Source organism: Manihot esculenta, chromosome 8 (assembly GCF_001659605.2).
Source record: "Manihot esculenta cultivar AM560-2 chromosome 8, M.esculenta_v8, whole genome shotgun sequence".
Classification (NCBI taxonomy): domain Eukaryota; kingdom Viridiplantae; phylum Streptophyta; class Magnoliopsida; order Malpighiales; family Euphorbiaceae; genus Manihot; species Manihot esculenta.
Genome location: NC_035168.2, coordinates 22642916 through 22715004, shown reverse-complemented (window position 1 = coordinate 22715004; position 72089 = coordinate 22642916). Strand labels below are relative to the sequence as shown.

The 72089-nt window shown below is 38.5% G+C and overlaps 4 protein-coding genes across 4 annotated transcripts; all 4 read right to left on the bottom strand.

Annotated features, from left to right (window-relative positions):
* Nucleotides 1-22822: 22822 nt before the first annotated feature.
* Nucleotides 22823-30229, bottom strand: LOC110621479 (BTB/POZ domain-containing protein At5g41330-like). Its single transcript, XM_021765761.1, has 2 exons — nt 29917-30229; nt 22823-23361 (listed from the first exon to the last, which is right to left on the bottom strand). Exons 1-2 carry the CDS (start codon nt 30227-30229, stop codon nt 22823-22825), a joined length of 852 nt encoding a protein of 283 aa, XP_021621453.1.
* An 11761-nt stretch (nt 30230-41990) lies between these two features.
* Nucleotides 41991-43167, bottom strand: LOC110620600 (metallothionein-like protein type 2). Its single transcript, XM_021764401.2, has 2 exons — nt 42608-43167; nt 41991-42522 (listed from the first exon to the last, which is right to left on the bottom strand). Exons 1-2 carry the CDS (start codon nt 42670-42672, stop codon nt 42339-42341), a joined length of 249 nt encoding a protein of 82 aa, XP_021620093.1. The 5' UTR covers nt 42673-43167; the 3' UTR covers nt 41991-42338.
* A 423-nt stretch (nt 43168-43590) lies between these two features.
* LOC110620601 (metallothionein-like protein type 2) lies at nt 43591-44521 on the bottom strand. The gene is made up of 2 exons (XM_021764402.2): nt 44156-44521; nt 43591-44066 (listed from the first exon to the last, which is right to left on the bottom strand). The coding sequence occupies exons 1-2, from the start codon at nt 44218-44220 to the stop codon at nt 43892-43894; spliced, it is 240 nt and encodes a 79-aa protein (XP_021620094.1). The 5' UTR covers nt 44221-44521; the 3' UTR covers nt 43591-43891.
* A 2110-nt stretch (nt 44522-46631) lies between these two features.
* Nucleotides 46632-47191, bottom strand: LOC110620236 (metallothionein-like protein type 2). Its single transcript, XM_021763882.2, has 2 exons — nt 47032-47191; nt 46632-46944 (listed from the first exon to the last, which is right to left on the bottom strand). The coding sequence occupies exons 1-2, from the start codon at nt 47094-47096 to the stop codon at nt 46770-46772; spliced, it is 240 nt and encodes a 79-aa protein (XP_021619574.1). The 5' UTR covers nt 47097-47191; the 3' UTR covers nt 46632-46769.
* Nucleotides 47192-72089: the final 24898 nt, after the last annotated feature.

Sequence of the window (72089 nt, the reverse complement as noted above, 5' to 3'; positions counted from 1 at the left end):
CACTGTTGGTATTCTAACATGTAGTTGAGGGCTACTGGTGACAAGTTCATCTTTGAGCTGATATGATTGTGATGTGATGCATTTCATGCGAACATGTAATGAATGAATTGTTTTATTGTTCCTCCTCACTGGGCTCTAGAGCTCATCCCACTCCCTTAACCCCAGTTTTGCAGGTCCTGAGATAGCTATGGGAAATCAAAGTCAGCAAGAGGACAGAGGAAAGTTGTGCTTGAATGTATGCTGTAATAGTGTAGTGGACATGATGTAATTAAAAGATTAACGGTCATGTAATGTATAGATTTGTACTGTCATATATGGATAGACTTGTGCTTTCCCTAGTGTTTTTGCTGTTGCGTGATGTATGCTTAATCCCCTGTACATGAATCCTGTTTTACGTTTCTTGATGAGAAATGTGTGAGTTAGGCTTAATGTATGGCTTCGATGAGATACCAGTGGAATGTGTTACAGATTAAAAGGGTTTCATTCCCATGACCACAGCAGATAGTAGTCCCTGGTATAGGCCCTGAGGGCCATTTCAGATTGACATATCTGAGTAGCAGCAATTAAGCCTACAGAGTTTTACAGGATTGTTGAGTCTATTTGTATCATGTCTGGGATTTATCAGGTACACAGAGAGTATAGTCGGCTTGCTACGGGTCCCGGCGGCCTTAAGCCGATCTGGATCCTAGTGCCAGTGATGGTTCGGACCGTTACTGAGGGGTACCGGTTTCCGGGTCGTTACAGATTGGTATCAGAGCATAGGGCCTCAAGAGTACGGTGTGTTGAGATATCCCACATCGGAAAGAGGTGGTGTTTTATATAGGAAGGAAAGCACAATAAGTGAAACTCATGTCCACTAGGATAGGATGTGGAGTCCTGTCTTGCATGCTGATGTGAAATGCCATGATGAGTTGCATGTTTCATGATATGTTCTTTATATGTGTTGTGGATTCATGTATTCTTACATGGATCATTTATTGATATCTTTGTGTGATGTTGTGCTTTTCAGAGGCAGGATGAGAGGAACTCCTCGATCTGTTAGATTGACAGGAGCTCCGCCGGAGGATGAGGACATGGATGCTCATCTCCCCGTTCTGCAAAGGGCAACATCAGATAGTGTAAGCAGAGAAGGTACATCAAGGGACCCTAGAAGGTCTGTTGATGAGAGTAGAAAGGGAGTTGTTCAGAGTAGTTTGTCAGGGTTTATGAGAGACATAGAGGAGGATGAGCAGAGTAGAGATGGTAGCTTTGGCAGGAGTAGGTTGGGAGGAGATATGGGTGAGTCCCAAGGAGGCACTCAGGCCTTGAGGTTTGTTCCACCTCAGTATCCACCCTACCAGTGGGGGGCAAAGTACTCGATGAGAGGTACATCAGAGTTTCCTAGGTATAACCCATATCCCACCTTTATGCCCTATCCTTCCTTTTACCCGTCATATCTACAGTATCCCATGTTTCCACCCGTCTTTGGTTACCCAGGGTCAGTAACCCCTAACCCGGGGCATGTTACACCTCCTCCACCACCAGTAGAACCAGTAGCCCCAAGTGTCCAAACACCCAAGCCGAGTTCACCTGGGGACAGTATGGTGCAGATGACAGCTTATTTGAGGTTGGATGTTCCCAAATTTGAGACTGGTGATGACCCTGTTGAGTATCTTAGACTGGTCAAGATGATAACTGATGAGTTGGGAGTCAGTGAGAGTAGAGCCATTCAGATGGCAGGTAGCACATTGAATTGTGTGCAGGCAAGGGAATGGTTCACCCAGTATGTGGACCCGAGGGTAGAAAGCTTATCCTGGGAGCAGTTTACTACAGAGTTTGCAGGATGGGCTTGTCCAGATAGCTTAAAGGAACATAAAGAGAGTGAATGTGAGCAGCCAGGGCAGACAGAAAACATGAGTGTAGAAAATGACCCAGAGAATAGTGACTGTTTCCCTTTGGGTGAGGCTGTTGCAAAGAATAAAAAGAAAGTGAGAGGCCTGAAAGGGTCAAAGAAAAGAGAGTTCTGGAATAGGGTAAAGTTTGGCATGGGTTTTCGCGAGGGTTCGAGTTCTGGTTGGGATAGTTCTAGATGTGCGACGTGTGGTAGGAGGCACAAAGGAGTCTGTCGGGCTGGGACAACAGCATGTTTCAAGTGCGGACAGGAGGGGCACATGGCACGAGAGTGTCCCACTATCATCGTGTCAGCACAAGTCCCACAGACATCCTCAGACCATATCATTCCACCAGAAGCTCCAACCAGAGATAGAGAAAGAGAGGTAGTCCCTTCTTCAGGAGGTTCCTTAAGTGGAAGTCCGTTAGTTCCGGCTCAGATTTTCACCCAGGTTCAGCCAGAGACAGACACACCGAACACAGTGGTGCCAGGTAAGCTCACTTTTGAGTGTTCTGCTGTGTGTATGGTTTTCTGGACACTAGTAGAAGATCAGTTGATGTGAAAATAGGAAAGTGTAATAGAGTTAGATGGTCAGAGATAAAGAGTTCAAGGTTAGTGAGCCAGGAAAGAGCTTGAGAGCTATAGCCGTGGATTTTCTCAATCCAGCTAGAGAGAGAGTGATCTCTCATCCCGGAATAGAGACCTCAAGTATACTTGACATAAGACAGAGAATAGCGTAAGACAATGAAGAGTAAACAAAAAAAAGTAAGTAAGAGAAAAGTAAGCAAAAAGAAGAGTAAATGAGGTAGAACCAAGCAGAGAAAGAACAGAGTAGAATAACGTAAAGTAAGAAAGGTCAGATAGAGATTTCAGTTAGTCTGGGTTTAGATGGCGATTGAGCTTTAGTTCAGATAGTTCTGGATACGTGAGGCGTGGAGTGTACACAAAAGGAGTCTGTTGATATGGGACTACGGCATGTATAGATGCGAGCAGGAAGGACTCATTTTCTGTGAGTATCCTACTGCGGCCCTGATTGGCACAGTCCCAGCAGATGACTGCTAGTAGTGTAACTCAGCCTGTAGCTCTAGCCATGTTTCAGGACAGCGGTTGAGACAGGAGGAGCGAGTTCTCTTAATTTGTGGTCGGTTCCCGAGGAAAGATTCGTTAGCTTTAGTTTGGATCTTCATCCTGACTCAGTAGGAGGCTAACACATCGAACACGGTGACGTCAGATACGTTCACTTGAGAGTGTTCAGATGTGTAGGTTATCATGGACCCTGATGTTTCTTTCCCTGTTTTGAGAGCTATAGATAGAGGGGGGGGTTGATAACTTCTGGGCTTAGAAAGTTTCTTTGGGTTGATAGTGTGATCCATCTGTGGCAGAGTCAGTCTGTCAATTCAGTTCAGAGTTTGTTGCGAGTAGTGGATGCAATCCAGCTGACCTTATGGTTCTAGAGTTGACTAGTGATGTCAATCTAGGGCGGATTGGCTAGCTACTCGAGGTACTACCGAAGTCTGCAACGACAAGGTAGGAGAGTTTAGGGGTCAGAGGCTCGGATGGATCCGAGTTAGTCCTTAGAGGGGACAGTATAGCATACCCAGAAGGTTGATATCAGCCCTACAGACTCGTGACTTCTTTAGGCAGGGTAATCAGGGGTTTTCTTGCTCTTGTTTGAGAGCAGAATAGTCAGGGCAGGGAACGAGCCTCAATACTCATAGACAGAAAAAGAGAAAGAGAGTGATATATTCCAGCCACGTTAGCAGGATTACCAATAGAGTCGGGAAGTCAAGTGAGGATGAAGCCTAGACTTATCTTCATCTCTTCCTGTGAAATGGTACCTGTAGCATGTAAGACGTGAAAAAGTTGTAAGAGGTAGAAAGAAACATAAGTGCAGGAGTGAGAGAGATAATAAAAGCAGTGTGTACTTGGTAGCAAAGGATTCTATCCGACTTAGTACCACACACCCTGGAATGGTCCAGTATCATTGTGAGAACCGAAGGATGAAACCTTGAGATTTTGTCACAGCTGTGAACAGGTGCACAAGGTCACTACCAAGGATAGGTGTTCCCACACAGATCGGTGGAGACCGCTAGTTGGAACTGATTAGCCTCCACGATAGATCTAAGAGGTGGGTGGGAACTAGATGTTGCGAATAAGAGAGAAAAGTCAGTATAATAGATGAATAAATCAGAGGTAAGGGGTAACACTGCTCAGCGATTTACTGGGAAAGGCAGATGAGATGTTCGCTGCCCTCAGTTAAAAGTCGCTTATCAGTTTATCTTAGAGAGACGAGCTAAAGAGCTAAAGAACTAGAGATAGTCCAGTGTAGTTCGAAGGATCAAAAGAGAAAAAGTCAGGATAGAAAAGAAGAAGAAAGGCGGGCAAGGATGAGCATGGCGCAGCAAAAGTGTAGACTAGAATAGAGAAGCATGCCCCTTATCTACTAAGTGGTGTAGATAAGAGAACACGGCATAGAGGCCAAGTTCTATAATCTGAGTTCGGTTTTGGGGCATGTCTGTGTGACTCGTGATGTGTCACCATAGAGAAAGCTATAATCATGTCATCTAGCCGTTCCTGAGAGCTGTTGCTCCTCTGATCGGGTGAGTACAGAGAAGCAAAGGTGAGTGTAACCAGAGTAGTGTGCATAAAACTGAGAAAAGGTAAAGAGAAAGGGAAGTCAGTAGGTAGCAAAGAGAGTCAAGTGGACTATGTACAGCCAGGAGTGATCAGTAATCCAGGTAGAGTGTGGACACAGATTAAGCAGTTAAGGGTCAGCAGAGTTAGAACGTATAGCCAACCCGGGAGTTTTACTCCAGGGGTATCTGTGTCTCTTCGTAAAAAAGGTGTTAGGCTTTTCGTACTTGCTTATTTGCATCTATGTGATTGGTATTGTAAACATTCGAGGACGAATGTTTTTAAAGGGGGGAAGAATGTAATACCCGGCTAATTCAGATATCGGAATTCCTACCGTCCGGTGGAATTCGGGGATGTCAGAGACTTCTAGTACGGTAGTAGAAAGAGTTGCTAAATGTTTTTAAGACTTTGTAAGGTTTAGCGTAGAAAACGAGTTGAGTTTCGTGGAGAATTGGCCAAAGGAGTTTTTGTCATGTTCGGCCCCCGAAGGTTAAGTTCGGCCGCCGAAAGTGCCCAATGTTCGGCCCCCGAAGGTTATGTTCGGCCCCCGAAAGTTGCATGGTTTTGCATGCAGTTTCGGCAGCCGAAGCTGAGGTGGTCGGTTAGTTGTGCACACTCCTCAGTCCGTGGTTTGGCCAGGTGTTCACCTCCAGATCATGACCAGAGGGTAGGCCACGTCTCCCTTGACTCATCTGCAAGCTTTTATCAGCTTATGCAGAGGGTTGGTTGTGTCTAAGTGGTTTGAAAGGTTTTGAGAGAAAAGAAGAGTGTTGGAGGTGTGGTGAAGGGGAAGTCGTGGTGGCCATAGTTCAGTGTGTAGGTTGTCCCAGCATCTGGTTTCAAGAGGTAAGGGAAGCTTTTAACTTGTTTTCATGGGTTATGAACAGCTTGTAAGGAGGTTAAGGGTAGAGTTGTTTATATAGGTGTTAGGTAGAGTTGTGATGTTTTAATGGTGTAAGCATGTTATGTGTATTGTTTTGTTGGTGTTTAAGTTGTTTGATGCTCCTTTATGCTTGTTAAAGTGTTTATGCATGTTTTAGAGGGGTTAACTGCATGTATTGAGGGCTGAGCAGGTGATGGAGGGACTGGCAGGCGTCCTTGTGCACGAAACTGAGTTCTGGATGAACTCAGGTTCGGCCGCCGAAAGTCCAAGTTAGGCCGCCGAACATGCCTGACTTTCGTCTCTGGAGGAGACATTCGGCCGCCGAAGGTGCCGCCGAAGGTGCCCTGTCCAGCCTTCCTTTGCTTGTTTTGCATGCATATTTTGAGGTAGTCTAGAGGGGTTTTGGGGAGTTGTTTCTCAGTTGTATAGAGTATGTTTGGTGCCTCATTTGCGTCCTCCATTGTAGGATTGGACCCGAGGAACCGAGGTGTTTAGCAGTCGTCGTAGCTGTTTCAGAGTTAGAGGTAGCCCAGAGTTAGCCAAGAGGTGAGTGGAACTAAACTGACTATTTATCTTAAGAAATGACATGATTCTAGCATGATCCATACATCATAAACTGCCATGTTATATATTAGGTTGTGTGCATTAGACTTCACGAATATGATGCATTGCATATGTTGTTGTTCCTGTGGATGAATGTTGGATGATCCTTAGCCCTTGACAGAGAGCAGATACAGAGTTATGGCATGAGATAGCCATACCAGGTCGCCCCTGGATAGTCCAGGTCGCTCCTGGTACTATGAGTGAGACAGCTGGGCTGTCAGATCAGAGTTAAGTGTAGACCAGGTGAGACCTCGTCTCCTTGGCACAGTTAGTCATGCTATGATATCAGAGAGATAAGTGGAAGACCAGGTGATGACATTGTCTCCTTGGCACTGTTGGTATTCTAACATGTAGTTGAGGGCTACTGGTGACAAGTTCATCTTTGAGCTGATATGATTGTGATGTGATGCATTTCATGCGAACATGTAATGAATGAATTGTTTTATTGTTCCTCCTCACTGGGATCTAGAGCTCATCCCACTCCCTTAACCCCAGTTTTGCAGGTCCTGAGATAGCTATGGGAAATCAAAGTCAGCAAGAGGACAGAGGAAAGTTGTGCTTGAATGTATGCTGTAATAGTGTAGTGGACATGATGTAATTAAAAGATTAACGGTCATGTAATGTATAGATTTGTACTGTCATATACGGATAGACTTGTGCTTTCCCTAGTGTTTTTGCTGTTGCGTGATGTATGCTTAATCCCCTGTACATGAATCCTGTTTTACGTTTCTTGATGAGAAATGTGTGAGTTAGGCTTAATGTATGGCTTCGATGAGATACCAGTGGAATGTGTTACAGATTAAAAGGGTTTCATTCCCATGACCACAGCAGATAGTAGTCCCTGGTATAGGCCCTGAGGGCCATTTCAGATTGACATATATGAGTAGCAGCAATTAAGCCTACAGAGTTTTACAGGATTGTTGAGTCTATTTGTATCATGTCTGGGATTTATCAGGTACACAGAGAGTATAGTCGGCTTGCTACGGGTCCCGGCGGCCTTAAGCCGATCTGGATCCTAGTGCCAGTGATGGTTCGGACCGTTACTGAGGGGTACCGGTTTCCGGGTCGTTACAGGCTTAACTGAAAGCACAGATGAAAGCAAGTAAAGCAAAAGTAAAGTGCAATAAAGTAAAAAAAAGGTGGGGGGTTTTGAGATTAATTTGACTAACAACTATTGGAAGTAATTAAAACAGCGAGTAATTAAAATAAAAGAGGAAATCAATATGAAAAAGGTCTAGTTGAAGATATGGATCCACTTTGGTTGTTTGAGTTGATCATTGAAACTTAGGTTTTCTTGATTCATTCAATAGATTAGTTATGGAGGTGGAAGACGCTTCTCACCACCATGTCCCTCCTTATGATTAAATCAATTAGGGAACGTCCTCTAATCAATTACTAATTAACAAATTGCCAAGGAACGTCCTTGGGCCATAGGCATCAAAACAATTGTCAATTGCATAAAGAATGAGAGAGATCCAATCCTAGCTATTCAAACGCATGAGATGTTGCTAGATCATGCAATTTCTTAGTTTTTACACCAAGCGTTCTTAGGTCAGAATATTTCCAGCAATTACGGACTAACAAATATCTCAACTAACAATCAATTAACTTTGCAATTAAGAGTCAAGTGGCCAATTTGATCAAAACAACAAAGCAATCTTAGAATTAAGCACACAATTGCATGAATATTGAACTAATCAAAAGCAAACACTTTATGTTCAGATCTCACAACCTTTTAAACAACGTTAGTTTCAACCAAACTTCAACTAGAATAAGGGTTTTAGCCACTCATGGCTGAACCAAAACAGAAAATAAAAGAAAAGAAAGCAAGAAGATGAAGAACTAAAGGGAAGAACCCTTGGAGAAGCCTTGGCCGGACCTTTGAAGGAGTTGTGTGGATGAAATCTGCCTCTTCATGTCTTCTTGAAGCCTTTAAATAGGTCTTGGGAGGCTGACTAGGGTTTCTTGGATGTCCATGCATCTTTTGGAGGCTGCCCAAAGTGCCTTTGTGTCTTCTATGTGCATATGTGGAGTTGCAAGCCCTTTTTGGTCTTTTAATTGTTGTCCAAGTGTGTCCAAAAAGCCTTCTTCACATTATTCATGCACTAAAGAGGAAGGTGGAGCCTTGATTTGAATTTTGTATGTGCATGGCATAAAGTGGGAAATATGTGATCTTCAAGATTTGGCTTATTGAACAAGGAGGAGGCTGTTCGGGGGCACTTTCGGCCGCCTAAGTTTAGTTTCGGAGGCTGGACTTTTGGCTCTGGAGCGAAGGTTCGGCGGCCGAAGGTGCCGCCGAAGGTGGTGGAGTTTCGGATCTGAAGGCCACTTTCGGCTTCCGAAGGTGCTTCCGAAAGTGGGTGACTTTCGGCTTTCGAAGGTGCTTCCGAAGGTGCTTCCGAAGGTGGTGGAATTTCGGCTTCTGAACTTCACTTTCGGCTTCCGAAAGTGGCTTTTCTGTTTTTGGCACTTTTTGGCATTTTTAAGAGCATTTTCTCCGGATTGTTTCTTTACACCTAATACCTGTAAAACATGATTAAAATCCCAAAATTAGGTAGAATAGGTGTAAATAAATATCAATAAGATCATGATAATATGGGCTAAAATATGCTCTATCAATCAGTCTACTTAGAGATCGAGAAATCATAAGTTTGAACATTATAAGTTTGACATTGACCATGACTTATGTTCAAACTAGATATCGTGTGACAAAGGGATTAATACATGTTCTATTTAATAGGCTTTATCGGACTATCGATCCTCATATTAATTGGGTAGTCATAATGTCTTGCTAGAGGCCACTTATGATTTATGGACCCTATGGAACTGGGCCTATTGCCAATTAATGTGAGCCTATTGGGTCACACACAAGAACGTTGTTGATGTGCTATATTAATGGGCTAAAAGCCCATTAGTATAATTAATAATAATAAAGTGTTATTATTATTAATATTAATTATTTATTATTATAAGATAATAATATTTAAAAGGATATGCAGTCTATCTGTAACTGTTATAGATAAAAGACTCTATCATATAAGATATTTGAGTATCTGTGAAATTGTGGTAGTTGGTTATGAACACAACTCTATTACATAAGATATTTGAGTATTTGCGAGATTGTGGTAGTTGGTTATGATACAACTCTATCACATAAGATATTTGAGTATCTGCGAGATTTTAATAGTGGGTTCTGAACACAAATCTTTTACGAAAAGAGTTGTGGAAAAATAAAAGACTGAAACATATAAATAAACTCCTTCTACGAATTGTGGGGTTAACAATTTTTAGAGAATTCAGTTTGACAGTTGCAGATTGTGGCGCACATAATTTATCCATCAGAGAGAGCTAGCACTCTAGAAGGTTAAGAGACGTTCATGTGGATACCAGAGCGGGTGTTCGTTGAAAAGCAACACCTTGAGTTCGAGATTGTATCTTCTCGTCGAGTCTAACAGGTTAGTAGCTTATCATTCCTTTCGAATTAAACGAAGCACACGAATCCCGAAAAGGAAATCAGAGATTTTAATTTTTTCCGCTACGTGTTTGGGTTGCAGTAAACCTCTGAATTTCCTAACAGTGGTATCAGAGCCAACCTGTTGTAATACCCGGCTAGACGCCGGCATCCGAATTCTTCCTTTCCGGCGGGATTTCCGTTGGAATATGGAATTCGAGGATGTCAGAGGCTCCTAGAAGGGTAAAAGAGAAAGGTTTTCTAAAAGGTTTTTAAGTGTTTTATGGTTTTGAATGCAAAGGATTTGAGTTTTGAAGAGAAAAGACCAAGGAGGCATTTGCCAGGTTCGGCCGCCGAAAGTGAAGTTTGGCTGCCGAACGTTGCATGGTTTTGTTGCCTCCGAAGCCCATGTTCGGCCGCCGAACGTGGTGGAGGTTTGCATGAAGGTTTGGCCGCCGAATATGGTTGACAAGCCACCTATAAAAGGCCCCTTGTCCGGAAAAAGTGGGAGTTTTCTCTCCATTCTTGGGCTAAGGTAAGTTCATGCTCTCCTTGGGTTGTTTTCATGGTTTTTCTTCAAATCCTTCAAGGTTTTCATGAGTTTTCTCCTTGTGTTGAAGAGTTGTGAGCTTAGAGTAAGGAGGTGGAGCTTGGAGACTTTTGGAGCTTGGATCTCCAGATCTTCAAGTTTGGGTCGCACCAACTCTTGATCTTCAAGAGGTAAGTGTAGATCTTTGGTTTTTATGGTGTTTTAAGTGAGTTGTATGAAGGGAAAAGGGTTAGGATTGCATGGTTTTGCATGGTTGTGCATGATCGGGTTTATGGACCCTTTATGCCTATGTGTAACATCCTCTGGGCCCACACCAGTGAATATTGTCCGCTTTGGGTCAAAGAGGTTAAAAGGGAGAGGGCCTTATAAGCCTATGCCCAAGAGACCCCAGTGGCCGCGTTTTGGGAAGATAGGGTAGTAAATCCCTTGACCCAGAAACAAACCTGTGAGGGAAGACAGGGTTTAAATCCCTTGACCCAAAGCGGACAATATTCACTGGTGTGGGCCTAGAGGATGTTACAATGGTATCAGAGCCTGGTTCTCATGAGTACGGTGTGCTGAGCGAGGACGCTCAGGCCTTATGGGGGGAAGGAACCCCATGTAGGTGGATTAAAAGTATCCCACATCGGAAAGAGGTTAAAAGGGAGAGGGCCTTATAAGCCTATGCCCAAGAGACCCTAGTGGACGCGTTTTGGGAAGACAGGGTAGTAAATCCCTTGACCCAGAAACAAACCCGTGAGGGAAGACAGGGTTTAAATCCCTTGACCCAAAGCGGACAATATTCACTGGTGTGGACCCAGAGGATGTTACAGTTTTATTATCATTATTATTTATTTGCATGTTATATAATAATGATTAACATCCCTGGTTACTTATTATTATGTTGATAATAATAAAATATAACTAGTATGATTATTGATTGATAATCATGAGATGATTATTTATATGTTGATATAATTCAATAATCATAGATACTTATTAGAGAACAAAGTATTGGATGGACCCGTATTGAGATCACTACATGGATTAGTGTCATAAGTGAATCTTAAAAGTAGTTATGTCTTAATCCTTTGACTTGAGATTGTCATAGTTTCCAACATAAGGACTGTTATGTTTTGACATAACCAAACATTGTCTTTAATCGGACAATCATAAAGGTTATGATTGAGCATAATAGCAATTATGTAGAGTATATTGAACAATCAAGATAGAATGTGTTCCTCTCTTTGAGAGAGATATCTTCTGGACCCCTCGATAAGTGAGACTGAGAAATGCATGGCCGTGCTCAAATAAATTGATAGTGTGATCAATATCATTTGAATTTATCAGTGACTCACGGTTGTCAAAGCCGGTAAAAAATAACCTCTACGGTTATCAACAATCTTACAACTGTAGATAGTGGTAAAAGATCGAATCCACAGAGAATTGAGTACCTGTCTATTTTTCCCAAACAAGATCAAGAGGCTTAACTGAAAGCACAGATGAAAGCAAGTAAAGCAAAAGTAAAGTGCAATAAAGTAAAAAAAAGGTGGGGGGTTTTGAGATTAATTTGACTAACAACTATTGGAAGTAATTAAAACAGCGAGTAATTAAAATAAAAGAGGAAATCAATATGAAAAAGGTCTAGTTGAAGATATGGATCCACTTTGGTTGTTTGAGTTGATCATTGAAACTTAGGTTTTCTTGATTCATTCAATAGATTAGTTATGGAGGTGGAAGACGCTTCTCACCACCATGTCCCTCCTTATGATTAAATCAATTAGGGAACGTCCTCTAATCAATTACTAATTAACAAATTGCCAAGGAACGTCATTGGGCCATAGGCATCAAAACAATTGTCAATTGCATAAAGAATGAGAGAGATCCAATCCTAGCTATTCAAACGCATGAGATGTTGCTAGATCATGCAATTTCTTAGTTTTTACACCAAGCGTTCTTAGGTCAGAATATTTCCAGCAATTACGGACTAACAAATATCTCAACTAACAATCAATTAACTTTGCAATTAAGAGTCAAGTGGCCAATTTGATCAAAACAACAAAGCAATCTTAGAATTAAGCACACAATTGCATGAATATTGAACTAATCAAAAGCAAACACTTTATGTTCAGATCTCACAACCTTTTAAACAACGTTAGTTTCAACCAAACTTCAACTAGAATAAGGGTTTTAGCCACTCATGGCTGAACCAAAACAGAAAATAAAAGAAAAGAAAGCAAGAAGATGAAGAACTAAAGGGAAGAACCCTTGGAGAAGCCTTGGCCGGACCTTTGAAGGAGTTGTGTGGATGAAATCTGCCTCTTCATGTCTTCTTGAAGCCTTTAAATAGGTCTTGGGAGGCTGACTAGGGTTTCTTGGATGTCCATGCATCTTTTGGAGGCTGCCCAAAGTGCCTTTGTGTCTTCTATGTGCATATGTGGAGTTGCAAGCCCTTTTTGGTCTTTTAATTGTTGTCCAAGTGTGTCCAAGAAGCCTTCTTCACATTATTCATGCACTAAAGAGGAAGGTGGAGCCTTGATTTGAATTTTGTATGTGCATGGCATAAAGTGGGAAATATGTGATCTTCAAGATTTGGCTTATTGAACAAGGAGGAGGCTGTTCGGGGGCACTTTCGGCCGCCTAAGTTTAGTTTCGGAGGCTGGACTTTTGGCTCTGGAGCGAAGGTTCGGCGGCCGAAGGTGCCGCCGAAGGTGGTGGAGTTTCGGATTTGGAGGCCACTTTCGGCTTCCGAAGGTGGTTCCGAAAATGGGTGACTTTCGGGTTTCGAAGGTGCTTCCGAAGGTGCTTCCGAAGGTGGTGGAGTTTCGGCTTCCGAACTTCACTTTCGGCTTCCGAAAGTGGCTTTTCTGTTTTTGGTACTTTTTGGCATTTTTAAGAGCATTTTCTCCGGATTGTTTCTTTACACCTAATACCTGTAAAACATGATTAAAATCCCAAAATTAGGTAGAATAGGTGTAAATAAATATCAATAAGATCATGATAATATGGGCTAAAATATGCTCTATCAATCAGTCTACTTAGAGATCGAGAAATCATAAGTTTGAACATTATAAGTTTGACATTGACCATGACTTATGTTCAAACTAGATATCGTGTGACAAAGGGATTAATACATGTTCTATTTAATAGGCTTTATCGGACTATCGATCCTCATATTAATTGGGTAGTCATAATGTCTTGCTAGAGGCCACTTATGATTTATGGACCCTATGGAACTGGGCCTATTGCCAATTAATGTGAGCCTATTGGGTCACACACAAGAACGTTGTTGATGTGCTATATTAATGGGCTAAAAGCCCATTAGTATAATTAATAATAATAAAGTGTTATTATTATTAATATTAATTATTTATTATTATAAGATAATAATATTTAAAAGGATATGCAGTCTATCTGTAACTGTTATAGATAAAAGACTCTATCACATAAGATATTTGAGTATCTGTGAAATTGTGGTAGTTGGTTATGAACACAACTCTATTACATAAGATATTTGAGTATTTGCGAGATTGTGGTAGTTGGTTATGATACAACTCTATCACATAAGATATTTGAGTATCTGCGAGATTTTGATAGTGGGTTCTGAACACAAATCTTTTACGAAAAGAGTTGTGGAAAAATAAAAGACTGAAACATATAAATAAACTCCTTCTACGAATTGTGGGGTTAACAATTTTTAGAGAATTCAGTTTGACAGTTGCAGATTGTGGAGCACATAATTTATCCATCAGAGAGAGCTAGCACTCTAGAAGGTTAAGAGACGTTCATGTGGATACCAGAGCGGGTGTTCGTTGAAAAGCAACACCTTGAGTTCGAGATTGTATCTTCTCGTCGAGTCTAACAGGTTAGTAGCTTATCATTCCTTTCGAATTAAACGAAGCACACGAATCCCGAAAAGGAAATCAGAGATTTTAATTTTTTCCGCTGCGTGTTTGGGTTGCAGTAAACCTCTGAATTTCCTAACAGTGGTATCAGAGCCAACCTGTTGTAATACCCGGCTAGACGCCGGCATCCGAATTCTTCCTTTCCGGCGGGATTTCCGTTGGAATATGGAATTCGAGGATGTCAGAGGCTCCTAGAAGGGTAAAAGAGAAAGGTTTTCTAAAAGGTTTTTAAGTGTTTTATGGTTTTGAATGCAAAGGATTTGAGTTTTGAAGAGAAAAGACCAAGGAGGCATTTGCCAGGTTCGGCCGCCGAAAGTGAAGTTTGGCTGCCGAACGTTGCATGGTTTTGCTGCCTCCGAAGCCCATGTTCGGCCGCCGAACGTGGTGGAGGTTTGCATGAAGGTTTGGCCGCCGGAAATGGTTGACCAAGCCACCTATAAAAGGCCCCTTGTCCGGAAAAAGGGGGAGTTTTCTCTCCATTCTTGGGCTAAGGTAAGTTCATGCTCTCCTTGGGTTGTTTTCATGGTTTTTCTTCAAATCCTTCAAGGTTTTCATGAGTTTTCTCCTTGTGTTGAAGAGTTGTGAGCTTAGAGCAAGGAGGTGGAGCTTGGAGACTTTTGGAGCTTGGATCTCCAGATCTTCAAGTTTGGGTCGCACCAACTCTTGATCTTCAAGAGGTAAGTGTAGATCTTTGGTTTTTATGGTGTTTTAAGTGAGTTGTATGAAGGGAAAAGGGTTAGGATTGCATGGTTTTGCATGGTTGTGCATGATCGGGTTTATGGACCCTTTATGCCTATGTGTAACATCCTCTGGGCCCACACCAGTGAATATTATCCGCTTTGGGTCAAAGAGGTTAAAAGGGAGAGGGCCTTATAAGCCTATGCCCAAGAGACCCCAGTGGCCGCGTTTTGGGAAGACAGGGTAGTAAATCCCTTGACCCAGAAACAAACCTGTGAGGGAAGACAGGGTTTAAATCCCTTGACCCAAAGCGGACAATATTTACTGGTGTGGGCCCAGAGGATGTTACAATGGTATCAGAGCCTAGTTCTCATGAGTACGGTGTGCTGAGCGAGGACGCTCAGGCCTTATGTGGGGAAGGAACCCCATGTAGGTGGATTAAAAGTATCCCACATCGGAAAGAGGTTAAAAGGGAGAGGGCCTTATAAGCCTATGCCCAAGAGACCCCAGTGGACGCATTTTGGGAAGACAGGGTAGTAAATCCCTTGACCCAGAAACAAACCCGTGAGGGAAGACAGGGTTTAAATCCCTTGACCCAAAGCGGACAATATTCACTGGTGTGGGCCCAGAGGATGTTACAATTGGTATCAGAGCTTGGGCCTCATGAGTGCGGTGTGCTGAGCGAGGACGCTCAGGCCTTACGGGGGGAAGGAACCCCATGTAGGTGGATTAAAAGTATCCCACATCGGAAAGAGGTTAAAAGGGAGAGGGCCTTATAAGCCTATGCCCAAGAGACCCTAGTGGATGCGTTTTGGGAAGACAAGGTAGTAAATCCCTTGACCCAGAAACAAACCCGTGAGGGAAGACAGGGTTTAAATCCCTTGACCCAAAGGGGACAATATTCATTGGTGTGGGCCCAGAGGATGTTACAAAAACCTCTTTTATTAATAACTAAAATGACATACAAAAAGGTCCAAGATAATGGCCTAGCGAAAATACACTAACATACAGTCGCTAGGTCCTCCTGCAATCACATATATAACTCTAATGGGTTCATTGTCAATGGAATTTTTTAGTATTCTTATCTCAAGCTCGAGCCTCCTGTCATCTCTATCTTTCCTAGTGAACTTTTGGAGTATGTCGTCCCTTTTCAGCCTTGCAATTTTGTCTTTTAACTATCGGTGTTACAATCCTGTGCCTGTGATGCTCATGGAAATGGCAGTATTTGGTCTTGTCCCTCCTGCTTGCTTTATCAGGGCTGAGGTTGGGAGGCCATCTAATCTTTTTGTCATTTTTTCTAATCCACATCAAAATATGAGTTATTTAATAGAGTATAATTATTATACTTACCTCCATCATCCCTCCCTCCTGACATGGGATAGTTCTTTCGATCTCCTTCATAGCCCCGCCTTTCGAGTTTTTGAGTTTTACTCTGACCTATCTTCTTATCCTCTCTTAGTGACTGGACTTCGTCATCCAGTCATATATATTTTTGAGCCTTATCCATCAGCTGCTGATAGGTGGCTAATGGGTTCTTAATCAATGAATCTATGAACTTTATGTTACGAGTTCCTTTCTTCAATATTTCATAGTCTATTTTGTGATTCAACTCTTTTATCTGTATCACTTCAGAGTTGAAATGTGAGATAAAAATCTTTAAAGACTCACCCTCACCTTGCCGAATTTTATGCAAGTCTGAGGAGAGCTTTTTAGGAGATATGCAGGTAATAAATTTGGATTTAAACAGCGTAGCAAGTTTAGCACAGCTATTAATAGAATCTGGACTCAGATATTGATACCATTTATGGGCCAAACCTGTAACAACCCGGTCCAATTGATCCAAATAACTTTTGGATCCATTTTACACTTAGCCCAAAATGGTTAACCCAAGTTATTTAGTAGTTTCGTGCTAGCTATTATATGCAATTCTATTTTTCCGTAATTTTTCAATGTGGGACATTTTATTCTCCCTTGCTAAATTTTGTAGAGTCCTCGTCGCAGTTGAATCGGATACAATTATTATGTTAAGACAGGACCGGACCCTCGAGTATTGTGGTTCGCTAGTGTCTCAAGTGGCTCCACCTCGTCTCGTACCGGTAGCCCTTTCCTCATAGGTCCACTAGTTTCGCATAATTTTTCTAACTTAGGGTGGCTCTAATACTAATTATAATAGTCTGATCCAAATTGATCCAAATAACTTTTTGACTTATTTTTCACTTGGCCCAAAATGGTTAACCCAAGTTATTTAGTAGTTTCGTGCTAGCTATTATATACAATTTTATTTTTTCGTAATTTCCTAATGTGGGACATTTCAAAACCTGTGAGGGTGGATAGAAAGACCCAGCATAGCACGAAGTTTTTAACATTCTAGAGTTATATTGTAGTCCTAAAGATAGCCAAATGGCTTTTGGAGTCTGTCGTATTGTCGTACTTATCCAAGCTGGAAAGCTTGAACTCTATGGAAAAGGTCTCCGCGAGGATTTCCTCTGATATGGGCGAGGTATCATCCAGAGCATAATCTTCTTCATGTTCCTTTTGGTACCTCTGTACAGTATATATCAATTTCCAATTAACATCTTTTGGAGCTTCATTCAATGATTCTTCATCCTCAACTTTGGCCTTTCCTTTTCTTTGTAGTCTCGAAGGAAGTTTCCTCCCTTATTCTAGAGGCCATGAATGAGGCTTTCTCTCAAACTTTATATTGCTCGAGAATTGCCTACAACTTCTTGATGTATTGCATCATCTGCTCATTATTCAAGTTATTGAGGTCGGACTCATTTATTATAGGAGGAGTATCATGTCCACTGCTAAGGATGAAGGAGACAATGGCTCCCCTATTGGCAACAGACTTAGCAACAACTCGTAAATTTTCAGCCATTTTAAGAGTAAAGCGTAAGAAATGAGGAGAATTTTAAGTGAAAAGGCAAATAAAATTGCTAAGCTAGATTTATCCAAATGAATAAGAGAATCAATAGGATCCTGACAATGGAATCAAATAATGTTGCCAAAAATGGGCTAAATACAACCTAGTAATCTGCAAAAAGTAGGAGTGAGGTGGTTGGCGCCTAGTAGCAACAGCTTCGACGCTCAAGTCAGTCAACTTTTTAAGAAGGGTGAGTGTAAATAAAGAACTTGAGCTTAGAGATATGTGTATTAAAATATGTACCTTAAACTCTGAATATATTTTATTTTTATACTGTAATAAAATAGAGTTAGTTGATGATTTTCCTAAAAATTTGATTAGTATCGACTAATGGATAAGAGATTCCATGATTGTATATGTAATAAAGATCTACTTTGTAACATCTTTTAACGGTAATAAGATATTACGAGAGGTTCGATTAACTCTATGTAGCAAGCCTTCTACTAAACTGAACATCAATCGTTCGATCTTCTACTAAACGTGGTCTAATCATATGTTAATAACACATGAGTCATTTTGAATAATCATTGAGTCATATCAATAAAAATATTATTTTAAAAATATTTTAAACTATTACTTTGTAAATATTATTTGTCAATGTGTTATTTTATCATACTATTTTATTTGTACAGGAATAAATTGTAATTTAATTTTAGGGATTTTATGGAGAATATAAAAAAAATATAATGTAATTTCATTAAAATTTTAGAGAGAATATAAAAAAAATAATGTAATTTCATTAAATTTTTATTTAAACATATATGATTCAATTTGCTTTAAAGTGATGTCTAGTACTATTGTACTTTTAACAAATAGAAATAATTACATATACGGTTAAATTAATATAAAAATTATATTAAAAAATATTATTTTAATACAAATTGCATAGAAATAATTACATATACGGTTAAATTAATATAAAAATTATATCAAAAAATATTATTTTAATATAAATTGAATCATATGTTTAAACGTAAAAATAATGATATTTTTTATTTTTTTTAAATTAAAAAAATTATTAATTAATAATTATATTTTATTTATATATCAATATTTTTTAAAGGCCGTTTAGAAACCGCCATTATTTATTAATCACATAATGTAACAGAACTATTTTTATACAAATGGAATTAGACTTTGAAATGAAATTAAGTAAAACAGTTTTTTTTTTTTTCTGCTTTTCCCTTAATTCTAACATAATTCAATTGAGGTGCACTTTACTGCATGATTCTGGGTCACATTTAAAAATAAAGAGTTAGATTGGAAATATATGAGGTGCAAATTCAGCATTAAGCTTTTCTTTCCCTTTTATATCTCTGTTCTCCTAGCGTCTCTCTTTCTTCGTGGCCAACTTTTAAAAAACAAATTTTTTTGTTTTTCTTTTAAATAGATATTATCGTTCCAAATATTTCTCACTTTTACATTTTTTTTAATAAAATACTGTTATCTTCCTTTTTTTCAGTTTTATTATATATATATGTGTGTATGTTTTACCATGCAAACATATTTCATTTCCAATCATAAAATCAAAATGAATCGTATATATTCCATAAGAGGTATGGAGATAGATCATCTTGCCATGCATAATGAAAAACTACATAAAATACACAACTGCATAGGGGTGTGCATCGGTCGATTCGGTTTGGTATCGAATCGAATCGGCCAAAACCGATTTAACCGAATTTTTTCAAATTGTAAACCGAACCGAACCAAATAAAATAAAAAACCAAATTGAACCGAACCGAATTGGTTTGGTTCGGTTCGAAATCGGTTTTTGATCTTTTTCTCTAATTTTATTGAATTATATTATAATTTGGGCAAGAATTGATTTGAATCTAATCCAATCAATTAATCACAAAATCCAATCAATTAATCACAAAATCCAATTAATTAATCACAAAATCCAAATTAATCAACATCTTCTAACCTAATATACTTAATCAAATATAATAGTTAAATTATAAAATAATTCATAACAGCATCAAAATATAACAGTAAGTAATTTACCACGATTGTGCAAGGGAGAGATGCGAGCGACGGCCATCAGGGAGAGATTCAAGCCGCGAGCGACAGCCGTGAGAGAGAGACGCAAGCCGCGAGCGATGGCCGCGACCACGATTGTGTAAGGGAGAGATGTGAGTGACGGCCATCAGGAAGAGATTCAAGCCGCGAGCGACAGCCGTGAGAGAGAGACGCAAGCCGCGAGCGATGGCCGCGAGAGAGAGACGCAAGCCGCGAGCGATGGCCGCGAGAGAGAGACGCGAAGGATGGAGAGAAGAGACTCTGGCTTTGGCGAGTGGGTGGGTGGGTGGCTGCGGGACTGGCGACTGGGTGGGTGGGTGGCTGTGGCTGTGGCTGCGGCACTGAAGACGCGAAGGATGGAGAGAAGAGACTCTGGCTGGCTTTGGCGAGTGGGTGGGTGGGTGGCTGCGGGACTGGCTACTGGGTGGGTGGATGGCCGTGGCTGCAGGACTGAACTGAAGGACGAGAACGGAGAAGGGACGAGAATGGTGAGGAGTCTCGCGGCCGTCTGAGACTGAGGTTTGAGAGAGAGGTTTGAGAGAGAGGGAGGTAGGTGGGACTTGGGAAGTGCGGATTGCAAAGTGAAAGTGATATAATAACCTATCATAAAACACAGCGTTTAAAGCTAATTCGGTCGGTTCGGTTCGACCGAATTATTTTGTCTCCAAAACCGAACCGAACCGATCAACCCGAAATTTTTAAAAATTAAAACCGAACCAAACCGATTTTATTTTAAAACCGAACCAAATTATTAAATTAAATCGGTTCGGTCGGTTATTTCGGTTCTAACCGAAAAATGCTCACCCCTACAACTGCATGCAAACTCCCAGCAAAAAGCAGCCGTAGCTTTTGCAAGTCCTAATACGAATCTGCACAAGCTTCAACCACGGCTATATTATTGAACCTTAAAGAATATAGGAAGCCAAACATACCCTTAGCTTGGCTACACAGATTCTATTATTCCTTATTTCCCCACTTTTCTTCCTAAAGACAATGTCGTATCCTCCCCCAATCTCATGTGCAATTGCATTGATCGCAGGTGCAGTTCTCACCGCATTTGCAATTGCAACCTCCGTTCTCAGATACGCTGCTCATCTCATCTCTCTCAAAGTGCGGCTTCACCGGTGCCACACCGAGAACTAGCGTCTCCGTATTGGTTTTCTCAGAGAAGCTTATGTCAGGATACATCTTGCAGCTTGAAAACATGAAATCAAAACCAAATTAATGCAAGATTAACCATTTTAACTGAATTAAATTGAAAACAAATTGCTAGATCTTACCCTCCGCAGCCGTTGCCGCATTTACAATCAGAGCCACAACCACAGTTTCCTCCACAGCAAGACATTTTCTGTTAGTAGAGATTGAGATCTTTCTTTTTTGCAAAAGGTTGAGATTTATCTTGTTATGATTTCTGAAACAATTATACAAGAGGAACGTGTAACGGTCGCTCTTTTTATAGGAGTTGAGCGGAGAGAACGGTGACACTCATCGTCCACGTGTCAGTATCCTTTCCACATATCCGTCCGTCTCCTCCCATCAATTTCTGCCTCGTTCTCTTAGACTTATTTTTCCTCCTCATTTCTCCCTCGCTTTGTTCTGGATGCTCTTTCTTCGTTCTCTTTTTTTTTTTTTTCTTATTATTGCATTAATTATAGGCAAAAGCTCATTTAAACTCTTAAATAAATACCAAAAGTATGCTTAAACTCTTAAACAAATTTTAGATCTGATGACCGCCGGATTTCCTTTGCCCTGAGCAAGACCAGGCCCAAGAGGAGAACAACAGCCCAAAACCCATCAAGCCCTCCTTAAGCAAGATCGATCCAGCCTCTCAAGCTCCAATCCGGAGACGCGGGGTAGACTGGGTCCGCTATGAGGCCGGGCCCACCATGAGCCCGGGTTCAATGAGAAGGGATGTCCGGCCCACATATCCAGCAGACTTGCTTACACGCGTACTGGGGGAAAGTAAATGGCCGTTACGCATGGAGTAGGTGCCTGACACATCCGTACGTACAGAGCTGGGTAACAGAGACAGCTAGCGCTGTGGCAGAGGGACAGGTATACATCACAGGTAGAGAGGAAGGGGCTTCCTCTCAGATTCACTTCTTCTTTCTCCTTCCTAGCCTCCATTTTTATTTCCTCTCTGCAACTCTTGCCTAAATGTACTATTCTTATTCATGAAACCTGACTTGAACGTCGGAGGGTCTCCGCCGGGGTATCCCCGGAGTACCCCTGACCGTTTTTCCTTATTTTGCAGGTCCTTTCATCAAATAGAACATAGAGAGACCCATTCAACAGACCCATCAGGGAGCCCAACAAGGATGGACCCAGAAGAAAGCCAGATCTATCATGGAGGAGGAGGAGAAAAAGATTTATCAAATGGCGCCGTCTGTGGGGAATGAAAGAGATTTTACTATCTCAAAAGTTTTCAGATCCACCCATTGAGATCCACATAAGGTACGAAAGTTTGAGCAGATAACCCAGCTGAAAAGAAAGGTTCATTGTGCTAAAGAATATTTTGATGGTCTTTCAGATAATTTATTTTAATATTTATTAGATTTTATTATGGCTGATTTTTTTCCTTGAAGTCTGGTGAATATTTTCTGTAAAAGAAAAAAAGGGTGAGGAATATATGTATTTGTTGAAATTCTGAGGTCTGCTGTATATATTAAAAAAAAAAAAAGAGAAAGAGAAGAAGAAGGCGAGAGAAAGAGAAGAGGAGTCCGTGAGAAAAAAGCAGGTCGGATGGGGGGAATAGCAAGAGTAGAAGGAGCTCGAGCTGCCAAAGACGCGCCGACCTGAGGAGGAAGTTGCTAGTCTGGTCGAGCTCCAAGAAGTGAGGTCGGCGCGACGCGAAAATGGGCCAATGGATAGACGTGATGGTGGCAAAGAGGCATCGATCTGATGAGAAAGTTGCCGGTCTGGTCGAGCTCCAAGAAGTGAGGTCGGCGTGACCAGGTAGCAATCCGACCTTGTAGGTCGGCGCGGAAATGAACGATGTCGGTACTGCCGATTTCGTCGCCATCGCTCTTGAGATGACCGGCGTCACCAGCGCTCCATGGCACGAGTCCTTCGAATTTGATATCCGAAGCACCACTCCCTCATCACCACCCATCTCTTCTCTGAGCAGCCCCCCAAGCAACACCCTCGTCTTGCCTGACATCACTGAGATCTCTCTCCTTCTGTCCTCCGCTGATAAGAACTCTCTTCCACCTCTCGACCCACCCTCGAGTCCTACGGCCGGGATTCTTAAGAGGGATTGGCTTCACAAGCACCGCACTGGGGTTACCGCTGTCGCCGCCGCTCTATTTATTTCCAACCATGTTTCTAAATTTGCATCCCTGAGAAATCGGTGACTCCCGCGGCTACAAGAGTTGGCGAAATCGCCAGGAGAGAATCGATCGCCGTGAACTGGGTAAGGATGGTCGACTTCCTTTGCAAAGCCCAATCGAAAGAAGTTATTTTGCTGCCATGAGCTATGTGCAGGGTCCCAAACGACGTCGTGGCCATGGAAGAAGGGAAGTCACGGCCGTTGAGGGGCAAAGTTAACGACCTCTCGAGGTTGAAAGCATCAAACGAAAAAGGATTGGATAGAGAGTTAACTAAAAGAGGCTCGACATTATAAAATTTGGACTCTACGATCAAATCTCCAAGATCAAAAGCTTTAGCCTTTGGAGGAAGATTCCTAGCTCTCAAGAGAGAGAGAAGGATAGAGAACAACTCCGGATCTCTGTCGATGAACAGAGGACCAAGACTCACGTGAGTTGACTGCGAAAATTTGGAGAAGAGCGATTTGGGTCCCGCAAGAGCTAAGGTTTGTTTTGTGGTCTGAAAGAGTTGACCACCAACATCAATGGTGATAATATCTGTCAAACAATCGTGGGACCACCCCAGCTAGGAAATCCCAACCGAGAACAATCCTCGACAGCCATGAACAATTCCGAAGAACGGATCAGACATCAATCACGCTCTAACCCCACGGTCATGGTTCCTCGAGAACTTCGATCATCCTGATGGCGAGGTGGATGACGGTGATGGGCTGTTACAGCTGTTGAGATCCCTTTTGCTTGAAAATGCACTCAAGAGAGTTCTGGAAGTTCGCAATTGCCAAGAAAAAGGAGCTTGATGTTTTGAGGAGCCAAATTCCGTTGGCTTTGGCGAAATGTGTGGGTCCTGCTAGATTCGCCCTGGAAGCGATCTCAGAGGTTTTTTCCCGTGGATAGGAGAGGAGCTCGGACTACAGCAGGTCGGCCAAATACCAAAATTATCAATTTTTTAAGATTGAGTATGATGGGATTGGAATAAAGTGACGCGTCAACACAACTCACGCAAAAGTGGTCGACGTGGCTCTTAATTACTGGGAGGTAAGTACCCAAATTCTTTACAGATATTACAATAATGCCATCATAAATGATTTATTAAAATCAGCTTATGCATGATCCACAACTACTGCAAGCAATTAATTATTAATCATCATCACCACCAGACAAACCTCCAAATCAAGAGTCTTTTACACAACTATACATTTATTGTTTTGCAGTTATTATTGATTACAGAATTATAAAGTGTAAATAATACTTACACTTTTCACAATATTTTACATGTTCAAGCATAATATTTTATAAATTGAAAACTGAAATGTAAAGTTAAAGTGACATGTGCGACATATTATTTATTGATGAATACTATTAAATTAACAACGAGCATCCTCGTTATATACGCCCTGTGCAAGCTCTTATTTTGCAGAAAGAATTCTGAACCTTGCACAAGACCTCAGTGAGGTAGGTGGCCGGGCTCCCAAAAGGCCCCCGGCACCACAAAACCAGCTGAGATGACAAAGCGACAGTAAGGCCAATGAGCCTGAATATTGTCCAAGACGTCAGTTAGGCACAAAACCAGCTGAGATGACGAAGCGACAGTAAGGCCAATGAGCCTGAATCTTGTCCAAGACCTCAGTTAGGCACAAAACCAGCTGAGATGACGAAGCGACAGTAAGGCCAATGAGCCTGAATCTTGTCCAAGACCTCAGTTAGGCACAAAACCAGCTGAGATGACGAAGCGACAGTAAGGCCAATGAGCCTGAATCTTGTCCAAGACCTCAGTTAGGCACAAAACCAGCTGAGATGATGAAGCGACAGTAAGGCCAATGAGCCTGAATCTTGCACAAGACCTCAAAAAGGAGCAAAAACGGCCGGCGGGATCAACAAGATCTTCCCGGAGCAAAAACGGCCAGGATCTCGTCAGATCTCCTGGAGCAAAAATGGCCGGCGAGGATCTCAAAAAGACCTCCCAGAGAAAAAACGGCCGGCGAGGATCTCAAAAAGACCTCCCGAAGCAAAAACGGCCAGGATCTTGTCAGATCTCCCGGAGCAAAAACGACCGGCGAGGATCTCAAAAAGACCTCCCGGAGCAAAAACGGCCAGGATCCTGTAAGATCTCCTGGAGCAAAAACGGCCGGCGAGGATCTCAAAAAGACCTCCCGGAGCAAAAACGGCCGGCGAGGATCTCAAAAGACCTCCTGGAGCAAATAACGGCCGGCAAAGATCTCAAAGATCTCCCGGAGCAACAAAGACCAGGATCCTCAGAGGTCTTCCAGTATCACATACTCACAGCAAACAGCGGTCTACAACGACCACACGCAAAAACGACTTATAAGAACATAGTTCCGACCTCACATAAAATATTGAGGCACGGGGCCATAAATGAAAAGCTAAACTCCGACCTCCTAAAGGAGCTCGAGTCACAAGGTAAAGAGACTTTGATCTCGCACAACAGCCAAAAGCGCCAAAGTGCATGCTGACCTCAAGAAGGTACTGAGGCATAAATAAGCTCGGTACTGGTAAACCCAATAGGCAGACCGAATTAAGGCAAGGCGAATCCTAAGCAAAATGCATACCAAAATACAGCACCAAACAAAGAATCAGGAGCAGCCATAAGAGGCACCGACCTCGAGAATTAACTGCTGACACTGCGCTCGAGGGTAGACAGTCCAGAAAGCACTCGGGGACAAAAAACCCAACTAACCGATACATACACGAGAACCAACTGCTCAGATAAAGAATCAAGGAGACCAGAGCAACGTAAAAAGCTAAATAAACCATTTTGAACGGCCGAATGGGGCAGTAGAAAGCCCTGACTCATTAGGATACAAAAAAATCGAACCGCAGTACGGTCAAGTCCAAAACAGATAGTCCGACCTCTTCAATTCACGAGCAGACCTCCCCAGAAGCTTGGAGGGGCCTCATATCCGGACCGGCAAGGCTATACGTCTATAAAAGAAAGGTTAAAGCCGAACAAACAAGCAGTCAGACTGAAACATAGCCCATATAAGGCTCGACAAGAAAACAAAATTAAGTCCGACTTCACAAAAAAGCTCGGGGCACCAAAGTAAAAAAAGCAAAATTCCGAACCCCCAAGCTCGCGATACAAGAAGCGTCACAGGCTATAGGCATAAAAGCCTAAGCAAAGGGCAAAGAACCGAGCTCCCAGCTCGGATAAACTCTCGACATGAAACACTCAGGTAGAATAAAGCTAAGTATGGAGGAAATAACAGAGAACCGAGCTCCCTCTATGAAAAGGCCCACAAATGCAGGAACACATAAAAGGATAAATGAAGGCAAAGGACCGTGCTCACAGCTCGGGTTAGTTTGCAATGAACAAACATTTAGCAAGAATAACCCAAGAAGAGAGAAACGACAAAAGAGCGAGCTCTCTATCCCAGTAGAGCACATAGCTCAAACCTCACTGACTGCCAGAAGGTTGCCTCAAAAGAGACAAGGCGTCTGAGCTCGTAACAAGAACAAGATTTAAAATCATCTAAAGTGGGGCACTCATACAAATAAGACATTTCTCTGGGTATTATGTACCCGAGCTTGCAACAATGACGAGATCGTAAGTCAAAAACAGAAACGCCTTCATGGGAATAAGAAAAACTCGCAAGTCAGAAGCTTAACCAGACTCCGAGCTCTTAATCCGGGTCAGTTCGACTAGCAAAGTCCCCGTAGAGCCGGCCTGGTCCATCAAGTAAGTAAAATTGACAAAGCTAGAAGAGAGTCTGAGTAGAAAATAATGATGAGGCACAGGCCAAGGTGAAATATCATTCATCATCAAAAATGCATCTCCAGATCGCCATGCATTCAAACATCAAAATAGAAAGACAAAGAAATAAAAAGGCAAGGAAAAAACGCTTTTGACAGGAGCTATTCTCGGGCCATGCGGTCATATATAGAATTCAAGGATTTACCCCCTCGCTACTCATGTAATAACTGCCGAGGAGGTAAAGGGGCAATTGATGACCGCCGGGTTTCTTTTGCCCTGAGCTAGGCCGGGCCCAAGAGGAGAACAACAGCCCAAAGCCCATCAAGCCCTCCTTAAGCAAGATCGATCCAGCCTCTCAAGCCCCGATCCGGAGACGCGGGGTAGACTGGGTCCGCTATGAGGTCGGGCCCACCATGAGCCCGGGTTCAATGAGAAGGGATGTCCGGCCCACATATCCAGCAGACTTGCTTACACGCGTATTGGGGGAAAGTAAATGGCCGTTACGCATGGAGTTGGTGCCTGACACATCCATACATACGGAGCTGGGTAACAGAGACAGCTAGCACTGTGGCAGAGGGACAGGTATACATCACAGGTAGAGAGGAAGGGGCTTCCTCTCAGATTCACTTCTTCTTTCTCCTTCCTAGCCTCCATTTTTATTTCCTCTCTGCAACTCTTGCCTAAATGTACTATTCTTATTCATGAAACCTGACTTGAACATCGGAGGGTCTCCGCCGGGGCATCCCCGGAGTACCCCTGACCGTTTTTCCTTATTTTGCAGGTCCTTTCATCAAATAGAACATGGAGAGACCCATTCAACAGACCCATCAGGGAGCCCAACAAGGATGGACCCAGAAGAAAGCCAAATCTATCATGGAGGAGGAGGAGAAAAAGATTTATCAAGATCTAATCAAATTTTCAAATTAATTAAATAAAACAATTTAGCACTAAAATAACAGAAATTTAAACAATTTAGCCAATAGTGTCATATGACTAACAACATAGTAAACGGTTATTATATTCTAACTATTTGCCTTATTGCCGTCTACTTTTTTTATATAAAATTAATTTGAAACAGAGCTCAAAGAACCTTAACAACTTCCTACAATGTTCTATTTTTTTAATCCAAAATAACTTTCCAAAATTAGGTTTGACAAGAAAATATTGCATAGAAACAAATTGGATCAGATCTGTGCGATACATTATTGGCTACCCAAGCAGTACACCTCCAAAATTTATGCTTCAATAGAAGTCTCTATTCAATAACCAATTCAAGGCCAAAATAAGACCTTGTAAAAGAACCCATTAGACTGGAGGGACCCTAGTTGTTAGAGGAAGAAAGTCCATTGATGATATGGAATCCTTATGGAAGAGTGATGAGAAAAATTTCAGAGTTACGAATCCCATTTTCTCATAGAAAGGGAAACTTGTTCAACGTTCAGAACATGTCAAACTGCCAAAATGGGAAGAAGAATATTGAGAAGCACATGGATTGGATTAGAAAGCTTTACAACTACATGACACCATGTGTTTCCATGTTTCTAGAATTAGGACCGTGCATCTGTCGGTCCGGTTCAATACCGAACTGAACTCCAAAATCGATTTAACTGAATATACTGAGAATGAAGACCGAATCGAATCGAACAAGTAAGGAAATCAAATCAAATCAAATCGAATTGATTTGATTCAATTCGATTCGAAATTGATTTTTTAACTTATTTTTATGAAAATATTTAATTAGACTTTGATTTCACCAATTTCATTGAATTCTACCGTAATTTGGGTCTAATAACATTTGATTTGAACCTAATATACTCAATTAATAAAAAAATCCAATAACTTTTAACCTATTCAGCATATAATCCACACCCCATATTACATACAGTTCATACTTCATATACTTTCGTACTCCAAACTCCATCAAAATATGATAATTCCTATGTAATCCTCAAATTAATAAAATACGAAATCAAAATATAATAACAGTCCTCAATTCAAATATGACAGTCCTTAGTTCTTACATAATTCAAAATATCGACAATATCTATATTTTCTCCATTTAATAAACATAAAACTCACAAAAAGGCAAAATAATTAAGTATGAAATTCTGAAATATCCATCAACAATAATTATGTCACCAATAATTAAGCATCCATTCTTCAAATACCAATTGATTGCTATATAAAAATATGAAAAAGAATAGAATAGTTAAATTAAATGAACAAAGTGATTAATTGATATATATATATATAAATAACTACCTCCAACTATCCAAATTTACAGTATTTTAATTTGTAATGCTTATCTTCACATTTGCTAATGCTGAAAAATTAAGAAAAAATAACAAATTATAATTATGAATAATACTTCCAAATAAAACATAAAAATACAAATTAAATAAGATTAATATATACACTCTTCAAGCCTTTTAAGTTTTGCAATTTGTTCTTCAATCGGTTTGCAATGATGGAATTTTCGCAACCAATCTTGTGTGCATATTAAGGCTTCCATTATTTTAGGAGTTAAAAAACTTTTGAAGCAACTGTGGATATGGGAACTGCTAATATATCTTTGACCATGTGTGATAAAATAAGAAACCTATTAGCATTTATTTTCCACCATTTTAATATGTCAAACTCTTCTTTCTTATCCAACACTAAAATATCATCATTCAGATAGGAATCTAAATCAGACTTGCTCTTTGTTTCACCAATCTCTACTTTATGTTTCAAAAATTGATGTCCCAATCTCATTTTTGGTTTCTTTTTTTATCCTTCCTCAATGCTCTTACTTATATTTTCAATGCTTTCATTCACATTTTCAGTTTGATACATTCTCTTGTAGTCATCAAACAATTCATATACAAATAATTTAACATTTTCTGCCAATTCTGAACCTTTTTCTTTTCTATACATAGTTGAAAGAGCAAAATGCATAAACTCTAATTTATATCGAGGGACAACTACTACTACAATGTAAATAAGTTTATTCATTTTATTAGGATTCCCCCAATATTTATCAAATTTAAGCTTTATTTTCTCACCCATTCATGATAAATCCAAGTCATTACTTTATTTTCATATTTGCAATAAACAATTAACAAAACTAATTTTATTAAAGAATATATTAGAAGTGACATATCTAGATCCAGAAATTCTTAAAGAAGCTCATAAAAATATCCCAAAAATTCAATAATTTTTTCAATATATTCTCATTCCAGACTATCTGGCAAACCATTACCTTCACATATCTGAAGATCAATTTTAAAGTATAGAGTTGCATATCTCTCAAATTAATTCATTTTAAAACTTCATTGCAGAACTTAACATCAGATAAGTAGAATTCCATCTAGTGCACAAATCTAAACATAAAGAACTCTTACTTTGAATCACTTCCATCTCACAATATGCCTTAAACTTTTGCAACCTTGCAGGAGATTGCCTAATATATCTAACTATATCTCTAACATTTTTAATTGGAGCAAGATTATCCTTCATTTTATCAACAACAACTAAATTAATTATGTGGGCAATGCATCTCATATGAAGATATTTACAATTTAAAATGCTAAACCCCCAACCATTGATTTTCTTTTTCAAATAGAAAATTGCAACATCATTTGAGCTAGCATTATCTACAGTTATTGTAAATACTCTCTTAATTCCCCAATTAAGTAAGCAACTTTCAATTGCCATGCCTATGTCATCATCTTTATGGCTTGTAATATGACAAAAATAAATAATTTTCTTCTATAGTGTCCAATTATCATCAATATAATATGCAGTTATACATATATAATTGATTCTTTACAATGAGGTCCATATATTTGTAGTAATACAAACCCTTTGACTAGTCTTCTGAAAAAGTTGTTTACTTTTCCCCTTTCCTCTAAATACAAGTCATAACAATCCCTTGATACTGTCAAACAGGATGGTATTCGAAATCTAGGTTGTGTATATTCAACTTATTCTCTAAATCCTTCCCCTTCTACAAATATAAATGGAAGCTCGTCAATAATAATCATCTTAGTTAGCTTCTGTCTCGAAACCATTTGATCAAAATGCCATGTACTTAATGAACCTAATTGGGGCCCCCCTCCCTCTTAGATACTATAAGTAGTTGTCTGTTGCAAAGACAATTGAGATTGTCTTGTAGTTATACTATAAGGATTTTTTATGCATGCAAACATATGATGTCTAAGTGAAATAGTGCCATTCTTTTTTGGATCAGAAAAAAAATTCTTTATCACAATAATTACACTTGCCTTTTTGTGCGCCAGTATTATCGACAAACTTGGTGAAGTGATGCCAAACAGTTGATCTTAGCTTCATGCTCTTCCTTTTTATTTTGGATTTAGTTTCTCCAGTTTCAATTTGACTTGAAGCAATTGGAGGTACATTTTTTGCTAGTCCTTGTTGTGCCTCTATCATCTTTAAATAAATATCATTCTATATAAATTAAATATATAAATAATTAATTAAATATAAATTAAAAAATTATAAATCATAAGTAAGAACATAAATATTATTCAGAGATCAAAAACTTCAAAATTGTTTGTTCAGTGAGCATAAAAGTGCAGACTTCAAGTGCATAACCTTGACGCTGCCTAACAACTTCTCTTGTAAAAAGAATAGGAAAAAAGAAATACAGGTAATTTTGCTGAATGATCAGTTTCCAGCATCACCCCTGCCCCCTTCTTAATTTCCACGCATAATGCAATCCTTTTAGACATCTCCTACACTTGCCCATGTATGCCTTACCCCTTCTTCTCTCAGCACTTAAACAGTGAATTAAATGCAAGAAACAACATAATTCTTATGCTACTGAACAGTCATAAAAAAAAAAAAGACGCTCCACATACTATAACAATGGAGCAGACCCCATCCCAATGACAATTTATTATTAAGCCAAATAAGAAACTGGGCTAAACCCACAACTCTAGGCATACAAGATTTTCATCCCATTTGGAAGGACAAATGGACCACAAAATTGCAGTCTGTTATTGGAGTTAAGGACAAGAACTCTGTTGGGTCAAAGAAGTTTAGCCTTTTAGGCCAGTGGTGTAATCGAGCCGAGCCGAGCCGAGCTTTGTAAAGCTCAAGCTCGTTTATTAAAAAAGTTTGGAAGCTCGAGCTCGAGCTCGAGCTCGACTCGAGCTCTAATATTTGATTCGAGCTCGGCTCGAGAATTAAATATTATAATCGAGCTCGATTCGAGCTCGACTCGTGAAAGGCTCGTTCGATTTAATAACGAGCCTAATTCGAGCTCGAGCTCGAAAAGCTCGATTAAGAAGCTCATTAATAAAACTCGAGCTCGAACTCGGAAAGCTCGATTAAGAAACTCGTTAAAAAAGCTCGAGACCGAGCTCAAAATTAAAAAGTTTGGTTTGAGCTCAAGTTCAGGCTCGAACTCGAATTAATAATTACATTTTAATCAGTTTTTAATCATCATTAATTTAAATAATATAAAAAAGAGAGTGTACATAAAAAAATTACGTATAAATTCAACAACATAATAAAATTAGATTACACACAAAATTTAATATCAAAAGAATAAAGTTGATTCCAACTTCCAACAGTTGAAACAAGCTAATATAATTTAATTATCTTCATAATCATCTTCATACTTGTTCAATTAGTTAACTTGAATTTCAACTTCAACATCCATATAACCTTAATTAATTATTATTAATATACTTTGATAATTATTTTCATCTTTTATATTGTATGCTTAATTATATACAAAATTTTTTTTATAATTATACTTTAATTTTAAAATGTATATAATTTTTACAACTCAATTTATCATGTAGTACTATAATTTTAAAAAATACTTATTATAATAATTAATATTAATTATTTGTGATTATACATTAATTTTATGAAATCTTATTATAATAATTATATACAAAAGATTTTTATAATTTAATTTTAAAGAATATTAATTATAATAATTAATCTTAATTATTTGTAATTTTCAATACTATAATTTTCAAGTATTTATAATAGTTTAAATTTTATAACTTTATAGTTATTTTTATTTTTTTAATAATATATGAACTTGTTCATAAATTTATTTAACGAATTGGTTCACCAATTTATTTAAACAATATTACTCACGAGCCTCCTGCTCGCGAGCCTTCTCAACGAGCCTGCTCGCGAGCCTTCTCAACGAGCTGCTCGCGAGCCTTCTCAACGAGCTGCTCGCGAGCCTTCTCAACGAGCTGCTCGCGAGCCTTCTCAACGAGCCTGCTCGCGAGCCTTCTCAACGAGCCTGCTCGCGAGCCTTCTCAACGAGCCTGCTCGCGAGCCTAAAAACGAGCCTGCTCGCGAGCCTAAAAACGAGCCAGCTCGCGAGCCTAAAAACGAGCCAGCTCGCGAGCCTTAACGAGCCGAATACTATGGAGCTCAAGCTCAGCTCGTTTAAGTGACGAGCCTCAAAATTGAGCTCGAGCTTGGCTCATTTAAAAAACGAGCCGAACTCGGTCGAGCTTTTATCGAGTCGAGTCTCGAGTAGCTCACGAATAACTTGGCTCATTTACAACCCTATAGGCCACAAATGAAAGGTTTATATCAATAGGTTTGACAAATAAGGGGATTATAATCATAAGGTTCATTGTATGAGTACTGCTTCTTGGAATGGTGCTCTTTGTTAGAGTGAAAGCTAATTAACAAATCCAGGAATTCAACCAGACATTAGGAGAGAGACATTAACAAACGGGGGCCACAAGCTAAGACAATTATGAAGTTCCTTCTTGCTTTTGCTCCATCTCAAATTTTAAATGTGCAAAGCAGTAATAGCAAAAGCTAGCAAACGACAGTTACACATCTATACTATTCCTATGCATAACCTAAAACATTTCATCGAAAACCCGGTGGGCAGTAACCTCACTTCGTACGAACAAATGAACGAGGATTTAAAAATGAAAAAACACTCCAAACAATAATTATTAATTTAATTAAAGCAAAAACACCATAATCAGCAATTATTTTAACAATAGAATCAATCTCATTCTCACCAGCAATTATTTCAATAATAGAATCAATCTCATCCTCACCAGAAAATGGAGAGGGATGTAAGACTGTGGAGACTGGAGAGGGACTGAAGGGACAATCGACTAAAGAGGGACTGGTCGTGGACTGAGGACTGAGGATTGAGGAGACCTAGAAGATTGAGAGACCGAGTAAAGCAGAGAGCTGGTAGGAAGTGCCAGAGTGACAGTGAGCAGTGACTGGCAAACTACGGTGACTGGCGAGACAAAAGTGACTATGGATGGAGGAAGGACTAAGAGCAAGTGAGGCTGAGCCGCTAAGGGACAAAGGCTCGACGGTCGCCGATGTGACTCATGAGAGAGAAATTTGGAACTGTGAATGAACGTGACCATGAGAGGACTGAGGATTGACTGAACTCTGAACTGTAAGTGAAGTCGTTAGTCGTTGCGTCGAGAGAAGAAAGAAGAGCAGAATAAATTTTTGGTGGTCGGCGTAGAAAGAATAAGTTTAACTTAAATAACTTTAACCTAATACTACAAAATCAAAATGCATCGTTTAAAGAGGAGTTTGGCCGGTTCGGTTCAATAGAAATATTTCACCTCTAAAATCAAATTCATCAAATTAAAATTTTTAAAATTAAAAATTGAATCGAATAGATTTTATTTTAAAATCAAATTATATTTTAAATTTAAATCAATTTAATTAATTTTTTTATTCAAATCAAATAGTGTACGCTCTTACTAAGAATGACACATGCAAATTACAGAGATTGTGATTTAGGGATGAACAAGTAGATAAACACTGACTTTTATGAAAGTCGTTGCATGAGAGAATAAGTACTTTAAAGACAACTTCAACGGATTGATAGGAGTGGAGAAAAGTGATCCAAATAACTTTTTCATGCATGAAAAGAGCATCCCACCTCTTTTAGTTTCTCCGAGAAGACGGGGAAGAGGAAGACGAGGAGGAATGAAGGATATGGGTCACTCTCTGTCATTTTATGTTAACAACGCTAAATTCTATTATTTTAGTATCAAATTATTTTATTTAATTAGTTTGAGGATCTTATTAGATTTAAAATTTATTTAAGGGTTTGATTCAAAAAAAAAAAATTTATTTAAGGGCTTAAACATACTTTTAGTATTTGTTTAAGGTTTAAATTGATCTTTTGCCTAGAATATAAATTTCTTTCTAAATAATTCTCTCTTTCTGATTTCCTTATTTTTATAACAAATATATTTCTTTTTAAATGTTCTCTTTCTTTCTTTTCTGCAAATATATATTTATTTCTCAAATTATTTTTTTAAGTTATCTCCTTTCTCTTATAATAACATGTATAGACCTTCTAAAAATAATTAAAGCTCAATAGAATTTTAATTTTATATTCTCTTTTCATTTATTAAAATATTTTCTATTATATTTTAAATTAAAAAAAATAATTATTTTTTTAAATTTACGATTGTTGCTTATTAAAGATAATGATTACTTTTATAATATTTTTAAAAATTATTAAATAAAAAAATTTTAAACTTTTACTCTAATTCAAATTTATATTAACACTTTAAATTTTGAATGATAAATCAAATATTTTCAATTTACTATAATTACAGCTACAAAAATTAAACTAAATTTAGAAAAGTTAATAGTAAATTATAATATAGTTCCTAAAATTTTATTTGACTAATAAAATAGCTCTTAAATACACATTTTATTATTACTCCATATTTTTACTTTTATAAAATATCATAGATTATTAATAAAAATTTAAAATATAAAAAAAATTTACGATTTAAAATATATAATATTTTTTTTATTTAGAATATTATTAATAGAAATTAAAATTTTTAAATATTAAAAATATACATATAATTTATAATATTGAGTATAAGTATTAATGAAATATTTTAATATATATTATTTATATGTGATATTTTATATAATATAGATTTATTTATAATAAATATTTATAATATATTTAATATTACATATAATAAATGTAAAATATATAAAATTTAAATTATAGAATTATATATTTTATTAACAATATAAAATTTTAAAGACTATATTATAATTTATTGTTAACTTATATAAATTCAATTTAATTTTATATTTTGACTATAATTATAACAAATTAAAAAGGTTTAATTTTATATTTCAAATCTTGCAGTAAAGGTTTGAATTTTTTTTATCTAATATTTTTTTAATCTATTTTACTGTTCTTCTAGAAGTAGTGCATCATTCATTAATTGAAAATCAATATATTTTTTCCAAATGCTTGATTCCAAATATGAAATTGAAATAAATTCTTTATCTCTAATTCAATTCATTTATTTATATTGGTATTAATAAGATGCTCTCGAGTACTATACGACATAAATCACCTAGTACTTTCAATCAATAAAATTAAAATTTTATTATTTTATTATTAAAATATATTAAATAAAAAATAACTATCAATTTCCTAAATTATTTTTAGAAAAAATTACTTCTTAGTCCCTGAGATTTAACGTAATTAACATTTTTATCCCTCTATTTTGGCGACCCAACACTTAAGTCCCTCACTTTCTCTTCCATCCAAATTCGTAGTCCTTCCGTCCATTTAAACCGTTTGGTCAAAGAGTCAAAAGTGAGAGGTGATAATTTTTTCCAGAAATACCCTTATCCTAATGTGAAATTTCTATTTTTTTTTTTATCTTTCATGTTTCCTTCGGTTGCAGAAGAAGAAGAAAAAGAAGAAGAAGAAGAAGAAGAAGAAAGGGTAGGAAGAAGAAAAAGAAAGAAGAAGAAGAAAAAGAAAAAGTTGCAAAAAGGATAGGAAGAAGAAGAAGAAGAAGAAGAAGTTGCAGAAAGGAGGGTAGGAAGAAGAAGAAGAAGAAGAAGAAGAAGAAGAAGAAGAAGAAGAAGAAGAAGAAGTTGCAGAAAAGGGTAAGAAGAAGAAGGAGAAGAAGAAGAATGAGAAGAAGAAGAAGAGGCATTTGGGTTTAGGTTTAGTGAGGGTTAATTTTGTCAATTCACGTGTCCTAAACGGCTATTTTGGACGGAAGGACCACGAATTTATTAGACAGAAAATAAAGTGAGGGATTTAAGTTTTGGGTCGCCAAAATAGAAGGACAGAAGTATTAATTACGTTAAATTTAAGAGATTAAAAAGTAATTTTTCCTTATTTTTATTTATGTGTTATAATATAATTAGTAGGAGTATCACTCAGTATACCACATAAAATTCCTGATATTGTATAATTTTATAGTAAAACGGCTAGTTTTCACATGCACGTAAATCCACCCATACTGTTCCTTTCATTTCATTCTCTCACCAACCATCAACCCAATTCTTTTTTTAAAAAAATAATCCAAGCAAATTGCATTTAATAAGGTTTAAATGGGCAGACATTACATCAGGAGAAAGAGAATTAAATCAGCAGAGTACAATGATCCAAAGCCTAACTCAGCCCATAAAAATCGAACTAGCAAACAGAGCAAACTAAATCCCTCCAACCAACCAAGAAATAATGACTCGCCCAGTAGTTCAGAGGTCACTGAATCATCGCACCACCAAGACAGAGCAAAACAGAAACTACAGTAACTACCGCATTGCTGGATTGAATTACGTTAGAGCCCAAAAAGGTCATCCAGGAAGCTACAAGAGCCAAAGATCAAAATCATCATGCCAAGCACCAAAAAAAGTACAAACCGACAGATGACAAAGGAAGAGCTCATGGCAACGCTGGCCACAGAGAATTAAGTCACCGGACGCAGCGACTCCCCGAGATTCCACCATCGACATGCAAATAACCCTCTTAGCAAACAGAATAAAATCTCAACTCTCCAACATACCCATCACCTAATCGCAACCAAACAGTCCATTCTATTCCGAATGTAGAACCAATGATCAGACAAAAGGACACAACTCAAAAAAAAACAAAAAAAAAAAAAAAAGGCTAGGTCAACGCTGATGAGGGACTCAGCACCGGAGCCATGGCCTCAAAACAGAACCCTTTTTCTGGCGAGGCAGAGAAAGGTTTCAAACACAAAACCAAAAGTCCAAGACCAACAAACAGAGCAAATCGATAACTGATTCACTCGCCGGACGATTGACCGCTTCGACCACTTCTTCTCGGCCTCTTCGCACTCCACCGCTTTTGCTTCTCTCTTCTCTCCATCAACCTAACTCTGCCCTTGTTCTTTAAAAATAAAATTCTAAAAAAATAACAAATAAATATTTTTTTAAAACAAATTAAATATGTACTTCAAAATTCTAAAAATGTGTTTAAATAAACCCTTTAAAGTTAAAAGGAAAATCAAATAGTTCTTATTTTCATATATATATTCTTTCTTATGGCATAATGAATAACAGCTCTTGACAATATGAGTTGACATTGCCACACACCTCTCCACATGATAATAAAAATCATAATGTTGCAACGACCCAATAATTTATCGATTTGCTTTAAGCTCCAGCAAACACCCAAAATCAAAATAGCTGACGTCCTTTTATCTATGAAAATAGCTGAAATCCTATTTTAAAATTTAAAACTCCCACAATACTATATTTAATCTATTTTAAAATATACAAAACTTATTTAACCTATTTAATAGTTGAATAAATTTTTGACAAATTTATTTAACCATGTCAAATGCATGTAAAGAAAATAAGAACCCTCCATAAGAAACACAACAAATTGCAAAGAGAAAAGAAAATATTTTATATTTCTAAAAATAGAATTTAAAATATGATGAACAAATTAGTTTCATATTAAAGAATAAATTTCTTCTAATTCTCTCCTTATTTTCCGTTCAAAGCAGAGAATATTGATTTAGAAAAAAAAAAAATATAGGTTTACTTTCTTACCGTTTTGCAATTTCCCCTTTCTCTAGATGAGGAAAATCCTTGAAATAGATTATTTGCTTAACTGAATATTTTATACGCGGTAACTTTTTAACTATAATAATAGAAATAGTCCAATTAACACACTATATTTTTATCTCAGATTTCATTTTTTTACTAATTAAACTTCTATATTTTTCTCAAAGGACTAAATAAATTATAATATAATATTATTTTTTAATAACAAAATATTTTAATATAATATTATTTATTTTTATAATTTTAAAAATTATTTACTATTTTATGTAATTTTTTTAATTTTTATTTTAACTAAAATACTAAATTTTTTAATATTTTAAATTATTAAAAAATATTATATTAAATAAAAAAAAAATTTTATTTATCGAAAAAGTGGAGGATTTCATTAATAGAACCGGGTATTATAAAGGCACAGAGCCCACATCTAGAAAACTATAGGCCTCTGGTCCCAAGAGTAAGAAAACAATAAAAGAGACCTAAAGCCATTTGACTAGAAAACCCAGATCCAGTGGAGGAAACGCTTGGTGCTTCATTTTCCCTTTTGGTTTTACTGACTGTCAGAAAAGTCTGGAAATATGGAGCTTAGAAGATCTCCTACTACTATAGCTGAAAAGCCTTAAAAATACCAATTTGAAGTCCAAGGAGATCAAATAGCAACTATTCAAACCAGAAATAATTGAAAATGAGAAAACCTAACTTGAAATCACAAATGAACTACCAAATATTGTCCAGAGAATGATAAAACCACACAGATCTTTACTATTCGGATCAACTACGGTTTCACAGATCAAGTGAAAGACTCTTCGATGGAGCCTTTTGAGCTCTGTTCCGTCAGTTATCATCAAATCTCCCTTCACCGGATAAGAAAATAGAATGTATAAATAGGATTTGTAAGTCTTCTACTGCATGTAAGGATATATTCATAACAACAACTACGAAAAAAATAAAAACAAAAGGCAAATCAAAGAAACATTCTTGATCAAATATCTATAGACACTGAAAACTGAAAAAGAAAATCTTTAAAAAGGTAAAAACAAAAAAAGAGCCATCCGAAAGTGGAGAGGGAGACTCTACTCTCTAGGAGGAAGAAAAGAGAGTATGAAGTAAGACTTCTGGAGAGAAATCTCTTCGAGAAAAATAGAGAGAGCTAACAGCAAATCCATTAGTAAATAAAAGAGTTTAATTAAAATTATTTCTAAATATGTGTACATGGCTTATAATTACATGTAATTTGATATTCTGTTTGTTATTATTATAAACCTCACAATTTAATACTCTTTTCATTTTCTAATTTTTATTCACTTTATTTTTTTTATACATATTAAAAATATATAATTTTTTTATTAATTTTTTAGTTATGTTCATTTTAAATATAATAAATTTTATTAAATATATTAAAAAATTTCTTAAAAATAAAATAAAATTAAATAACGTTATAATAGTCCTATTATAATTTTAAAAAAAAGTGAATAATAATTTTAAAATAATAAAAAAATAAAAAAGTGGATAATAATTTTAGACTAATAAAAAAATAAATATTATCTTCCTTAAATATTTTTTTTCTTTTAAATAGATATTATCTTCCTTAAATATTTCTTACTTCTTCATTTTTTTTAAATATATATATAGAATATACTATTAATTTAATGTGCAATTACTAGTAGTACAATAGAAAAGACTATCGAAAGTCTGTCAAGGTGGTTGAAGTCTTCAGTCTGATTTGATGTTCTACAACAACTTGTGCTTAGTTATTTCTCAATATGGAGGGATGTAATCAGTTGAAAACTAATTTTTATGCAGCGTAAAGAATTTAATTTTATTTTTTCAGTGAAAATTTTAATTTTATTTAATTTATAAAAAATATTTATTTATCTGTATAAAATTTTCAAAATGAAATTTAAATAAATTTATTTATTTATTAAATATTAAATATAAATTTTTAAAATTTTTTAACATGAATTTTTTTAAATTATTATCCGTTAAAAAATATTATTTAATTTTAATATTTTGATTTGTATTTAAAATTTTTAAAATTTTGAATATAACTATTGACTATTAAATTTATTTTTTATTTATTTTTTTTAAAATTAAATAGTCCATAAAACCTATTAAACAATCTAATTATTATTCTTAAAATTAATTTTTCTACATATTTAATTTTTTTTTAAAATTTAAATAGTCAAATATATAATTTTAATTATATAAATAAAAATAAATAAAAAGGCCGACAAAAATAAGTAATTTTTTGTTTCTCTGATTTTGATGTAACGATGGAGTTTTGAGATTGTAGGATTTTATTGTTTGTTTTCTATAAATTTTAGTATGAGTTTTTCAAATGAATTAGATATTTTATCAGAATTTAAGCTTGTAATTGAGTTTTGATCTTTTTTAAACTTTTTCTTATTAGTCCTTTGTAAATGGTTTAATCCGCTCTGCCTTGCTAAATGTATTCTGCTGTGCATTGAAAAAAACAGAGATATTTTATGCCTTAAAATGTGTTCTACTTTGCATTAAAAAAACAGTCATTTTATGCCTTCAAACATGTTAATTGGATAATAGTGTGGCACATCTTATAGTTAGAGCTGCCTCTACTATTTCAGACAGGATGGAGTGGCTGAACACTCCTCCACAATTGATTGTTCATGCTTTGATGTTGGACTTCCAAATTTAAATGCAATTACAGTTTTTAGTTCAAAAAAAAACAATGTTAATTGGACTGGCATTTGACTTTTTGGTCTTAACGATGTAATGTGACGTGCGTAGGTAGGGTTGGGCAATTTTAGTTCGCGGGTCATGCTTGTATTTATATAAATACGATATGAATTATATTAATATTATTTTATATATTTTAAAATAAAATTAATATTTTACATATTTTTAAAACAGTATATCATAAAAAATTTATATATTTATTTTAATATGCATAAATTTAATAATATAACTAAATACAAAATTTAATTATTTAATATTAAAAGGTAAGTGTTTAATGTTTAATAAATTAATATTTTAACAAAAAATTAATTTACATGACAATATAATTTTATATAAATATATATATTAAAAAATTATAAATAAAATAAAAATAATTTATAAAAAATTAATATTAAATATTAAATATATATTTTTTTAATAATATAATTATGAGTTAGTGTGTTAAAATAAATTGGAGATCATACATTAACACCTCATATTAATAATAAAGTGTTTTATAAATATATAAAATCACGATAGCAGTGACACAAACATAATTATTATTTTATTACAAACAAATTAATAAAATAAATAAACTCAATTCTAATCTTTAATTTTTCATGTCATTTTCATTTACTGGTCTGTGTCTAAAATTGCCATTTCTACATGTGTGCTCTAGACAATGCAATTCAACGGACAAATTTTTTTTTTTCCTTTCTCCATCAATCGTTAAATTTGAATTGGCATTTTCTCATTATTATTAATTTATTATGATAAACTCTTTCTTTCAAATAAATATTCTCCACTTTTTTTTTTTTTTTGTTTTCTGTATAACTAAATGCAAAGAGTATTATGAAAATTGATTGAAATTAAATTCAAATTTTTATCATTAATTTTAATTTATGAAATATTATCATCCCAAAAATTGTAAAATTCATTAGTTTTGACAATATTTCATTTGCAAACATAATATCAAAATGAATTATTTATTTTTTTAGTGATAGCCACATAGCTCATTTTGCCCTGCATAACGAAAAACCACGTAAAATACACAACTGCATGCAAACTCCAGCAAGAAACAGCCATGGCTTTTGCAAACTCCTAAGACAAATCTGCATAAGCTTCAACCACGGCTATTTTATTGAAGCTTAAAAAGACAGGAAGCCAAACGTACCCTTAGCTTAGCTGCATAGATTATATTATTTCTTTATGTCCGCTTTTCTTTTCAAAAATGATATCGTATTTTCCTCCGACCTCCTTATTTACAATTGCAAGGGTTGCAGGTGCAGTTCTCACCGCATTTGCAATTGCAACCTCCGTTCTCAGATCCGCTGCTCATCTCATCTCCCTCGAAGTGTAGTGCCTTCGCCGGTGCCACACCGAGAACTAGCGTCTCCGTATTGGTTTTCTCAGAGAAGCTCATGTCAGGATACATCTTGCAGCTTCAAAACAGGAAATCAAAACCAAATTAATACAAAATTAACCATTTTAATTGAGTTAAATTGAAAACATATTGCTAGATCTTACCCTCCGCAACCATTGCCGCATTTACAGTCGGAGCCACAACCACAGTTTCCTCCACAGCAAGACATTTCTAGTTAGTAGAGATTGAGATCTTTCTTTTCAGCAAAAGTTTGAGTTTAATTTTCTTGTGATTTCTGAAACAATTAGATAGGTGGAACGTAACGGTCACTCCTTTTTATCAGCAGTTGAGTGAAGAGCATGGTGACATCAATTGTCCACGTGTCAGTATTCTTTTCACATATCCGTCGTCTCGTCCCATCGATTTCTGCCTCCTTCTCTTGACTTACTCTCCCCCTCATTTTTCTTTTTAGTTTTTGCCTTAAATATAAATTTCTTTCTAAATAATTCTCTCTCTCACTTCTTTATTTTTAAAATAAATATATTTCTTTTTGAATATTCTGTGTCTTTCATTTCTTCAAATAAATATTTATTTCTCAAATTATTCTTTTAAGTTCTTCTTTCTTTATAATTACCATGCAAAGGGTATTCTAAAAATAATTAAAGCTCAATATAACTTTGATTTCATTTTTCTTTCTCTCCGTTAATTTTTATCAACCACTTCGTTTGAAAAATTATGTATTATATTTTTAAAAATTAAAAATATTAATTATTTTTTCAAATATACTGTTATCTCTTAATATAATTTTTTAAATCCATTTTACCATTCTTTTTAAATTATTACATGATTCTTTAATTAAAAAATCCATGTACTTTCCCAATATTTGATTCCAAACTTGAAATTATAATTCAATTCATTTGTCATATTAGCATTAGCAAAACGACTCGTTTTGCCATGCACGGTAAATCCACCAATACTTTCCCTTTCATTTCATTCTCTCACCAAACATCAACCCAACCCTGTCCTTATTCTTTGAGGACAAAAAAGAATAAAAAAAACTCTCCTTATTCTTTCCGAAGTAGACCAAAACATTTCCATCAACTATTATATAACCAAACCTTTCCATGAAAATTTAAGAATTCCAAAATTTCAAGTAGAAGTTTTCTTTTCTTTAAGCCATATCAAAAGCTTATATATGATCCATACATATATATTCATGCATGCATGTACCTCACTTACATATAAAGTATAAACTTGAACAGAGTGACAAGAAGCCATAGTTTCTGCAAAATCCCAATACATGGTATCAAGATTTGCATAAACTTCTACCATGGCCACTTTATTTACGCTTAACAAGATAAACAAACAGAAAATTCATAACTTAACTATCAGACTCTGTTATTTCTTATGTGTCTGATTTTTCTTTTTAAAACTATGCCGAATCTTCCTCATTTACAATTGCAGGGGTTGCAGGTGCAATTATCACCGCACTTGAATCCCTCATTCTCAGCTCCGACGCTCATCTCAGATCCGGCCAAGTGTACTTTCTCCGTTGCTACACCAAGAGCCAGAGTCTCCTTGGTGGTTTTCTCAGAGAAGCTCATGTCAGGATACATCTTGCAGCTGTAATACGTCAAATCAAAACTAAATTACTACAAAATTAACATTTTCAATTGAATAGAATTGAAAAGAGAAAAAAGTGCAGATCTTACCCTCCGCAGCCATTGCCGCACTTGCAGCCAGAGCCGCAACCGCAATTTCCTCCACAGCAAGACATTTTCAGGTAACAGAGATTTAGATTGATCTACCGATTGCTATTATTGAAACAACTATGCATGAGCAAGGCATGTGTTGCTCCTTTTATAGGCAGTTGAGGAGAGGGAGAGAGAGGGAATCCACCATCCACTTGTCACTTTACTGCGTCAGGCTTATCCCTCTTTTCAAAAATCTTAGCTATTTTGGCTTCAAGGTATTAATTGGTTTCGTCTTTCAGCCTGTCCCCACGCATAGTCTCTCTGGACTATTCTACTATTTTCTGGACGCTGAGTTGACCAGAAAACTCCACCGTCAGATTTTTCAGTTTCTTAATGAAAAGTTAAATCAAACGGTTGTAATTGATTATGTGGACCCTGCAGTAACTTTTTTAGGCCTTCAAAACTATTTGAATCGGTGGAAAATAAGTGAAAAATGAAAATTTAGAAACAAAAGAATTTTTTTTTTCTAATTTGGAATGAAGGTAAGTTAAGAAGAAAATAAAATGAAGATGGAAAATATAAAATAACTTTTCAATTGGAAGAATATAAATAAAAAACTCAATGAGTTATATTTTTATTTATATGTTATCTATTTTAATTGCATATAATAAGTAATTAAAATATTACTTTCCTCTTAATATTTTTTTCCTCCTAAAATTAAATTTTTATATTCTTATTTTATTAATTTCTTATTTTTCTTTCTTTAACTTTATTTTTTTTCTCTGATAAAGTTTCTTAAAGTCGACTAAAGATCTTTAACTCTCTATTTAGAATAAGAAATTTTATAAAAATTTAATTTAATTAAATTTTTTATTATAAAATTTTATTTAAAATAAAAAAATTTAAAATTTTTTAACTTAAAAAACTTTTATTATATATAAAAATAAAATTATAAATAATTTTATAAAAATTCATTTAAATCCTTTTCTTGTAAAATCATTTGGGTAAAACAGAAAACATAAGGATGCTGAATGCACTGATTAGAAAAATTGAAGGCCCAAGGTTCACTAGCTCAATAACCAGCCCATTAGAATATAGCTTAAAACCCTTGCAAGAAAAGCTCAAAAAATAAAAAGCCCAAGGCCATAAAGCAAACATAAACCCTAACACAGCAATTTGCCAAAGAAGCTCGAGTACCGCCAGTGAGAACAAAGCTAGAGTTGTAGCACCACTGAGAGGAAAAAGGAAGCGTCCAGATAGAGTTGCGATTGACACCCATTGAAGTTCAGAACAAACTCAACCAAAGTTAGACTTAGATTTCCCAACTCTACAACAAAAGATTCAGTTGAAGAGTGAGAGTGTTACTCTCTGATGTAATATACTTGGCCTTATAAGTTATAGACTCCAATGAGTCGGCTACCAACTGAAACCAAGCACTAAGCCACTGATTTTTTTTAATCAAACTAATCAATTTTTTTTTAGAAAATAAAGTAAAATTGAACCGAAGTGAAAGTTATTAATAAACCAAACTAACGTTCAAATTCAGTTGATTCAATTAGTTTTTTTTTTTTTTCTTGAAAAACCCGATTATACTCATCCCCAAAAGGAGACATATGTATGGTTGTACTTATATCTTAGGGTTTCATGACAGATCATTGAATATAAATAAAGGCTTGGATCAAATATGCTATATTTCCAAACAAACTAGGACGCTTTACTAAGGGGAAAAAAAAAACAAAGGAACTCTAGAGAGAAAGCCGTCTGGAAGAATTATGGTGGATCTTTGGTTGTCATCGACCTGTTGCAGAAAGAGGACCTTTAAAGTAAAAAACGAATTGAAGAGCATTCGGAAGTATAGCCCAAATGCTCACTAACCGACCTCACCCCCAGCCGAACACCACCCGTAACTCCACTACTCAACAGTATTAGACCCAACACGTTGACCCCATCAAGCTCCACGCTTGGATTTCTCTGCCAGCCAAACCTCCAGGTAGAAACAACCAGTTTAATCACAATAGATCTAGTAAGTTTTTTTCCTCTAATCTATTTTGAGAATTTCCCTCATAAACGGAATGCTTTGTTAGAAATACTTCAGTGGCTCAAATCTAGTTGATTTTGGATTCTTCTAAAATGGGCTACAAAATGGAGATTAATCTATTGAAGCACTGGTAGATCTTGAGATTTGGAGACATATCACCACCTGTTAAAACTAATCAAGTTTGAAAAATTCAAGCCACAGTGCAGGCTATTTAAGCTCTGTATATGGACTTTGGTAATGTATCCATCTATTTAGTGAGAAGAACTGATAATCTAGAAGCAGAGTGTCAGGGCAGCTTCATAATAGTTGGGTTGTAAATTCCCCTCAGATGTCTGTGTATTTCTCCTATGCCCTTTGGCACTTGTGCATAAACTTGCAGCTAAAAAAAAAATAATAAAAAAGAAAGAAAAAAAAAAGTAAAAGAGGAGAGAATCACAAACAAAAACATTTCAAGTCTTGCATAACTTATGCCATGGCCACTTTATTAAGCTAGAGAACACAGACTAGTGAAACAGACTCCTAAATTAGCAATCAAACTCGTTTATTTCTTTGTATGTTTGATTTTTTTCTTCCTAAAACGATGTCGAATCTTCCTCATTTACAAGTACAAGGGTTGCAGGTGCAGTTGTCACCACACTTGCATCCTCCATTCTCAGCTCCGACGATCATCTCAGCTCCCTCACTGTGTGCCTTCGCCGGTGCTACACCCAGAATCCGCGTATCCGTGGTGGTTTTCTCAGAGAAGCTCATGTCAGGATACATCTTGCAGCTGCAATACAACAAACCAAAACTAAATTAACTACAAAATTAACAATTTCAATTGAATAAAATTGGAAAAAGAAAGTGTATATCTTACCCTCCGCATCCATTGCCACACTTGCAGTCAGAGCCGCAACCGCAATTTCCTCCGCAGCAAGACATTTACAGGCAGTAACAACTGCGATTGATCTTCCGATTACGATTATTGACACAACCATGCGTGAGGAAGACATGTATTGCTCGTTTTATAGACGGTTGTGGAGAGAGATAGGCGAAAATCCACCATCCACTTGTCACTTTGCGGCGTCATGCTTATCCTTTCTCCAAAAAATCTCATCTATTTTCGCTTACAGTTGCTTGTTTGTTTCTTCTTTCAGCCTACCTGTCTCACGCATAGTCACTGAGGCTGGTACTTTCTAGACGCTGAGTTGATCTGAAGAATATCACCGTCAGATTATGCATCAGTTTAATGAAAAAGTTAAATCAAACGGTTGTAATTGATCTCGTGGACCCATAATTAACAAGAGTAAAGAATAATCTCGTGGACCCATAATTAACGAGAAACTTCTTGTTTGATTAAACTGAATTTGGGATTCGACAAAAAAAAAATGAAAATAAATAAACTGAATTTGGGAAGTTGTGCATTTTGAATTATATAATTTGACTCGATTTTTTTTATAAATATTCAATCTCGTAATTTTTATTTTTTTAACTATTTTAAAATTATTATTTATTTTTTAAATTATAATAATATATAAATTAATTATTATAATTTTATTTAATTTTTATTTATTTTTAAAAATTTTTAAAATATTTTTTAATATTTAATAAAATTTAATCATGATTTGGATGAGTTATATGCATGTTGGAATGGGAAGGAGAAGTTTTTGTGCAAAGGGAACCAAGTTTCTGTCCTTTGGCAGAAACCAGGTTCGGCAGCCGAAGGACTTTCGGCCGCTGAACATGGCTGGGGAGGCAGGCCTTTCGGCTGCCGAAGTTGCCCCCGAAAAGAGATTTTCGTCTCTGTCTGGGACTTTCGGCCGCCGAAGGTGCCGCCGAACCTGCCCTTTTCAGCCTTCCTTTGCATGTTTTTGCATGATTGTTTAAGGTGTTTTAGGGGGTTTTTGGGGGATGGTTTTTTTTAGAGTTATGTTCTAGTTGTTTGGTCCCTCATTTGAGTCCACCTGTGTAGGTTCGGACCCGAGGAACCGAGGACCCCAGCAGTGAGTCAGCTGCTTCAGTCATTGTCAGAGCTAGCCAAGAGGTGAGTAGAATAAACCTTTACGATTTAAAGCAAATAAATTATAAAAGTTTTGAGCATGTTCATGCATCATGAATGCCATGTGATGAAATAGGTTGTTTGCATTAGAATCCACGAATATGTTGCATTGCATTTATGATGTTGATGTGGATTGGTTATTGGATGACCCTTTAGTCCTTATATGATATGATGATGTTACGACATGATATAGTATGGAAGTCCAGGTTGTACCCATTCTATGTCCCTGGCACTATGTAAGAGAAAGTCCAGGTTGTACCCATGCTACGTCCCTGGCACATTGGTATGTTATGATATGTTATGTTAAGAGAAAGACCGGTTGTACCCATTCTACGTCCCGACACTTTGGAATGTAGAGGACTATTGATGACAATACCATCCGAGATGTGATTTGTTGTGATGTGTTGCATTACATGATGGCATGGGATTTTAAATGTGGTTTTCTATTATTCTGCTCACTGGGCTCTAGTAGCTCACCCCTTTTCCCTAATCCCCCGGGATTGCAGGTACGGGCTAGACAGAGAAGTCAAGAAGAGTAAAGTCATGTGTTTGTAATAGCTAGAAAGTGGACATGATAAATTTGTAAGATGATGTAAAAATTGAATAGTCATGTTATGTATAATGATATTGAGGATTAGAAGTTGTGCTTGACCCTATGAATATTGTTATCCCTTTTAATACATGATCTTAGATGTTTATGATGTAGATGTAAACCAACTCAACTTATGATGTATCGCCCATTGGGGGCATTGATGAGATCCCACAGAGGGTTCAAGTTTATGATTATGATTATGTTTAGTGCATGCACAGGTTGAGTTTGGTGTATGATAGAATGTATGACAGAAAAGTTTTAATTTTTATGTATGTTGTTGATCATGTATGGGATTAAACAGGTTTACAGGTTACATGTCAGGCTTGCTACGGGTCCCGGCGGCCTTAAGCCGACCTGGGTTCTAGCGCCGGTAGCGGTCCGAATTTTCGGGTCGTTACAGATTGAGCAAGTATTTGAGTGTCATAACTATACTGAGGAGAAGAAGTCTCATATCATCACCGTTGAGTTCATGGGTTATGCCTCTTTTTGGTGGGATCAATTGAAATCCATTAGGAGGAATAAGGGTTTAAGGGCAGTTCCACCATGGGAATACTTAAAAGAGTTGATGCGCCAGAGATTCATTTCTTTGCACTATTATAGGAATTTGTATAATAGGTTGGCAAGACTGGTGCAAGGAGGGAAGAGTGTGAAAGAATATCACAAGGAGATGGAGATGATGATAGCTCGGGCTCATATTGAAGAGGATGAGCAAATGTTGATGTCCAGGTTTCAAGGTAGTCTTAACCACTACATTGCTAAAGAACTTGACATGTACCAATATAATACCATGGAGGATATGCTTGATAAAGCAATGAAAATAGAAAGGCGTCACAAAGGCAAAAATAACCTTAAAAGCACATACAACAAGTCCTCAAATAGTGGTAGTGGATTTCAAGGCTATAGAAGTGGATAAAAGAAAGATTACAAAAGTCCAATCCAAGGGGGCAAGGATTTAGTCTCCACTAATAAAGGACCTTCTCAAGGGAATAACAAGCAACAGTCAGGTAATTCTAACTCTTCTAACCCTAGTAGAGATATAAAATGTTTTAAATGCTTATGGAAAGAACATATTGCATCTCAATGTCCCAATAAAAGAGTTATGATAGCAACTACTGATGGAGGTATAGTGTCTGATTTTGATCATAGTGATGATGAGATATATGTTGATATGACTGAATTGATTGATGCTAATAATGACTATGATGATTCGAATGTGTTTGTTGATAATGTATTGAGATGCTTGTTGCTGAATATGTTGAGATGCTTGTTGCTAGGCGTGCTTTGAATATGCAGGTTAAGGAAGAAAGCCTAGAACAATGGGAAAATATATTTCACACTAGGCGTTTAGTTAATGGGAAAGTGTGTACTCTCATTATTGATGGGGGTAGTTGCATAAATGTGGCTAGTGTGTATATGGTGGAGAAATTGGACTTGGCTTCATTAAACACCCTAAGCCATATAGATTGCAATGGTTGAACGATTGTGGTGAGGTTAGGGTTACATACCAGGTGGTTGTACCATTTTCTATTGGTAGGTATAAGGATGAGATCTTGTGTGATGTGGCACCTATGCAGGTAAGCCATATGTTGTTGGGTAGGCCGTGGCAATATGATAGAATGGTGCAATATGATGGGTTCAATGACAAATACTCCTTCACTCATGAAGGAAATAAGGTTATACTCGCTCCTTTATCACCTCAAGAGGTATATGCTGATAAAATAAAGATGGTGGAGAGGGAGAGGGAGGCTTTCGCCTTGGCTACAAAGAGTAGTGAGAGCTTGAGTTCTGTGGAAAAAATGAGAGAAAAGAGTGAGTCTGAGGGTAAAGAGGCTAGAAAAGAATCAAGACCAATAAATGGCCCATTGGTGAGAGAAAATATGCAAGAGGGGAGGGCAAAACAGACATTTTATGTGAGAGCGAGAAAGGTTAAGAGTGCTATTTCTTCAGGGCAGTCCGTGTTGCTTATAAGGTATAAGGAGATTTTATTTGCTGACACTGATATTAATCTTTCTTCTTTACCTTCTAGTTTTATGTCTATGATGCAGGAATTCACTGATCTCTTTCCAGATGAGCTACTTAGTGGATTGCCACCGTTGAGAGGGATTGAGCATCAGATAGATTTTATACTTGGTTCTACTATCCCAAATAGACCAACTTACCGAAGCAATCTAATGGAAAAAAAGGAGATGCAAAGGCAAGTTAACGAGTTTATGGAGAAGGGATTAGTCAGAAAGAGTTTAAGTCCATGTGCTATTCCTGTGCTGCTTATTCCAAAGAAGGATGGCACTTGGTGAATGTGTGTTGATTGTAGAGCAGTTAACAAGATCACAGTGAAGTACAGGCATCCTATACCTTGGCTAGATGACATGTTAGATGAGCTTCATGGTGCCAGGTACTTTACAAAAATTGATCTTATGAGTGGATATCATCAGATTAGGATGAAACCTGATGATGAATGGAAAACTGTATTTAAGACAAAGTATGGTTTGTAAGAATGGTTAGTTATGCCTTTTGATTTCTCTAATGCTCCTAGTACATTTATGAGGCTGATGAACCATGTGTTGCATGCATACTTGAAAAAATTTGTAATTGTTTATTTTGATGATATCTTGATCTATAGCAGGTCTCTCAACGAACAAATTGAGCATGTTAGGTTGGTTCTGCAGGTTTTGAGGCAAGAGAGCTTCTATGCTAAACTTAAGAATGCATATTTTGTATAGATAGACTTGTTTTCCTTGGTTTTGTTGTGAGTGCACAGGGAATTGAGATAGATGAAGAGAAGGTGAAAGCTATAAAGGAGTGGCCTATTCCTAAATCTATTTCAGATTTAAGGAGCTTTCATAGCCTTGCATGCTTTTACAGGAGGTTTGTGCAGGATTACTCTATGATTGTAACACCACTCACAAGAATTATTAAGAAGGAAGTTGGGTTCAAGTGGGGAGAGGAGCAACATAAAGCTTTTGACTGCTTAAAAGGGAAGTTAACATCCGCTCCTATATTATCTTTACCTAACTTTGATAAAAACTTTTAAAATTGAGTGTGATGCTTCTGGCATAGGTATTGGGGCTGTGTTGATGCAAAAGAAGAAACCAATAGCCCATTTCAGCGAGAAGTTGAATGGAGCACATCTCAATTATTCAACCTTTGAAAAGGAGTTGTATGCCTTAGTGAAAGCACTAGACGTGTGGCAACACTATCTCCTGCCCAAGGAGTTTGTGATACATACGGATCATGAGTCCTTAAAGCACTTGAAAGGACAAGGCAAGTAGAATAAGAGGCATGGTAAGTGGGTTGAGTTTATTGAACAATTTTCATATGTGATTAAGTATAAGCATGGGAAAGATAATGTGGTTGCAGATGCTTTGTCTAGGAGGTATGCTTTAATTAATGCCGTGAGTTCTAAATAGCTTGGTTTGGAGCATGTTAAGGACTTGTACATTAATGAGGCTGATTTTGGCAATGTCTTTGTGGCTTGTGAGCATGAAGCTTTTAACTCTTTTTATAGGCATGATGGTTACTTTTTTAAGGGTAAGAAATTGTGTGTGTCTAGATGCTCTATGCGTGATTTGCTTGTACTTGTGTAATACCCGGCTAGACTCCGGTATCGGAATTCCTACCGTCCGGTGGAATCTCGGATGTCGGAAGCCTCTAGTAGGGTAGAAACATGTTTTCATAAAATGTTTTAATGTATTTCATGGTTTTAAGTAAGAAGGAAATGAGTTTTTGCATGAAAACAACCTTGGAGGAAAACTCAGGTTCGGCCGCCGAACCTCAAGTTCGGCCGCCGAACCTCAAGTTCGGCCGCCGAACATGCATGCCTTCGGGAGCGCTTTTAGGCCTCCGAAAGCATAAGTGAGGGAAGTCCAGGTTCGGCCGCTGAACCTCAAGTTCGGCCGCCGAACATGGCATGCATGCGGAGGCACGTTCGGCCCCCGAACGTGGCCTGGCCAGCCACTATAAAAGGGTCCCTTAGCCGAAAACGGGCGAGTTTTTCTCCCCATTGTCGGCCAAGGTGAGCTCTCCGCCGTCCCTCACCAATCTTTGAGTTCTTCCTTCAGATCTTTCAAGATTTTCATGAGTTTTTGCTTTGTTTTGAAGATTTTCAAGTTTTGAGCAAGTTTTGGAGCTTTGAGGTTCAAGGAAACTCAACCCCTCCCATCTCCGAGTTTAGGTCGTCTCTCTCTCGATCTCCACGAGGTAAGAGCCGATCTTAAGCTCATTGCATGTTTTAAGTAAGTTTTAAGTAGATCTATGGGGTAGAATGCATGTTTAGCTTATGGTTAGGTTTATGGGTTTTATATGTGTTTATGAGCAATGTGGATGCTTGATGTGTTGTAGTTAGGGTTTAAGGTAGTTTGATGCCCCTAGGAACTGGCATGCTTGAGTATGTATGTTGTAGATTAGGAGAAATGCATGTTTGGTTGGTTTTGAGAGGAAAATATGCATGAGGAACCAAGTTTCTGCCCTTTGGTAGAAACCAGGTTCGGCAGCCGAAGGACTTTCGGCCGCCGAACCTGCCTGGGAGGCAAGCCTTTTGGCTGCCGAAGCCTGCCCCCGAAAGAGGACTTTCGTCTCTGTCTGGGAGTTTCGGCCGCCGAAAGTACCGCCGAACATGCATGAGTTTCGTCTCTGTCTGGGAGTTTCGGCCGCCGAAGGTGCCGCCGAACCTGCCTGACTTTCGGCTCTGGAGGGACTTTCGGCCGCCGAACCTGCCGCCGAAAGTGCCCTGTCCAACCCTCTCTTGCATGTTTTTCTATGATTGTTTCATGATGTTTTAGGGGGTTTTTGGGGAGTAGTTTAGAGTTATGTTCTAGTTGTTTGGTCCCTCATTTGAGTCCACCTGTGTAGGTTCGGACCCGAGGAACCGAGGATCCCAGCAGTGAGTCAGCTGCTCCAGTGTCTGGTCAGAGCTATCCAGAGGTGAGTAGAATAAATCTTTACGTTTCAAAGTAAATCAATTGTAAAGTTTTGAGCATGTTCATGCATCATGAATGCCATGTGATGATTTAGGTTGTTTGCATTAGAATTCACGAATATGTTGCATTGCATATTTTAATGTTGATGTGGATGAATGTTGGATGATCCATAGCCCTCAATCTATGATGTGACGATGTGATATGTACGGTACGGAATGTAAGACTAGTGGGACCCATTCTACGTTCGCTGGCACTATGTTAGAGAAAGACCAGGACCCATTCTACGTCCTGGCACAGTTGGACTGTTATGTTATGCTATGTAAGGGAAAGACCAGGACCCATTTTACGTTCTGGCACAGTTGGACTATGTAGAGGGCTATTGGTGACAAGTTCATCCTTGATGTGATTAGCTATGATGTGATGCATTCCATGTTATCATATGTTTTGAATGTTTTATTATTCTGCTCACTGGGCTCTAGTAGCTCACCCCTCTCCCAAATTCCCCAGGTTTGCAGGTACAGGGTAGACCAGGAGGTCCGCAAGAGTAATGAAGTCATGTGTATGTAATAGATAGTGTGGACATGATAAATGTATTAATGTTATGTAAAAGTACAGTTTTAGTCATGTAATGATATTGAGGATTAGCGATTGTGCTTGACTTTATGTATAAGGTATCCCTTTTAATACATGATCTTAGATGTTTTATGATGATTATGTAAACCAACTCAACTTATGATGTATCGCCCATTGGGGCATTGATGAGATCCCACAGAGGGGTCATGATTATGATTATGATTATGTACAGTGCATGCACAGGTTGAGTTTGGTGTATGAATGAAAGAAAAGTTTTAATTTTTATATATGTTGTTGATCATGTATGGGATTAAACAGGTTTACAGGTTGCATGTCAGGCTTGCTACAGGTCCCGGCGGCCTTAAGCCGACCTGGATCCTAGCGCCGGTAGCGATCCGATTTTCGGGTCGTTACAGAATGGTATCAGAGCCCTAGGTTCATAGGATCGAACCTAGAGTGTCGGGCTCATAGATGTTCTAGAAGGTCAAGCACAATAGGAAGATCATGTCCACTAGGATAGGATGTTGAGTCCTGTATTGTATGATGCTATGATATATATGTGATGCGGGTTCATGTGGTTTCACATGAACCATATGATGCTAATGTTTGCGTGATGTGTACTGTTTTTCAGAAAACAGGATTAGAGAAACCCGTCGATCCGCAAGATTGACTGGAGTACCACCTGAGGATGAGGGCACGAGCGCCCGTCCTCCTACATTGCCTAGGGCAATGTCGTGTAGATCAAACAGAGAAAGAGTGTCAAGGGACCTTAGAAGGTCTTTTGATGCTAGCAGAAGGGGGACTGATAGAGGAGGAAGTTCTTCAAATGTGAGGGAGGTTATGGAAGAGGATCAGAGGAGGGATGGGAATCTGGATGTCAGCATGGCGGAAGAAGGGACAGGGGAGTCACAAGGAGGCGCTCAGGCCTCGGGGTATGGTTTTCCACCCCATTATCCACCCTTCCCACAGGGTTCAGGGTATCCGATGGGAGGCACATCGGATTATTCCAGCTTTAACTCCTACCCTACCTACATGCCTTATCCACCTTTCTATCCACCTTACACACAGTACCCAGCTTATCCACCCTCACCCTTCTATCCAAATCCGGCAAACCCCACCTTGGGGAATGCTGCACCCCCACCTCCACCACCTACAGAACCAGCAGCCCCAGTTACTCAACCTTCTAGACCTAGCTCAGCCGGTGGGAGCAAAGTAAAGATGACAGATTACCTTAAGCTGGATGCTCCCAAATACAAGTCAGGGGATGACCCCTTTGAGTACCTGAGGGTAGTGAAGATGATAACTGATGAGCTAGGGGCAGATGACAGCAGGGCCATTCAGATGGCAGGGTTCACTTTGAAGTGCAAAAAGGCACGGGAATGGTTCAAGTGTTATGTGGACCCGAGACTAGACGGCATGACATGGGAGGAATTTGCAAATGAGTTCGCTGGATGGGCTTTTCCAGACAGTTCCAGAGAACTGAAGATGATTGAGTTTGAACAGTTGAGGTAGACAGAACACATGAGTGTAGAGGAGTTCATGGATAAATTCTTGGAGCTATTGCCTTTTTCAGGGCAAGCTCTAGATACAGATTCAAAGAAAGCCAAAAGATATGTTATGAAGCTGCATTCTAGGTACTCCTCTTTGATTCAGTCAGTTGAGAGGGAAAGTTTCCACACTGTGGTGGATATGGCTCGAAGGATGGAGGCGAGTGCTATAGTTGAGGGGTCAGTGAAGCAGTCAGTGACCCAGTCTTCAGGGGTTAAGACCCCAAGCAGAGGAGGGCCAGGTCTTTCTTCTCAGGGCTCAGGTAGCAAGAGGTGGAATAACACCACCAAGAAGCCGAAGAAGAACAAGTTTTGGAGTAAGTTGAAATCCGGTCTGGGTTTTGGCGGTGGCTCGAGCTCAGGCTCAGACGGTACTGAATGCATAAGGTGTGGGAGGCCACACAAGGGAGTGTGTCGAGCTGGGACTAATACATGTTTCAGATGTGGACAGGAGGGACACATGGCTCGGGAGTGTCCTAGAGCACCTTTTATGGGCCAGCCCCAGCAGACAGCTTCTGGTAGTGTGGCACAGCCAGCAGCTCCAGCCACAACTCAGGGCAGTGGCAGAGGTAGAGGGAGAGGGGCAGCCTCTTATTCTGGTTCCCGAGGTGAAGGTCCATCAGCTTCAGCCAGGATCTTCACCATGACTCAGCAGGAGGCTAACACATCCAACACCGTGGTGTCAGGTAATCTCGTCATTGGGTGTTCTGATGTGTATGCATTAATGGACCCGGATGCATCTCATTCATTTATTGCTCTGAGAGCCGTTGAGAGGTTGGGTCTGATAGTCTCTAGGTTAGAGTGTCCCCTATGGGTCAGTGGACCCAAGTGTGACCCGTCAGTGGCAGAGTCAGTCTGCCAGTACAGTCCAGTTTTTGTTGAGGGAAGATGCCTCTCCGCCGACCTTGTGGTTCTAGATTTGACAGACTTTGACGTCATTCTAGGGATGGATTGGCTATCTACCCATGGTGCTACCTTGGACTGCAGAGACAAGGTAGTCAGGTTCAGAAATCAGAACGGGTCAGAGGTCGTCTTCAGAGGAGACAAGAGGGGTACACCTAGAGGTATGATATCAGCTCTTCAGGCTCGTAGGTTGCTTAGGAAGGGATGTCAGGGGTATTTGGCTCATGTGAGAGAGCTAGATAGTCAGGTCAGGGAGCCAGCCTCGGTGCCAGTTGTTAGAGAATTTCAGGATGTTTTTCCAGACGAGCTTCCAGGTTTACCACCTGCTAGGGAGATAGAGTTCGAGATAGAGTTGATGCTTGGAACTAGACCAATCTCTATCCCTCCCTACAGGATGGCCCCAGCCGAGTTGAAGGAGTTGAGAGAGCAGTTACAAGAGTTGGTAGAAAAGGGCTTCATCCGACCGAGTACCTCACCTTGGGGTGCTCCAGTCTTGTTTGTGAGGAAGAAGGATGGATCTCTCAGACTTTGTATCGACTACAGGCAGTTGAACAAAGTCACTACCAAGAACAGGTACCCTCTACCAAGGATCGATGATCTATTCGACCAGCTAGCAGGAGCGGGTTGTTTCTCCAAAATAGATCTGAGATCGGGGTACCATCAGCTAAGGATAAGGGATGAAGATGTGCCCAAGACAGCTTTCAGGACCAGATATGGGTATTATGAGTTCCTTGTGATGCCGTTCGGGTTAACCAACGCCCCTGCAGCATTCATGGATCTCATGAATAGAGTGTTTAGCCAATACCTGGATCACTTTGTTATTGTCTTCATAGATGATATCTTGGTGTATTCCAGGGACGCAAAGGAGCATGCCCATCATCTGAGGTTGGTTCTGCAGACCTTGAGGGAACATGGCTTGTATGCCAAGTTCTCTAAGTGTGAGTTCTGGCTGAGGAGTATTTGATTCTTGGGGCATGTAGTGTCAGGAAATGGGATAGAGGTGGACCCCAAGAAGGTAGAAGCTGTGGCTAACTGGCCTAGACCCACTTCAGTGACAGAGATCAGGAGTTTCTTGGGTTTGGCGGGTTACTACAGGAGGTTTGTAGAGGACTTCTCAAAGATTGCAGCTCCTCTAACCAGATTAACCAGGAAGAATCAGATGTTTGTGTGGACCGACCAGTGCGAAGAGAGTTTTGAAGAGCTTAAGAAGAGATTAACATCGGCACCAGTGTTAGCTTTGCCAGCTAGCAGTAAGGACTTCACGGTCTTCTGTGATGCATCCCGAGTGGGTTTGGGTTGTGTGTTAATGCAGAATGAAAGGGTGATATTGCTTATGCTTCTAGACAGCTGAAGAAGCATGAGTTGAATTACCCCACACATGACCTGGAGATGGCAGCAGTAATCTTTGCACTCAAGATGTGGAGGCACTACCTCTATGGGGTTAAATGTGAGATCTTTACAGATCATAAGAGCCTGCAGTACATCCTGAGTCAAAGAGATTTGAACTTGAGACAGAGGAGATGGGTGGAGCTGCTGAGTGACTATGATTGCAAGATTCAGTACCATCCGGGTAAGGCGAATGTTGTGGCAGATGCCTTAAGCCGGAAATCACTCGGCAGTTTATCCCACATATCGGCAGAGAGGAGGCCAGTGGTGAAGGAGTTTTACAAGCTCATTGAGGAAGGTCTACAGATGGAGTTGTCTGGTACAGGTGCTTTGGTAGCTCAGATGAGAGTGGCACCCGTGTTTCTGGAGCAGGTGGCTCAGAAACAGCATGAGGACCCAGAGTTAGTGAAGGTTGCCAGGACTGTTCAGTCAGGCAAAGATAGTGAGTTCAGATTCGACAGCAAAGGGATCCTCCGCTATGGGAGCAGACTATGTGTACAAGATGACATAGGGCTAAAAGGAGACATTATGAGAGAGGCTCATAATGCAAGATACAACGTTCACCCCGGAGCCACCAAGATGTATCAAGATCTGAAGAAGGTTTATTGGTGGCCAGCTATGAAGAAAGAAGTGGCACAGTTTGTGTCAGCCTGCGAAGTGTGTCAGAGGGTGAAGCTGGAACATCAGAAGCCGGCTGGAATGCTTAACCCGCTACCTATTCCAGAGTGGAAATGGGAGAATATAACTATGGACTTCGTAGTGGGGTTACCGGCGACGTCCAACAGATTGGACTCCATATGGGTGATTGTGGACAGACTCACCAAATCTGCTCACTTCATCCCTGTCAGGAGTGGCTATTCTGTGGACAAGTTGGCGCAGGTGTATGTCGATGAGATCGTCAGACTGCATGGGGTTCCTGTTTCGATAGTGTCAGATAGAGGGCCCCAGTTCGCCTCCAGATTTTGGCGAAGTCTGCAGAACGCCATGGGTACCAGGTTGGATTTTAGCACTGCTTTCTATCCACAGACGGACGGACAATCAGAAAGGACCATCCAGACCATAGAGGATATGCTCAGAATGTGTGTGCTGGACTTTGGCGGTTCTTGGAGGCAGCATCTACCTTTGGTGGAGTTTGCCTACAATAACAGCCATCATGCTAGCATCGAGATGGCTCCATATGAAGCTTTGTATGGGAGGAAGTGCAGATCACCTGTTTGCTGGGAAGAAGTTGGAGAAAAGGCCTTGGCAAGGCCTGAGCTAGTAGAGATTACCAGCAGGGTAGTACCCATAATCAGAGAAAGGATCAAGACTGCTGCAAGCAGACAGAAGAGTTATGCAGACATCCGCAAAAGACAGGTAGAGTTTCAGGAGGGGGATCTGGTATTGCTCAAGGTGTCTCCTATGAAAGGAGTGGTTCACGTCGGGAAGAAAGGTAAACTAGCCCCACGATACATCGGACCCTTTGAAATCTTGCAAAAGATTGGGAATGTGTCGTACAAGCTGGATTTACCTGCTTCAATGGAAAGAATCCATCCGGTTTTCCATGTTTCAATGTTGAGGAAGTTTGTGTCAGATCCGGGCAAGGTTTTCAGTGAGCCTGATGCAGAGGTCCAAGAGGATCTCACCTATGTTGAACAGCCAGTACGGATCATAGAAACCCAGATCAGAAAGCTAAGGAACAAGGAAATCCCGATGGTGAAAGTCCTGTGGAACCACCACAATTTGGAAGAATGCACTTGGGAGACACGGGAGTCCATGCTCTAGCAATACCCTTATCTTTTCTAAGGTTAGTTTCTTATATGTTTCATGTGTTTCATGTGTATGATATGTTGTATGCCTTGCATGTGTTAGTTGGTGAACATTCGGGGATGAATGTTCTTAAGGGGGGGAGAATGTAATACCCGGCTAGACTCCGGTATCGGAATTCCTACCGTCCGGTGGAATCTCGGATGTCGAAAGCCTCTAGTAGGGTAGAAACATGTTTTCATAAAATGTTTTAATGTATTTCATGGTTTTAAATAAAAAGGAAATGAGTTTTTGCATGAAAACAACCTTGGAGGAAAACTCAGGTTCGGCCGCCGAACCTCAAGTTCGGCCGCCGAACATGCATGCCTTCGGGAGCGCTTTTAGGCCCCCGAAAGCATAAGTGAGGGAAGTCCAGGTTCGGCCGCCGAACCTCAAGTTCGGCCGCCGAACATGGCATGCATGCGGAGGCACGTTCGGCCCCCGAATGTGGCCTGGCCAGCCACTATAAAAGGGTCCCTTAGCCAAAAACGGGCGAGTTTTTCTCCCCATTGTAGGCCAAGGTGAGCTCTCCGCCGTCCCTCACCAATCTTTGAGTTCTTCCTTCAGGTCTTTCAAGATTTTCATGAGTTTTTGCTTTGTTTTGAAGATTTTCAAGTTTTGAGCAAGTTTTGGAGCTTTGAGGTTCAAGGAAACTCAACCCCTCCCATCTCCGAGTTTAGGTCGTCTCTCTCTCGATCTCCACGAGGTAAGAGCCGATCTTAAGCTCATTGCATGTTTTAAGTAAGTTTTAAGTAGATCTATGGGGTAGAATGCATGTTTAGCTTATGGTTAGGTTTATGGGTTTTATATGTGTTTATGAGCAATGTGGATGCTTGATGTGTTGTAGTTGGGGTTTAAGGTAGTTTGATGCTCCTAGGAACTGGCATGCTTGAGTATGTATGTTGTAGATTAGGAGAAATGCATGTTTGGTTGGTTTTGAGAGGAAAATATGCATGAGGAACCAAGTTTCTGCCCTTTGGCAGAAACCAGGTTCAGCAGCCGAACCTGCCTGGGAGGCAAGCCTTTCGGCTGCCGAAGCCTGCCCCCGAAAGAGGACTTTCGTCTCTGTCTGGGAGTTTCGGCCGCCGAAAGTGCCGCCAAACATGCATGAGTTTCGTCTCTATCTGGGAGTTTCGGCTGCCGAAGGTGCCGCTGAACCTGCCTGACTTTCGGCTCTGGAGGGACTTTCGCCCGCCGAACCTGCCGCCGAAAGTGCCCTGTCCAGCCCTCTCTTGCATGTTTTTCTATGATTGTTTCATAATGTTTTAGGGGGTTTTTGGGGAGTAGTTTAGAGTTATGTTCTAGTTGTTTGGTCCCTCATTTGAGTCCACCTGTGTAGGTTCGGACCCGAAGAACCGAGGATCCCAGCAGTGAGTCAGCTGCTCCAGTGTCTGGTCAGAGCTATCCAGAGGTGAGTAGAATAAATCTTTACGTTTTAAAGTAAATCAATTGTAAATTTTTGAGCATGTTCATGCATTATGAATGCCATGTGATGATTTAGGTTGTTTGCATTAGAATTCACGAATATGTTGCATTGCATATTTTAATGTTGATGTGGATGAATGTTGGATGATCCATAGCCCTTGATCTATGATGTGATGATGTGATATGTACGGTACGGAATGTAAGACCAGTGGGACCCATTCTACGTTCACTGGCACTATGTTAGAGAAAGACCAGGACCCATTCTACGTTCTGGCACAGTTGGACTGTTATGTTATGCTATGTAAGGGAAAGACCAGGACCCATTCTACGTTCTGGCACAGTTGGACTATGTAGAGGGCTATTGGTGACAAGTTCATCCTTGATGTGATTAGCTGTGATGTGATGCATTCCATGTTATCATATGTATTGAATGTTTTATTATTCTGCTCACTGGGCTCTAGTAGCTCACCACTCTCCCAAATTCCCCAGGTTTGCAGGTACAGGGTAGACCAGGAGGTCCGCAAGAGTAATGAAGTCATGTGTATGTAATAGATAGTGTGGACATGATAAATGTATTAATGTTATGTAAAAGTACAGTTTTAGTCATGTAATGATATTGAGGATTAGAGATTGTGCTTGACTTTATGTATAAGGTATCCCTTTTAATACATGATCTTAGATGTTTTATGATGATTATGTAAACCAACTCAACTTATGATGTATCGCCCATTGGGGCATTGATGAGATCCCACAGAGGGGTCATGATTATGATTATGATTATGTACAGTGCATGCACAGGTTGAGTTTGGTGTATGAATGAAAGAAAAGTTTTAATTTTTATGTATGTTGTTGATCATGTATGGGATTAAACAGGTTTACAGGTTGCATGTCAAGCTTGCTACGGGTCCCGGCGGCCTTAAGCCGACTTGGATCCTAGCGCCGGTAGCGGTCCGATTTTCGGGTTGTTACAACTTGAATCTCATTGCAGGGGTTTGATGGGGCATTTTGGAGTACATAAGATTTATAACACCTTATTTGAGTATTTTTATTGGCCTTCTATGCACAAAGATGTTGAGAAAGTGTGCACTTCTTGTATTGCATGTAAACAGGCAAAGTCTAAGTCTATGCCTCATGGTCTTTATATGTCTTTACCTGTTTCTAGTTCACCTTGGATGGATATGTCTATGGATTTTGTGCTTGGCTTATCTAGGACTAAGCGTGGTAGAAATTGCATATTTGTTGTTGTTGACAGGTTTAGCAAGATGGCTCATTTCATTTCTTGCCATAAAACTGATGATGACATCAATGTAGCTAACTTGTTCTTCAGGGAATTGGTTCAACTTCATGGAGTGCCAAGGACAATTGTGTCAGATAGAGATGCAAAGTACCTTTTGCATTTTTGGAAAGTATTATGGGGTAGGTTGGGTACTAAGCTCTTATATTCTACTACTTGTCATCCACAGACAGATGGCTAGACAGAGGTGGTGAATAGAACTCTTGGTACCTTACTCAGAGCTATAGTGGGTAAGAATTTGGACACTTGGAAAGATTGTTTGCCTTTCATTGAGTTTGCATATAACCATAGCATACATCCTTCCACAGGATTTTCTCTATTTGAGCTTGTTTATGGTTTTAACCCACTGACTGTACTTGATCTTGTTCCTTTACCTTTATATGAGCTTGCTAGTTTAGATGGTGCTAAAAAGGCAGAATTGGTGAAGTCCTTACATGAGAAGGCTCGGTCTAACATAGAGAAGAGGAACAAGGTGTATGCTGACAGGGCAAATAGGGGACGAAAGAAAGTGGTGTTTGTTCCTGGTGATTGGGTTTGGGTGGACTTCCGAAAGGAACGGTTTCCAAATCAGAGGAAGAATAAGCTGGATGCTCGTGGTGATGGTCCATTTCAAGTCATAGAGCGAATCAATGATAATGCTTATGAAATATACTTGCCAGGTGAGTATGGGGTTAGTGCTATCTTTAATATGTTTGACTTGTCTCCTTTTGACCATGTTGCAGATTTGAGGACAAATCTTTTCAAAGAAGGAGAGAATGATACGAACCAGTAAGTACAATCACATAAGAATCAAGGAAGCAAGGATCCATTGGTGCTTCCTAGTGGACCAGTGACAAGGAGCAAAGCTAAGAAACTTGAAGCAGCTATGAACTTACACATTCAAAAACAAGTAACACAAGAATTGACTGAGCTTGCCATTAGCAAATGTCTCACGAAGCTTGAAGACACACCTAAACTACTCACCTTGCTTGAGGTGTGTAATGGAGATAGTGCTGCCTAATTTATTCGGCATTATTATGATGGACTTGCTATATTTTATTATTTAAACACTTGTTTTATTTTGGATTTGCTTGGATTTTTATTCTGGCCATATTTTATCTTTCAAGTTTTAGAGTGTTGGGCCATGTTTTGGGCTTATGTTTTAATACTTATGTATTTGATGTGTTATTTAAGTGTGTGATTGGGCTTGGATCTTGTGTGTGATTTGGCCAGGCCTAAGAAGAGTATCTTAGGGTTTTATTTTCTTTGCTTACTATATAAGGATAAGAAATACTTGTAAGAGGAGTTTTAAATCTAAATTTTCAGTATTCTTTTTCATGCCTTTGGTGTGTATTGATTTGAGTGAGAGTAAGGATTTGCTTTCATCAATTGCACCAAGAATCTTGGCTAACTTATCAACTATTGGTTTTGGCGTTTGTCGGATTCTCATCTAAATTCTTTAATCATTAGTGTTTCAGCTTCTCTAAGTGTGGGGTGTCATAGGAGGTGGGTTTATTAAATCTTTGGATTTCATATTGATCAGACCAAATTTAGACCCATTTATCATATTGTTATTAATGTTAATTTACACATTTTTTTGCCTAATTCTGTGGTTTTGATCTTATTTTGCAGAAAACAGTGTAAAGAGGTAATTTGGTGAAAATGCTCTTAAAACTGCCTAAAAGAGGATAAAAGAAAACAAGCATGGTTTGCCCAAGCCAAGTTGCAGCTGAAGTGAAAATAAATAAGAAAAGTATAGACAACAGAGTAGTGAGAAATTCAAATTTCAAATCTTCAAGAAGTCTTTCCCTTATTAAAAATGTGAAGACACCTCAGCACTCAATTCAACTTATTTAGGAAGCCAAATCTCAAGAAGATGCACTTGCCTCCCAAGAATTCAGAATTCAAAATTTAAAATTTAAAACCATCTCAAGGAAACCTAGGGCAACACTTTCAGCTATAAAAGCATCACAAGGAAGCCGCATGCCACTTCTTCTCCACCTTTCGGGTTGAAGAGCTGCATGCCTCCTTCTCCAAGCCGCTGCCCGATTCCTCTTTCCTCTTCTCTTTCTTTTATTTTTGTGTTTTGTTTCAGCCATGAGTGGCTGAAACCTCTTTTTCTAGTTGAAAGTTAGGTGAAACTTTAGTTGTTTTATGGATTGGGAGATTTGAACATATTATGTTTATCTTTTATTTATCAATATTTATGCAATTTCATGCTTAATTCCATTGTTGCTTTGTTGTTTAGATCAATAGGGCCCATTGATTCTTGATTACAAAGTGATAATTTGTTAGTTTGGATAGTTTTAAGTCCGTAATTGCTTGAATTATTCAAACACAAGTAACTCTTGTGTAAAAACTAAGAAAATTGCATGATCTAGCAATATCACCATGCGTTTGGGTAGCTAGAATTAGGTCTCTCTATTTCTTAATACAATTGACAGTTGTTAGATGCCAAAGGCCCAAGGACATTCCTTGGCAACTTGTTGATTAGTGATTAATTAGAGGACGTTCCCTAATTAATTTATGCTTAAGGAGGGATATGGTGGTGAGAAGCGTCTTCCACCTCCATAACTAATTTATTGAATCAAATAAAGGAATCTTTGTGTCAATGATCAATCCCAACAACTGAAGTGGATCCAATTCTTCAACTAGGCCTTTCTCATTATTGAATTTCCTTACTTTATTATTTGCTTTACTTTATTGCTTTCAGTATTAGTTTAATTCATCAATTTCAAAACCCCTCTTTTATTTTACTTTTAGTTTATTTACTTGGTCTTGACAAGGAAAATAGGTAAGTATCAATTCCCTGTGGATTCAATTCTTTTACCACTATCTACAATTGTAAAATTATGGATAACCAAAAAGGTTATTTTTGACCGGTTTTGACAACTGCACGGTCAAAAATTGACGCCGTTATCGGGGAACTGATTTAACTAATTTATTTTCTTTCATGACCAGGGCTGGATGTAAGAAAACTCTACCTTATGATCCAGAAATTGAGCGTACAATCAGGTGACTTAGAAAGCAAGCCACCACCGAACCAGAATCTGCCCCCAAGGAACCAGCAACACACATTGCAGCATCACTTGCTGCAGAAACAGAACCAGCAATCATAGATTCAGAGTGCAACTCTGCTGAACTTGACCAAACAACTGCATAGATGGCTGAAATCAATAGACAACCTATTGCACATGCTGAACCTGCTGTTCATGATGAATTCATACCAGAAAATCCAGTAATGAGAGCACCAGTACCAAGAGAAAGAACACTAAGAGAGTTGGCAGTCCCTTTAGGCGATTAAGCACCTCTCTGCATCACCTATCAGCCATTGACGACCCCTTTTGAGCTCAAAACATGTTTGATACACCTCCTACCTAAATTCAGAGGTTTGGAGAATGAAAATCCACATAAGCACTTGAAAGAATTTCACATAGTGTGTTCATCCATGAGGCCGCAAGGCATCAATGAAGAGCATGTGAAACTAAGAGCATTCCCATTCTCACTTGCTGATTATGCCAAAGATTGGTTATTTTAATTACCACTCGGATCGATCACTTCTTGGGATGGTATGGTTAGAGCTTTTCTGAATAAATATTTCCCAACTTCTAAAGCCATACGCATAAGAAGAGAGATAAGTGGCATTAAGCAATAAGAGACTGAGGACTTGTATGAGTATTAGGAAAGATTTAAGAGAGTGTGCATAAGCTGTCCTCAACATGACATTTCAGATATATCACTCATAGAATTCTTCTATAGAGGTTTGCTACCATCCGAAAGGAAATTCATTGATGTAGCAAGTGGAGGTTCAATTGAATATAGCACACCTCAAACAATTAGAGAGTTGATTTCAACACTTGTAGCAGCATCTAGACAATATGGAGATGAAAGGCAGCTACCAAGAAGAGTCAATGAGGTAAGTACATCTGCTCTCACTTCTCAAATTTCTGAACTAACCTCTACTGTGAAAAGTCTTGTCATAGGTCAAGCTCAACAAGCTCAACAACTTCAGCAAATTAGATCATGTGGGATATGTGCACATGTAGGACACCCAACTGATCAATATCCCACACTTCAAGAGGATGACCAGCAAGTAAATGCAATTGGAGGATTCAATGGCCAGCCAAGACATGATCCCTACTCTAATGCCTACAATCCAGGTTGGAGGGACCATCTGAACTTCAGCTATGCTAGGCCTAACAACTACCAAAACTATCAAAGAAATCCAGCCCAAGCAGCACCTCAAAAATTCAGAGATATGCACACCTTTGAGGTGACAATGAAGTCATTGGCAAACTCTGTACAAAGCCTCCAACAGCAAATGGGTCAAATAGCCACCTCAGTGAGCAAGCTTGAATCTCAAGGGAAGTTACCTTCCCAAACCGAGGCTAATCCCAAGCAAAATGTAAGTGCTATCATATTAAGAAGTGGAAAAGAGCTTCAGGATGTCAAGGTTGATGATGGAAGTTCACAAGTACAAAGACAAGTTGCTGAAGAAAAACAGCCAGAAAACTGTTTGTCCAAACAAACTAGTGAAACAGAACCAGCACATTAGCAAAAGGAAAACTAGCAAGCAACATTCAAGATTCCACCTCCCTTTCCAAAAAGGTTTGAAAAATCACAAAAAGAAAAAGAAGAAAGAGAGGTCCTTGAAACCTTTAGGAAAGTGGAGATCAACATACCATTGCTTGACACTGTGAAACAAATTCCAAAGTATGCAAAATTCTTGAAAGAGTTGTGCACCAACCGAAGAAAGCTTATTGAGAAAGAAAAGGTAAGTGTGGGAGAAGTTGTGATAGCTGTCATAAAGAGAAAACTCCTAGCCAAGTGCAAAGATAGAGGGATGTTTGCTGTCTCTTGCAAAATTGGCAATGTGGGCATCAAAAAGGTCATGTGACTTAGGTGCATCAATTAATATTATGCTTCTTTCTATTTATAATTCTTTGAATGCAGGTGCACTTAAAGACACTAGAGTGGTCATTCAATTGGCTGACAGATATGTAGTATATCCAAAAGGAGTTCTAGAAGATGTTCTAGTGCAAGTAGATCAACTTGTCTTTCCAGCAGATTTCTATATGCTTGATATGGAGGACGACAATAGCAACACTACTTCAGACATCCTACTTGGATGACCTTTCTTGAGCACAACCAGAACTAAGGTAGATGTGCATGATGGCATATTGACCATGGAATTTGAAGGGGAAGTAATAAAATTTAATGTTTATGACACCATGAAATATCCCCATGACATGTCCCATGTTCATGGTTTGGATATCATTGATTGTTTGAGCCAAGAAGTTTTTAATATGAATCAAGATGATGTGCTAAACAATGACTTTTATAGGGAGGCCAGCCAAAACGATGAAGTAAGCCAAAGGGAGCCGAAGCTGAAAGCAACAGTCTGTTGCATACAGCAGATTGACTGCGACCAAACGTAGATGGACCATGGACCGCCCACACCACTTCAACAAGCAGAATTCAGATTGCCTGAACAAAAGGACCAAGCGGAATCCAGTTTAGCCAAATGTCCAACACAGGCCGACACTTGTTTTCCCACACAAGTCACGCAGTTGATACAAGTAGAATCTTGTCTGCCCACACGGAAGCTCTCCATGCGGCAACTTCCAGAATGTGTAGAAAGTGAGAGTGACTTCTATGAACATATCTTCCATGCCCAAACTGATGAACCATGGTATGCAAACATTGTGAACTACCTAGCCACAAGTAACTTACCCTCTGATATGCCCAAGTACACAAAAGACAAAATAAAGAAGAGTGCAAAACACTATGTTTGGGATGAACCATACCTGTGGAAACACTGTTCTGATCAAATGATAAGGAGATGCATCCCAGATCAAGAGATAGCCTCAGTACTCACATTTTTCCATTCATACAGTTGCGGTGGACACTTTGGACCATGAAAAATAGCCCACAAAATCCTCGAAAGTGGACTATTTTGGCCTAATATTTTTTGAGATGCCTATTTGTTTTGTAGATCATGTGCACGATGCCAGCAGACTGGAAACCTGAGCAACAGAAATCAAATGCTGCAAAATCCTATCATGATTTGTGAGATATTCGATGTATGGGGTATAGACTTCATGGGGCCATTTTCGCCATCCTTTGGATACCCTTATATCATCCTTGCAGTGGATTATGTGTCCAAATAGATAGAAGCTAGAGCAACAAGAATCGATGATGCAAAGGCGGTAGTGGATTTTGTGAAGACTAACATCTTTGCCAGGTATGGAGTACCCAAGGCGATCATCAGTGATAGAGGGACTCACTTTTATAACAAGGTAGTGGAAAACCTTCTTAAAAAGCACCATGTTATACACAGAACATCCACAGCCTACCACCCTCAAACGAATGGGCAAGCTGAAGTGTCTAATAGAGAAATCAAAGCCATTTTAGAAAAGACAATGTGCCCCAGCAGAAAAGATTGGAGTGTACAATTGGAAGATGCCTTATGGGCATACAGGACAGCCTACAAGACGCCTATAGGGATGTCTCCTTACAGATTGGTCTACGAAAAAGCCTGTCATCTTCCAGTTGAGCTTGAACAAAAAGCTTACTGGGCTGTCAAGAATTGCAACATGGATCTTAAGGAGGTTGGACACCATCAGAAGTTGCAACTCCAAGAATTAGAAGAGATAAGATGAGATGCATACGAGACTTCCTGGAACTACAAAGCCAAGACCAAAGCCTCCCATGACAATCGTATTTCAAGAAAACAATTTGAGGTTGGTGATAAAGTCTTACTCTTCGATTCTCGTTTGAAATTGTTCCCAGGAAAGCTACGGTCTAGGTGGATTGGGCCATTCATTGTGGAGCATACTTATTCCCATGGAGCTGTGGATATTCGCAGCATAGAGACAGGGAAGATCTTCAAGGTGAATGGGCATCACCTGAAACCATACTATGAAGGGTTTGCGGTGCAGGTAGTGGAAGAAGTTCCACTGAACCATCCTCCACAGCTTGCTTAGTGTTTCGCACCAAACAACCACACCAGGGGAGTACTCAGTTTCCTTTGAACTTTAATATTTTCAATACATTGAAGACAATGCATGAATTAGGTGTGGGGGTGCATATCTCTGAATTTTTAAGTCCATTTTAGCTTTAATTTTTAGTTAGCATATATTAGGTGAATTTTTTTCATTTTTTTTATTTTTGCCTTTAATGCACACACATGTAGCCACATTTTTTTTCTTTTTTCTGTTTTGGTATGCTTTACTCAAACACATAGGCTATGTTGAATGAGCTTTCTTTCCATGACCCCATTAATGTGATGACTCTTTAAACCTAAGTTGAATCAATTGCAGTGAGTTGTATTTATTCTTGGAAATTTCCTTTTCAATTGAATCTTTGAGCTTGCTATGGTAAAAATGAATTTCATTACTCATTAGAGAGAATATTAAAATGAAATATGTCTGAAATAAACATGACTTATTTTAGCAATTGGTGTTGGTTTGTCCAATTCATTGAGAAAAAGAAACTTAGCAAAGGCAAAGACTTCAAAAGCACAAATTAAAAACTGTTTCAATGGTCAAAAGACTATGAACAGAGCTAGTAGCCACTTGGACAGGTGACCAACTGAGTAACGGGGGGTGGGTATCATAAATATATACTTTCACGTCAAAAGGTTGGTGACTTTTTCAAGCAAGAATAAAGTGCAAAAAGCTGAATAAAGTGCTTCAAGTAAAGGCAAATCACTCCGAGAGCTAGGAAAAGTCTAAACTTAATAAGAATATGTGCATGTATAATCTCTCTAATAAGGAAAACAATTAGTAGCCATTGTAGGTAAAGGGAGACAAGGAAAGAAGGAGAGTAACCTTGGTGCATACACTCTTCACTGCAATGCTTCAAAGTAGGGGTCTAGGGTAAAAGCTTAAGTGGAAATAAAGGATCAAGTAGCAAAGAGAGCTTGTTTGACTAAGTTTATTTGCTTGAGGACAAGCAAAGGGCTAAGTGTAAGGGTATTTGATCAGACCAAATTTAGACCCATTTATCATATTGTTATTAATGTTAATTTACACATTTTTCTGCATAATTCTGTGGTTTTAATCTTATTTTGCAAAAAACGGTATAAAGAGGTAATTTGGTGAAAATGCTCTTAAAATTACCTAAAAGAAGATAAAGGAAAACAAGCATGATTTGTCCAAGCCAAGTTGCAGCTAAAGTGAAGATAAATAAGAAAAGTACAAACAACAGAGTGGTGAGAAATTCAAATTTCAAATCTTCAAGAAGTCTTTCCCTTATTAAAAATGTGAAGACACCTCAGCACTCAATTCAGCTTATTTAGGAAGCCAAATCTCAAGAAGATGTACTTGCCTCCCAAGAATTCAGAATTCAAAATCCAAAATTCAAAATTCGAAAGCCATCTCAAGGAAACCTAGGGCAACGCTTTCAGCTATAAAAGCATTATAAGGAAGCCGCACGCCACTTCTTCTCCACCTTTCGGATTGAAGAGTCGCACGCCTCCTTCTTCAAGCCGCCGCTCGGTTCCTCTTTCCTCTTCTCTTTCTTTTATTTTTGTGTTTTTTCAGCCATGAGTGGCTGAAACCTATTTTTCTAGTTGAAAATTAGGTGAAACTTTAGTTGTTTTATGGAATGGGAGATCTGAACATATTATGTTTATCTTTTATTTATCAATATTTATGCAATTTCATGCTTAATTCCATTGTTGCTTTGTTGTTTAGATCAATAGGGCCCATTGATTCTTGATTGCAAAGTAATAATTTGTTAGTTTGGATAGTTTTAGGTCCGTAATTTCTTGGATTATTCAAACACAAGTAACTCTTGGTGTAAAAACTAAGGAAATTGCATGATCTAGCAATATGACCATACGTTTGGTTAGCTAGAATTAGGCCTCTCTATTTCTTAATGCAATTGACAGTTGTTAGATGCCAAAGGCCCAAGGACGTTCCTTGGCAACTTGTTGATTAGTGATTTATTAGAGAATGTTGCCTAAATAATTTATTCTTAAGGAGGGATATGGTGGTGAGAAGCGTCTTCCACCTCTATAACTAATTTATTGAATCAAATAAAGGAATCTTTGTGTCAATGATCAATCCCAACAACTGAAGTGGATCCAATTCTTCAACTAGACCTTTCTCATTATTGAATTTCCTTACATTATTATTTGCTTTACTTTATTGCTTTCAGTATTAGTTTAATCAATCAATTTCAAAACCTCCCTTTTATTTTACTTTCAGTTTATTTACTTGGTCTTTATAAGGAAAATAGGTAAGTATCAATTCCCTGTGGATTCGATCCTTTTACCACTATCTACAATTGTAAAATTATGAATAACCAAAAAGGTTATTTTTGACCGGCTTTGACAACCGCACAGTCACATATCTACTTGTGCGTGTGGGTTTGAAGCTTATGCCATAGGGTTCCACATCACTGTATGCTATCTCCCAACTCCTTTTTGTTCATGTGTTGCTTTGAATCGGTTTGTCTGTATTGGGGTT

Excerpts from the sequence above, each read along its gene's own strand:
- LOC110620236 (XM_021763882.2), bottom strand. The coding sequence starts at position 47,096 with ATGTCTTGCTGCGGAGGAAATTGCGGTTGCGGCTCTGACTGCAAGTGT. Across the intron at positions 46,945-47,031 it reads TGTGGCAATGGATGCGGAGG|CTGCAAGATGTATCCTGACA; the intron begins GTAAGATATACA and ends GTTGTATTGCAG.
- LOC110620601 (XM_021764402.2), bottom strand. The coding sequence starts at position 44,220 with ATGTCTTGCTGTGGAGGAAATTGCGGTTGCGGCTCTGGCTGCAAGTGC. Across the intron at positions 44,067-44,155 it reads TGCGGCAATGGCTGCGGAGG|CTGCAAGATGTATCCTGACA; the intron begins GTAAGATCTGCA and ends GACGTATTACAG.
- LOC110620600 (XM_021764401.2), bottom strand. The coding sequence starts at position 42,672 with ATGTCTTGCTGTGGAGGAAACTGTGGTTGTGGCTCCGACTGTAAATGC. Across the intron at positions 42,523-42,607 it reads TGCGGCAATGGTTGCGGAGG|CTGCAAGATGTATCCTGACA; the intron begins GTAAGATCTAGC and ends CCTGTTTTGAAG.
- LOC110621479 (XM_021765761.1), bottom strand. The coding sequence starts at position 30,229 with ATGGCAATTGAAAGTTGCTTACTTAATTGGGGAATTAAGAGAGTATTT. Across the intron at positions 23,362-29,916 it reads TGAGATGGAAGTGATTCAAA|ATATTATCACCATTGATGTT; the intron begins GTAAGAGTTCTT and ends ATTGTTTGACAG.